This window comes from Hyperoodon ampullatus (genome assembly GCF_949752795.1).
Source record: "Hyperoodon ampullatus genome assembly, chromosome: 10".
Taxonomy (NCBI): domain Eukaryota; kingdom Metazoa; phylum Chordata; class Mammalia; order Artiodactyla; family Ziphiidae; genus Hyperoodon; species Hyperoodon ampullatus.
The window spans coordinates 103,701,204-103,771,485 of NC_136923.1; the positions used below are offsets into that span (position 1 = coordinate 103,701,204).

At 49.9% G+C, this 70,282-nt stretch overlaps 2 protein-coding genes across 6 annotated transcripts; one reads left to right on the forward strand and one right to left on the reverse strand.

The window, feature by feature from the left end:
- Window positions 1–10,050: 10,050 nt before the first annotated feature.
- NQO2 (N-ribosyldihydronicotinamide:quinone dehydrogenase 2) lies at window positions 10,051–26,116 on the reverse strand. Of its 3 annotated transcripts, XM_079713750.1 has the most exons (7): window positions 26,011–26,116; window positions 24,639–24,782; window positions 22,725–22,889; window positions 15,410–15,540; window positions 13,244–13,357; window positions 12,250–12,351; window positions 10,051–10,686 (listed from the first exon to the last, which is right to left on the reverse strand). In XM_079713750.1, the coding sequence occupies exons 2-7, from the start codon at window positions 24,643–24,645 to the stop codon at window positions 10,510–10,512; spliced, it is 696 nt and encodes a 231-aa protein (XP_079569876.1). In that variant the 5' UTR covers window positions 24,646–24,782; window positions 26,011–26,116; the 3' UTR covers window positions 10,051–10,509. The 3 variants fall into 3 exon arrangements, with proteins under 3 accessions (XP_079569876.1, XP_079569875.1, XP_079569877.1); XM_079713749.1 differs by lacking the exons at window positions 24,639–24,782; window positions 26,011–26,116 and having other exon boundaries at window positions 22,725–22,989; XM_079713751.1 differs by lacking the exons at window positions 12,250–12,351; window positions 24,639–24,782; window positions 26,011–26,116 and having other exon boundaries at window positions 22,725–22,989.
- A 13,911-nt stretch (window positions 26,117–40,027) lies between these two features.
- Window positions 40,028–52,080, forward strand: SERPINB6 (serpin family B member 6). Of its 3 annotated transcripts, none has more exons than XM_079712251.1 (7): window positions 40,028–40,033; window positions 45,886–46,060; window positions 48,008–48,157; window positions 48,881–48,998; window positions 49,935–50,077; window positions 51,193–51,348; window positions 51,565–52,080. In XM_079712251.1, exons 2-7 carry the CDS (start codon window positions 45,896–45,898, stop codon window positions 51,967–51,969), a joined length of 1,137 nt encoding a protein of 378 aa, XP_079568377.1. In that variant the 5' UTR covers window positions 40,028–40,033; window positions 45,886–45,895; the 3' UTR covers window positions 51,970–52,080. The 3 variants fall into 3 exon arrangements, with proteins under 3 accessions (XP_079568377.1, XP_079568375.1, XP_079568376.1); XM_079712249.1 differs by lacking the exon at window positions 40,028–40,033 and adding an exon at window positions 40,185–40,311; XM_079712250.1 differs by lacking the exon at window positions 40,028–40,033 and adding an exon at window positions 40,540–40,560.
- The last annotated feature ends 18,202 nt before the right edge of the window (window positions 52,081–70,282 follow it).

The window sequence follows — 70,282 nt, forward strand, 5'->3', positions numbered from 1 at the left end:
CCATGTTTCTTACCTGCCATGTCTTGGAAAGGTGGTTGTTTTCCTCAAGAGGATTTTATTTAGGGCTCCCATCTGGATGTTGCAAAAGGGAGGACCCTCTGTGAGCTCTGGCTTGTGTGCCAGCCCTGACCCCTCCTGAGGGGTTGTGGGCCTGGGAGCGGGGGATCCTGCAAGGAGAGGGGCAGAGGGAAAGGTCCAGGCTGGCAGGGCCCTGTGCCAGCAGGAGCTCAGCACCCGGGTCAGCCAGCCGTCCCCACATGCACCCAGGTCACCTGCTGCATGCACCAGCTTGGGGCGTGAAGGCTTCGTGTTCTTCCAGTTAATCCCATGGGTCCCTAAATGCCCTTATTTGCTGGGCTCCCCACTTCTACCCAAATTGCCTGAAAATCCTGGGGACTTTCTCGGGGTTTTCGCTTATAACCTTCAGGCGGTGAGAGGCTTGGAAAGTCTGATCTGCCCACCAGCACTGGTGCTTCTGACCCTGCCATTTGGGGGTCACTGTCGGGTCCTGCACGGCCTAATGGACTTCTGTCCACTGAGACAGTCACGTCCTAGATGGTTCAGAGCCCGCGGCCCCCAGGGGCCCCCGCAGTGGGCTCCAAAGAAGCAACTCTTTCAGGTCACATTCACGCAGGTTTTAAAACAGTAAGTATCTAGATTTACTTTCTTTCTTCCTTAAACGATTTCACATACATAAAAGTAAATATTATATAATTATTTCTCAAAGGACAGTGAAATGAATACTCAGGTACTCACTCTCTAGTTTAAGAAATAGAGCATTAATAGAACTTTAAAGGAGCTGTGTGCACCCTCCCACCACACTCCTATTATAACTCCACCACTTCAGTATGAACCTCCAGATGCCTTTTTAGTTGGCATGTTTCTATACTTACTCTAAGTGATCTTCTGTGACCTGTGTTTTCTTCCCCGTTCAGCTTTATGATTATGAAACATGTATGCCTGTGGTTAACTTTTTTTAAACTGGGAAGTAAAATGTGTAAATGCTCCATTTTACAGGGTACATTTTCTAAAGCTGTGGCTCTAATAACCCACGAGCAGTGTGTAGGTTTTCCTGTTGGCTTCCATTCTAACACATGCTACAACCCAAACTTTTAGATTTCTGCTAGTCTGCCGGGTGTAAAATGGCACATCACTGTGCACTCCATGCGCATTTCTCCTGAAAAACCGACATCTTCTCTATGTGCGTCGGCCAGGTGTGTACCCTCTTCCATGGAATGCCTTGCACTTGAGCACACGTGTGCGTGTGCAGGTGTGTCCTCTCTCTACCTCTTATAGTCCACATTAAGCTTATTTGAATAAGTTTTTTATTCCATCTTTATTCTTTGCTAATGAGCATTCAGCAATATAGATAACCGTCAAATATTACTTGCACTGCAACCCACAAATCTGATAATATAGTATTTCGATTATTATTCAGTTCTAAATACTTTAAAAATTCTCCATTATAATTTTAACTTTGAGTTATTGAAAAGAGGGTTGTCAAATTTCAAATGATGTATTTCTTAGTTATCTTTATGATTTGATTTAGTTATATTTTGGTCAGAGATGGTCTTCTGAATTTACATATTCTTTGCAATTTGCTGAGATCAGAAGTTTTATGATATTTCCATGAATGTTTCAGAAAAATATGGATCTTCTTACTGCTGGGTGCAGTGATTTTTATGCAAGTATTGTCACTTTTGTTCAAATCTTTATTCTTTTGTGTGTTTGACCTTTCACTTACAAGATGTGTGCTGAAATCTCCCACTCCGATAGATTTGTCGATCTCTTTTTATAACTGTTTGTTTTATATATGGTTTAAAACTGCTTACTAAATGGATATGTTTGGAATTGGTATAACTTCATATTGAATTGGAACTTTTACCATTACACAGAAACCTCCTTTACCCCTAATCATCTGTTTGATATTAAGCTGTTCTGCCTTCTTGGGCTTAGGATCTGTATGGTACATCTTACAGCTTTTTTTTGGGGGGGGTTGTTTTAGGTATATCTCTTGTACACAGGAGATAGCTAAATTTAATTTTTTATCCAGTTTGACTGTGTCGTTTACATTTTTTTGTGATTATATACATATTAGGATTTTTTCACCATAATTTTCTGCCTTTGTCTTTTTTTTTTTTTTTTTTTCCTGCCGTGCCGTTTGGCATGCAAGATCTTAGCTCCCTGACCAGGGATCAAACCCGTGCCCCCTGAAGTTGAAGTGCAGAGTCTTAACCATTGGACCACCAGAGAATTCCCCACTGTCTGCTTTTACTGTTTATTTTTTTCTTCCAGTCTCATTTTGGATGATGGCATTGTCTCACTCCATTCTACTAATTTGATCCTCAATTTCCATTATTTTAATGCTTATCCTAGAAACTTGAATACATATATTTCACTTAAAAAGCTAAAGTTAATTATTAACTATCCTTCTCCTTGAAAAGAACAATTGGCTCTTTTAATTTAGATTATACTATTTTATGTGTTACTTTCATCCGGCATGTCAGTTCTGGTTTTTAACCCTATGAGTCAGACTTCATTGTTAGTGTTTCACACGGTCAATGTTCGTCTGGATTCTCCCATGTCTACCCTGTTCCTTGCTCCCCATGCCCTGCTGCATTTCAGACCTTCCTTCCTTCCTTCTGGCATCACTGCCCTTCTGAAAGAAATACAACTTTTAGAAATTCCTTTAGTAATATCTGTCCACAGCAAACTGTATTTTTTGATTTTATGAAATGCCTTTGTTTTACTCTAATAATTGAAAGAGAGGTCTAAATTTATAGTCATCCTTTTTTGCAACATGTTAATGGTGGTATTCTACTGTTTTCTGTTGTTGCTATTGAGAAATCAGCTGTCAGTTAAACTGTTGTCCCTATAGAGGTGATCTATTCCTCCCACTTCTCTTTCGTGTCAGGCAGTGTCACTATGCTATGTCTGGGTATAGGTTTTCTTTTAATTATCCTGCCTGAGACATGTGGTACTTACTAAATCTGACATTTTTCATAAATTCTGGGAAATTCCCAGCTGTGGTACTTTTTGAAATATGGCACGCCCCCATCTTCTCATTCCAGAAATCCAATTAAAAATGTAATAGGCCTTTTACTCTATTTTCTCTCTTAATCTACCCTTCATCCCTCCCACTTCATCCTTTGGTCTGTCAGTTCACCAGTTCTCTTTTCATCTGTGTGTAACCTAGTGTTTATCCTGTTCACTGAGGTATTTTGCAAACCTGTGTGGTCACTTTTGAATGTCTCTTTCTGTTGCTCAGTGTTTGATTCCATTTTTATTTCCTTAAACATCATTATTTTGTGTTATGTATCTCATAGTGGCAATATTAGAAGCTCAAGAGTGGTAAAATCTACTGCACGGTGTTTGTTTATTCTCAGTCATACTTGGTTTCCTCATGTATTTGGCAATTTGGGAGTTTATACTAGGCTGACTTAACCAGGGAGCATCCTGACAGGCACGAGACAGGCACGAGACAATGTTTTTCTCTAGAGCAAATTTACTTCTTCCTGTACTGAGGATTGTCATCATTTGGGGCCACTTAATTTCTTTAGATTTCCCCTTACTCTGTATGTGGGTAGAATAAGTCCCGTTCCAGGCTCCTGTGATACTGAAGAGATTTTTTTTTCTACCCAGAGCTGAGATGGATGTAGGTTAGCTTTCTGTCTCCCCATAAGGGCAGGTGTAATTTTCTACCCACCTTCTGACAGAGGTGGCCCCCTCTATGCAAGGTCTCAATTGAGCTGCCCACGTTGCACAGACGCAAGGTCTGGTCTCTCGCTTCTCTTTTTTGTTGGAATATTAACATCACAGAGTATTGATAACATAGAGCATTGGTATCAGCATGTGACCCCGAGGCAGCCTAAAGTTCCATGTTTCTATCCATTCTGCCGTCAGTAACTCGTTAAGTTTTTGCTGTTAAGGGGCAAGGCTGGTGGGTAGGGGGTGCGGATAGAGTTGGGGATATGCTTAGACATTTCCCCCAATTTCTTACCACCTCAGCAATGCATTTAAATGTCTGTTTCTTGTGATTTAACTGGCCTCTGGAAGTGCTGCTGCAGGATACCTTTTGAGAAATCTCATCTGCTCATCTGTCAAGAGCAGGAAATCAAAGTCTCAGTAGGGTTTTCCCCCTCAACCAGAAACCATACAAAAGTTGACCCACAAAACTTTAGGCCCTTGCTCAGGAGACTCAGCTCAGATTTCCTCTCTTCCCATGATGAACTCCCCGTGGGGTCTTTGCGGGTCATTTCTCAAAAAGGGCCTCTGTTCAGTGCTGCCTCAACCCTGTGACGGTTCCAGAACCTGAGAGGTTCTGAGCACAAACTCTGGAACAGGTGCTCTGGTGCGAGCCTCAGCTCTGCCACGTGTGGTGGTGGGACCCTGGCCAAGGTACTTCAACTCTGAGTTTACCCATCTGTAAAATGGGGCTAATAATAAGATCATACAGCCTACCAGCTCGTGCCGGGAGAAACTGCACAAAATACCGTCCTTCATCAGGGATTCGAGAGTTCAAGGAACACATGATCTGATTCCTGATAAACTCTGTCCTCAATACATCTGCATAAAACCATGGACTGAATGTATTTACATTTCAACACATCCATCCCGCTTGACAGAAAGAGAGGCAAACAAATCAGACATACCAGGGAATTCCCTGGCGGTCTGGTGGTTAGGACTCCATGCTTTCACTGCTGGGGACCCAGCTTCAATCCCTAGTCAGGGAACTAGGATCCTGCAAGCCCTGAGGTGTAGCAAAAAAAAAAAAAAAAAAAAAAGGAAAGAAATTGGCCCCAGGACTTGGGGACCCCCAGACAGCTCTTCCTGGGGCCTCAGGAAAGGACTACAATGTGCAGGGCTAGGGGCTCCTGGAATCTTACACAACCAGTGGGGAAACTAAGGCCAGCCTCCCTGATTTCACAGATGGGGAAACTGAGGCCCAAGAAGGTTGATCAGCTTGTTCAAGGCCACTCAGTCAGTGCAGAGCTGGGACTGGGCGGGGGTCCCTGAGCCACCCTCAGGTCTCCGCACAGCAGGGTCTCACCCTGTCCTTCTCCTCCTTTGTTCACTAGACATACTTAACCCATTTGGTGAGAAAAATAACTTGATATATTTCTATACAATTTGTTCTAACTTTATACACCTCTGTGTATTTTTATATTATAACCATATTCCAAAATTAATGTTTTCACTGGAGTATTTTCTATTTCCATGTAAACACTAACTATGCCTATGCTTGTTGAATTTAGGATTTCTCTAGTTGCAATTTCTATAAAGCCACTTGAGCAAAAAAGGCAATGTATTGCCTCCCATGACTGGAGAACTGAAGACGGAAATGCCAGCTTCAGGCAGGGGTGGATCCAGGTGTCAAAGGATGTCCTTAGGGAGTCGTCCCTTTCTGTGGCTTGGATGAGCTGTCCTCAGTGTGGCTTCACCTGCAGGACAGCACTCTCTCCTCAAGGCCCCGACCAACCTACAAGGTCACAGCTCCAAGTCCAGAAGCCAGAAAAGTCTCCTCCTTCCCAAGTTTCATCTCATTTTCTGGGGCAGGGATGCTGCTTGGTGAGGGGTGTCAAGTGCCACTCCTGGGTGCTGAGGAGCTGTCCCCCTATGATACCACACAGCTGGTTGACAGGGCATGTTTCCTGAAGGAAAACCCAGTGTGGCCATGAAAAGAAACATGAGCAGACGTGGGACAGGCGAACACGGTCGTTCAGGAAACCTGCCGCCTCAGCCCAGGGGGCGGCCATGCGCTCTGTCACCACCCGATCCCAGGCTCGCCGGTTGCTTCCAGGGAAGAACCAGATGTACTGGGCTCAAATCCCGTACCTGCCCCACTCTAGCTGTGACCTCGGGCAAGTGTCTTAGCCTTATTTTGCCCCCGTTTCCGCATGTGTAACATGGGGACACCACAGTGCTTGCTCATGGGGGCACGGGGAGGGTCAGACAAGCTGGTAACACAAGCACATTCTATCAGCCCCTGGCACGGATTCAGCGCCCAATGTGTGTCGGCTGGTATTATTCATTATTAGAACCAGCATTGCTAAGAAAATAAAGCTTAGTTTAGAAAACTACTTCCACCTTGTCTGGAGCATTTCCCTGGCACACATTCTGCACGTGGAATTGCCAAGGCAGAGGCCGCCTGCGTTCACAGCCCTCGTTACTTGTTGCCAGGCTGCTCTCAACAGCTCTGAGCTGCTTGACAGGGTCGCAGGCGGGCGGCCCTGTGCTCGGGACCCACGTGATCCCCGGCCTCTGGCCCTGTCTAGGATAACCTTCCTTTAAGAGCAAAACAAAACAGGGCTTCCCTGGTGGCGCAGTGGTTGAGTCCGCCTGCCGATGCAGGGGACACGGGTTCGTGCCCCGGTCTGGGAAGATCCCACATGCCGCAGAGCGGCTGGGCCCGTGAGCCATGGCTGCTGAGCCTGCGCGTCCGGAGCCTGTGCTCCGCAACAGGAGAGGCCACAACGGTAAGAGGCCCGCGTACCGCAAAAAGAAAACAAAACAAAAAAGAGCAAAACAAGACAGCCTGAGCACACACCCGGCAGAGGGGGGGCCGCCTGGGGCGCGGGCTGTCCCCCCGTTCCTCCGTCGCCCGCCACCCCCAAGCTGCTGCCGTGCCCTCTTTCCTACACCCCCTTCCCGCTGCCGTTCCCTGGGCCGCGCCCCGCCGGACACCCGTGCCCTTTCCCTCTCCCAGACTCCTGCTGCCTTCCTTACACTGAACAACACAAGTCTCTTCCCTCTTTTCTTTTTTCTTTTTTTAAACCAACCTCCATCCAAACTAGGCTCTGGAGCCTACATCCGCATCACCAAAGAGAACTTCTGGATGTGAAAAGGCCCCGCGGTCCTAAGAAAAACGGAGCCAGGGCTTCAGGACGTTTAGGGAGCACCTGCCGGACAGGCGCTGCTCGGACCCGACTTTCCTGGAGCAAACAGCCTGGTGAGGGAGACACAGGGAACAGCGAGAAGGCCCTCGTTGCTTCCCGTAGGGATAGAAGGCCACAGAGATGTTTTTAAAGCCGTGAGGAAGGCAGGCACAGGACAGGGCGTCCGACCCCATCCAAGGGGTGGTGGAGGCTCCCTTAACCAGGTGCCATGGAAGGTGGGTGCAGAGGGTGATGACAGGTGGGGCACACCTGAGAGGGAGCGGCCTGCACGGAAGCCCTGCAGCAGGACGGGCGTGGGTCCCCGGCCGGCTGCGGAGACACGGGGGCAGGGCCGTGGACCAGCCAAGGATGCTGGCCGTTTCCCAAGGGCACGAGAGACCCGGGAAGAACCAGTAAGCCTGGAGTGGTGAGGGTGTGCGTGCACACGTGGTTAAAGGCTACTCTAAGCGTTTTGTAGAAAATGCTTTGTAATGGGCAGAAGTGCAGGAGGGCAAGTTACTTGGGAGGTTGATGCAATAATCCAGACAAGACTAGGCGGCACCTTGGACCAGCATGGTGGAAGTGGGGATGCAAACAGTGCGCAAGTGCGGCGTACGTGAAGCGTACGCCGTTCAGCAAGGCGTGAAGCTTGGCTGGGTGCGAGTCAAGGTGAGGCCCAGGTTCGGGCCTGAGCATCCGATGACCGTTGCTGCCACTCGCTGAGACGAGGGACAGTGACATAGGCTGGGATGGGGAAGGAGCCCCGCTGACGACAGGCTGGGCAAAGAGACAACACGACACAGATGGCAGACCCTGGACCCCGGTGGTGACCTCCTTGCTTGCCCGGACCCTGCTCCCGGGCCAGGGAGGAAACAAGGGCAGCGAGGACCTGGGCAGAACGGGGAGCGTGATGAGCAGCTGTGAACGGAGGAGCTGTACGGAGACACCGAGGGTGACGGTGACACCGAGGGTGACAACGCCCGGGAGAAGCCCAGCCGAGAAACTAATCTTCTGGGCAGCAGTCGGCTGACGCCCCTGGAAAGAAGGCTGGCTCCCCAGCACCACTGAAGAGTTCACCTCCACACGTCAGGCTAACTGGCTTCTCAGTGATGGCACGTGCGGCCGCCTCTGCAAACATACACAGTGGTGCTCGCAACGCTGAGAAGCCTCTGCAGAGAAATGCCCCGAACCCACTGACCTCAAAAGGAGGGGCAAGAAAGAGAAAGGCTTCAAGGTGAAGAGAGAAATACAAAGGCATGTGTGACTGGTTTCCCTCCGGACACGACAGTGGGGTCATCCACGCACTTTCTATCTAATCTGGCACGACTACCGCGGAGATCTTAACGGAGATGGCTCTGCAGTTATCTGAAGAGGGAATCTGTGGATCCTGCATGAATTCTTTCAGATGAAGATGAAATTAGAAGCTAGAACTTGGATACTTAAGGGGAGGATGAGACTCAGGAGAGGCGCAAGCTCCCCAGGAAGTGGTCTCTCAAGAAAAGCAGCTGGACCGTCCTGGGCAAGCCATGATTCTGAGGATGGTCCACTGGTGCTGAATGGTAAAAGAAAACCTCTGAGGAGTGTGTTCAAAGTGCGGGCCAACTAGGAAGCTCCTTTCCTTGGACAGACACCCAGATGTGACCTGCGTCCTAAGGAACACAGAGGAAGCTGATGGTTAGATTCAAACCCTCGATGAGTGGGAGGTTTGGTGGCTGTCATCTACCTGTCCCAGCAGGGATGGGACAACAGATGACCAGGCTGAGGACACTGCAAGAGAACGGAAGGCTTTCTCCAGTGTCCTGAGGCATTCACTGTTGAATTCCCATCTTTGCTTCAAAGCGCAGGGTCCAGTATGTAAGGGCTTTCCTGAGCATCCCAGCACATATGGGATGAAGAAGGCTCAAGAGGCTGCAACAAACATGGCATTTAAAGGACCTGTACATCGAACACATGTGAAAGAACAGAGGATTTTTTTTTTTTTTTTTTTTTTTTTGCGGTATGTGGGCCTCTCACTGTTGTGGCCTCTCCCGTTGCGGAGCACAGGCTCCGGACGCGCAGGCTCAGCAGCCATGGCTCACGGGCCCAGCCGCTCCGCAGCATGTGGGATCTTCCCGGACCGGGGCACGAACCCGTGTCCCCTGCATCGGCAGGCGGACTCTCAACCACTGCACCACCAGGGAAGCCCAGAGATTTTGAAGAAGATGCTTCTGAAAAAGAACAGGGCCCAAGAGAAAGTCTGAAGAAGGCAGTTCCAAAAGTCTGAAGAGAATGGTCTCGAGGGAACCTAAAAAGAAGAGTCTCAGAAAAGATTATGAAAGAAGTCTGGAGGTGACCCTGAGAAGGAATCTGAGGAGGACGGCCCCAAAAAGGGTCTGAGGAAGATGGAAGAAAGAGAATCTGAGGAGTGTTCTGAAAAAGTTTGAAGAAAATGGCATCAAAAAGGAGTCAGAAAGAAATGACCCTGAAAGATCAGATGCTGATTTGAGGATAACAGCTCTGAGTGAGGGAAGGTTCAGATGAAAGGAAGAAGATGCACATGAAATACTATCTGGTGGCGACTTACCTGGGGGCACAGTGGACACGACTCCGTGCTCCCAAAGCAGGGAGCCCAGGTTCGATCCCTAGTCAGGGAACTAGATCCCACACGCTGCAACTAAGTGTTCGCAGGTCACAACTAAGGAGCCTGCAAGCTGCAACTAAGACCTGGTGCAACCAAAAATAAATAAGTAAATATTAAAAACAAAACAAAACAAAAAGAAATACTATCTGGTGATGCATCAGGTGAAAAAGAGGAGAAAGAAAATGAGGGTGGAAAAGGGTCTGAAGATGCTGGGGGGTGGAGGGGTGGGGGAGGGGGGAGGAAGGTGAAAGGTGTGTGATGAGGGGGATCCAGCGGGAAGCTGGGACAGTCTGATGGCGGCGGGGCTGGGATACTGAGCAGAAGGGCCCTGACCCCAGGCAGCTGCTCTTTCCTGGGCAGTGACGATGACCGTGACGATGGGGGGAGGGGGTGGGGGGAAGGGATCTAATTCCTCAAACCCGCTTTGGGGGAGACACTCCACCTACACATGCCCACACCTTGAGGTTACTGTCAGTCGTGTTCCCCGAGCTCGCAAACACTGACAGGATGCCTTCTCACTACTGCTTGGAAACCTCGTTGTAACGGGCACGCAGGGATTGTAAAAATACGTTAAGTGGCTGCTCAATTAAAACTTCACAGTCATGATGCAAGTAAAAAAAAAAAAAAAAAAAAGACGGAAGAAGTAAGTCCAAACAGAGCATTCAAACACGAGCTGTGAACAGACTTTCCTATGCAAACAGAAATGCAAGGTGAGTTATGGAATACAACAAAACAAAACCTAACAAACCCAGTTCCAAGCCAGGAGAGCTACAGAAAAACACCACTACCCGCGAAGACTGAAGACAGGGAGATGGAAAAATATTAGAAATGAAAAGAAAGCCTGGGAGAATACGGACATCTGTCAGGAGAGAATCCGGGACAACCAGCGGGGGACGGGAGCCGCGAGTCGGCCTACACGACCCTGGAGACACAGTCACATCACCCCACACACCTGCTGCTCTGTCGTGCCGTCGTTTATTACACACACCAGCACCTCCCAGCGTGGCCCCGAGGTCACTGCCCGAAGTACCAGGGGGGCGAGCAGGGGATGGGCTCCTCCTTCCAGATGGTCTTCAGCCTCTGCGCCCAGGAGGCTACCATCTCCCTTCTTTCTTCTTCTGATGCAAATTCAGGAGCAAAACTGATATGAGGGGCAAGGACCTTAAATCCACAGAAGTGCAGCGTGCCGTGCTACAGCCGCAAAGAAAGGAGAGCAATGAGGAGCTGTCCTGCACACGCCATCCGTTCAGTCACCAAAGGGGACAGAAGACCTTTCATGCTACCAGTTAACCGAAAACAACGGAACTGCCCCAGAACCTCAGGACACGGCCGCTACCAGGGAGGTGAAGAGGGCTGGGCAGCGGCCAAGTTCCAAATTCTACTCTGATAACTGACATGAACCTTTAATCTCTGCTGTTGAGTCAGATACTGAAGTTTACGGTTTTGACTGGTTAGGCAAATTATGGCAAGTCATGCGATGGAATATTCTAGAATGAGGTTATTAGAGCTACAATGTGCTACCATGGAAGGTTGTTCAAGATACGCATTAAATGTAAACAGCAAGAAGAAACGTGAAGCGGTGTTTGTGGCACACCGTTTATGTAAAAAGATAAACATGATAAGCCTAATCATTAAAAGTATATATTTAAAAATATATATGGGCTGTAAAGAAATACATCAAATCATTGAAAGTGATTATTTTTAAGGGAGGAATTAAGGGGACTATTTTTATATTTTATAATCTCATTTTTTTCTATGCTATGTACTTCTGCAAACTGAAAAAAAGGTGAAGATTTTTTAAAAGCAAGAATTTAGGCCTGGCTAATGGCACCTAAGAGGCCCCTCGGCCTCTGCAGAGGAAGTTTGGGCTTCTACAGCTGAGCATCACTACATGGAACGACTATCCTGTCTCCTTTCAGAGATCGTTTTTCTAGAAATATCACTGTCCTCCGTCTGCACTCTTTCCCTAAACCCACACCCTGTCCAGGCCTGCCCCAGCAGGTGGGTGGGAGGCCGGGACCCACACCACCGCCTGCATTTTTAAAGCTCACAAACCCTTAACTACGTGATCTCTTCCGAGCTCAACACCCCCGCCTGACAACCGAGATGGGCAGCGTCCATGCAGGTCGCTGGGCCTCCCAGGAGTTCCCTACAGGACCCGGGGGCTGACCCGGGGCCCCCAGTTCCCTTCCTCAGCTCTGCCCCGCACCAGGGCACTTCCGCTGACCGCCGTCCTCGCCAACCCTGGGCCCAGGGCCCAGAGGCAGCTCGGCGTCCACCTGGGAGCGCAGCCCGGAGCTGAGTCCCGGGCTCCTGGAGTGGGGGTGGGGTCTGGGGAGGCGCCCAGTCGCTGGCTCCATGGAAACGTGCCCACTCACAAGGCTGTTGGATGCGGGCCAGGGAGCCCTTTGCCAGGGTTCCAGGCGATGCTGCCTCAGGAAGCAGAGTCAGAGTGTGGATGGCTCTGCCCTCCCGAATCGTGACACACACGGGCCACCGTAGGGCTCCTGTGTACCCCAGAGCACACCAGCCAACTAGGTTTGGCCTGGCCTCTGCCCAAACGATGGCAGAAGCTATCCTGATAACACGTTTTCCTCATTGGCGAGCCTTTCCAGTGCTACCAAGTAAATCATTAAAGAGGGCAGAGGCTGTCACTTCCTCTACCCAGGGAAGTCAGAACGGTCTGGCCTTCAGGCCTATGTCACACCTCATTTGTACCAGGGGAGCTGTGGGTCAGGGAAGGGTGTGGCGTACCTGGAGGGGCCACAGGAAGTATCGGAAGTCTCCGCTGGCTCCAGTTTTCCTGTACATGTCAGCCGTGCCGCCCGTGGTTAAGGACAGGATGGCTAGTTTACCCTGCGGAGGACACAGCACACGTGCTGGTGGGACCCCAGAGGACAGGGTAGGAAAGGCCACTGTGACTCCAGCCCAGAGGTTTATAATGACCGGGAGGGAAAACCCGAGGCCAGCTCCCCCGCACCCTTCCCTGATGGACAGACACACATTCCCATCTCCGTCCAGCCCAGCTGCAGGTGACAGCTACATCGAATGGAGAGAGCAGGGGACGACCAGAGGAATGGACGGGGCGCACACAGAGCTGACAGGCCCCGGTGCTGGTGGAGAGCGGGCTTCAGGGACACAGGGGAGGAGCGGGTGAGGCTGAGGCCAGACTTCGGAGCGGCTGGGAGGGCAAATGGCACCGCCCGCAGTGCCCGGCTCCTGGGGCCACTCAGCAAAGGGTGGCATCTTTTCACGGTCCAAGATGGATCTCATGACTCAGTGTTTTCTTTATATGCACTTATTTTCTGAGGATCTCAGAATTTAAAATGTCATTTGTTTTAGTGGGAAATCCATAGCTACCAGGTCCTGTGCATCTGCCAGGTTCCCCACAACCTCTTCCCTGGGGGCGAGGCATTATCCTGTTTTCAAGGTGGTTACCGTGACGCTCAGAGGTGAACAGGTGCGTGGCCAGTGATGAGCCCGCATCGTGGAGCAGGTGGCCCTCGGCAGCCGTCCCCAGGCCAGCCCAGGCCTCCCTGGCTGAGCACGCAGACAGACGTGGACGCTCTGTGTCCCTTACTCGAAGAAAAGCCCATGACCTTGGGAGCGACGCTTTCTCCCCCATGTAACCACATGGGGCCTTACAAACAGTTGGCGCTCAGTGTTTGGTTAAAAAATGCAAACTAGGAGCGACTTGCTGAGACGCCCCCTCCATCCCCGATGGACGCCGCCCCTCATCTGGCCATACCTTGAGGAGGCCGTCGTCGTAGAATCCCGGGATGTCGAAGGCAAAGCCCTGGCACAGCACCCTGTCCATCCAGCCCTTCAGGACGGCCGGCACGCTGAACCAGTACAGCGGGAACTGCAGGTGGAACAGGCAGGGAGCGCTGGGTCACTTCCGTGTTCCTCTGCCTGGGGGTTTGGGGGCGCCTCCTCCCCGGGCCCGGGCAGGCAGGTGTCACCAACGTGATGGGGAGGCTTCTCCCCGTTCTCTGAGGCACACGGCGTGGCGGTGACGGCCGGAGGGGCGGGCAGAGCCGACCGTCCTGGTCGCTGTCACAGGTGGCTCTGCGTCCCCCGGGATGGTCCCCGACCGCTTGCCCCTGACTGAGTGGGCCGGGAGGTGCTGACCCCCAGCCACGGGGCCAGAGGGAGGGTGTGGGAAAGAGTTTGCCCGTTTCCCCGCCTGGGGGTGAGACACGGCATCTGGGAGTCGGGCTGGGGTAGGTTCTGAGAAGTCTGATCCTCAGAGTCCACACACCAGCAGCACGGTCTCCCTGGAGTCCACTCCGGTCCCCACAGAAGCCCTAACACCACATCCAACAATATCATCAATGAAAAGAGATGAACACATGCAATAACCTGTTACCAAAGCTAGAAGGAAGCCCGTGTTTCACTATAAATCTAACTCAGGACTTGGCACTGAAATCCCAGCTCCACAACCTACTGCTGTGTGACGGTGGCAAGTTACTTAACCTCTCTGGGCCTCCTTAGCCTGATTTGCAAATCACTCACAGCACTGTGGTGAGGGGTCAATGACACATCACGGTGCCCAGAACAGGGTGAATGCTCAGTGAGTGGTGAGCTATGGTCATAGTAGCAGTGGTCACAGTGAATGACATTTGTATTAGTGTTGAACAAAAAAAAAATAAACATACATGCAGAGGCTCTGGGCAGAGTACAGGGAAAAGGGGTGGGGGTGGGGAGAAGACTGATGAGAAGAGGCAGGAATAAAGACAGCCTCTCACAGAAGGAACAGGCCTTGCCTGGTGTTCACCTTCCAGTCACGGGGGAGGAGGGAGCCTCGGGCTCCGTGTGCTCAGCCAGGAGCCCGCAGCGGAGGGGAGACAGAGCTGCGTGGGGTTCTGCTCGGACCAGGGGCCGGACTGCTGGGCATCATCACACGGCTACACGGTCCTGCGTGACTACCAGCGTGCCGGTGGTGAACCGCGGGCACTCAGGTGTGAGGAGGATGGAAGAACGGCCGCACTTGGACCACAGCCGGAGTCAAGGTCGCGGGGCTGCCGCCTCCGCATGCACAGGCGTAGTCTACGGGGCGTTTCTGCGCTGTGTCTGGGAACTGGCTCTGCGCCCACGGCAAGGGTGGTCCTGTTCCCCCGCCCACGCCCCGCCCCTCAGCAGGTTGGAAAACAGAGACGATGTGGACCCAGGAGATCCCTTCCTGGGAGGCTGGATCTAGTGACGCAGGGCAGAGGCCGAGCAGCCAGATCGGAGCGGAGCACCTGCCGTGGGGAACGGAGCAGACACCCCACGCCCCGCGCCACTGCCCTGAAGCCCACCACGGCCTGTCCTCGGGTTCCTGGGACCCAAGCGATCAGGGCCCTTACGATAAATCCCCTTCTCTCCTGGCCTGACTTGGATTTCTATCCACCCAACGACTCCCCAAAAGCACATTTACTCTGCTGCCATCATGCCCGCCTGGCTGGCCGTGGACGTAGCGTTCTGGGCAGCTCTTGTGCAGTGAAGCCTGCCAGGGAGAAAGGTGAGTGAGCACCAGGTGAGGGTAGGGGGGTGAGGCCACCCACAGGGCTTGACGACCAGGATACTTAAGGCAGCAGTTGCATCTGGCCTAAATTGCTCTGATAAACACCCACGTAGACAAATCTGGTTTCCATGCAGCCCCGCACCTCCTGGGCTAGGGATCAGAGAACGCAGGCAGCACCTCCTGCAGGGTCAGCCGTTTCAGGACCACAGGCTAAAGGGAAACCCCTGCTGTTTACTTGGGGGTCAGGATCTGAACGGGGGGTACGGGCTCCCTGGGTCTCTGGACCCAACGAGACCGAAGTTAAGTGCACAGATCGTAGCACCACCGCCCGGAGCGTGAACTCAGTATCGGGAAAGACTGCACACAGGACAAACCAAATCCGTTACCACAATCTGAGGGGAACCGAACCTGAAACATCACTAGGTCGGCCTCCTGGACCTTCTTCTGCTCGGCGATTATGTCGCTGGTCAGAGACCTCTTCTTGCAGGCCTCGTACGCTTCCACACTGTAGCTGAAGGACTCGGGGCGGGAGAGGGCGCCTGGAAGAACAGGACAGGGGTTTTCACCCAGGGGGCAGCCGCGGCCCATCCCGCCAATCCCACCAGCGCCACTGCTGCCTGGACGTCACTCCCCACCCCCGGCAGGTCACTGGGCAGTCACGGAGACCTGAGCACGCGCCAGGCCCTGGGGTCAGACTGTGGACGCAAAGAGAGCAAGCTACGTCCTTACCTTCTCCTAAGGGACTCAAAGTCCAGCAGAAGACATGGAGGAGAAACCACATGGTAACACACAGAACACGACCACTCAGCCTGCTAGATGTAATGTTACGGCAGACGGGCCTCACACCCCACAGAAGCAGCGGGCCTCACTCTGTGCGTGTAACAAGCGCTGCAGCCAGCTCTGCAGGGGCAGGTCAGGAGCGCACCCTGGGGATGAGTCGGTGAACGGGGTTCTGACGACGGAGTAGCAGTTTCGGGCAGCCAGGAGAAGCAGGGGACCTTCTGGGCAGAAGACGCAGACGGGACAACTTGGCCAGCCCAGGAGTGGGCCACCGGGAGCACAGCCGAGAACCTGCGGTGAGAGGCCGGGAGGCCCGCAGGTGACGTGACTGCAGGAATGGACCAGGGCTTGTGAGCCCGGCCGAGGGGCTTAAGCTTCTCCTGCACACAGGGGGCAGCTCCCCATGTATATAGGGAATGCTCCAATTCAGCTCTGGAAAAGCTCACTGTGGCCTCAGCAATTCAGGACAAGGCCTGGTAGGGGAGGGGCTCAGGCAGCAGCAGCGGGGGGAGAGGGGTCGGGCTGGAACCTGCAGCACCTAACCCTAACCCCTAACCCCTGACTCTAAGCCCTAACCCCTGACCCCAACCCCTAACACCTGACCCCGACCCTAACCCCCAACCCTAACCCCTGACCCCGACTGCAACCCCAACCCTAACCCCCAACCCTAACCCCTGACCCTGACCCCAACCCTAACCCCTGATGCTAACCCCTAACCCCTGACCCGGACCCTAACCCCCAACCCTAACCCCTGACCCCGACTGCAACCCTAACCCTAACCCCTGACCCCAACCCTAACCCCCAACCCTAACCCCTAACCCGACTCTAACCCCTAACCCTGACCCCGACCCTAGCCCCCAACCCTAACCCCTGACCTCGACCGCAACCCTAACCCCTAACCCTAACCCCTGACCCTGACCCCAACCCCTAACCCTCTAACCCTAACCCCTGACCCCGACCCCAACCCCTAACCCTCTAACCCTAACCCCTGACCCCGACCCCAACCCCTAACCCCCAACCCTCTAACCCTAACCCTGACCCCTAACCCTCTAACCCTAACCCTAATGCTCTAACCCTAACCCCTAACCCTAACCCCTGACCCTGACCTCAACTCTAACCCTCTAACCCTAGCCCCTAACCCTAACCCCTAACCTTAACCCCTAACCCTGACCCTGACCCTAACCCCTAACCCTAACCCTGACCCTAACCCCCAACCCTAACCCTCTAACCCTAACCCTAACCCTGGACAACTAGGCTGAAAGCCAAGTTAACACTTGATCTAGGCCTTCAGTGGTTCTCCTCAAGCAGCGTGATTCACCCAACCGCGCTGATCAGTGCTAACAACAGTCACCAGTGGTTGAGGATCCCCACGCACCACGCTATGCTCTGCAGCATCACCTTTCTATGTTCGTAACAACCCGACAGGCTGGGTAATTCCCAACCGACCAGAGAGAACATGGAGGCTGAGGGCCGAGCTCAAGGCCACGGGTCCCACATGGCAGCAGAGGGGACGGCGGGAGGCCCAGGTGCGGCCCCTGCAGCACACGGCCTGCAGAGGAGCCCAAGGAGAGGCCAGCCCTTCAGCAGCCACAGCTGAGAACATGCCAGGGCTCTGCTTCCTCCCTCAGCCTCCCCGGGGTTCATTTTCATTCAAAGCACCTGTTGGGACCCTTCTGTGCATGAGGTTCTGTACCGACCAGAGACCCTGAGCAGGAGAGCCTGTGTGTCAGGCAGGCTGCTGCCCACCGGGTGTGGAGCCCACAGAGGACACGGGGTGCTTCTGCTAATGGTAAACGGACACTAAAATGTGCATGGGCCACGAGTATTCTAGATAAATTAAGAAGTAAATATCAAAGCAAAGGTATCCAGATGTCATGGGAAAATGAGAATATTTTTGTAAGTGAGGACATGGAGAGGACTTTCTCAGTAAGACAGGGAGTCCAGAGCCATGGAAACCTACTGACTCACAGCTTGAAACGAAAGCTGGAGACAGAGTAAGCCTAAGTCAACAGGGGAACTCGTAAGTTATAGCAGGTACCATGAAGCGCCATGCACTCATTAAAAAGACTCCCCAAAGCTCTAGTGAATAAAGCAAATCCCCACTTACATCTGTACCTATAGAGTTTCTAAGCTCTACACAGATATGCATTTTGCTGCTATTTGGAGTAAGATCTACAATGACCCACACCACAGAGTTCGGCCTGCTTGTCCCTGGGGGCCATGCAGGACCAGGAGGGCATGTGAAGGAGCTGTGGTCTTCACCCTCTGCCCACCTGTTCACCACATTTAAGATACTTTATACAAAGAGCCTGTGTCACTTGATTCACTGAAAACCAGGGGCTCCTCCACATAATACTCTCTATCTCCCCAGTCCCTGCTTTGCTGTTCGCTCAGTGAAAAGAATTGTTTGGTTTATTAAAAGGAAATAGACAGGGACCTCCCCGGTGGTCCAGTGGGTAAGACTCCATGCTTCCAATGCAGGGGGCCTGGGTTCAATCCCTGATCGGGGAATTAGATCCCACATGCTGCAAGTAGGACCCCGCGCAGCCAAAATAAATAAATAAATAAATATTGTTTTTTTAAAAAAGGGAAGGGCTCCCCTGGTGGCGCAGTGGTTGAGAATCTGCCTGCCAATGCAGGGGACACAGGTTCGAGCCCTGGTCCGGGAAGATCCCAAATGCCACGGAGCAAGTAAGCCCGTGCTCCACAACTACTGATCCTATGCTCTAGAGCCTGCGAGCCACAACTACTGAGCCTGTGCACGGCAACTACAGAAGCCTGCATGCCTAGAGCCCATACTCTGCAACAAGAGAAGCCACCGCAATGAGAAGCCCGCACACCGCAACCAAGAGTAGCCCCTGCTTGCCGCAACTAGAGAAAGCCCGTGCACAGCAACAAAGACCCAACGCAGCCAAAAAAATAAATCAATAAAATTAAAAAAAAAAAGAAGGGAAGACAAGAAAAGACAAGGATGTCAGCTATTACCATCAGCACTAAATACTAAATCTGGGGATCTTGTTAACCCAATTGCAAACAGAAGGAAATCAAAGGTAATTAATTTAAAATTAAAATTCCTGGAAAACCACAGGTGAAATTATCATTATTTGCAGATGACCTGACTGTGTATCAGGAAAGCCCCAGAGAATCAGCTGAAAACTACAAACAGTAAGAAAATTAGTAGCAGCCACATACACGCACACACAGATGAGTCCTCTTCATATAGAGCAGGGGTCCCCAACCCCCTGGCTGCGGACTGGTACCGGTCCTCGGCCTGTTAGTAACTGGGCTGCACAGCAGGAGGTGAGCAGCGGGCAAGGGAGAGAAGCTTCATCTGCGTTTACAGCCGCTCCCCATCGCTCACATCACCGCCTGAACCATCCCTCGCCCCAGTGCATGGAAACACTGTCTTCCACGAGACCCATCCCTGGTGCCATAAAGGCTGGGGACTGCTGACACAGAGGAACAAAACCCAGTTAGTAAGAATTATGTGAGACCTGCAGGAAGAAAACTCGGAAACAGACCTGGAAGGTTGTGAGAGCACATGAGCAAATGAGGAGCCACGCCTGTCACTGGGACAGAAAGAACTTCACGAGGCTGAGTCATCTGTAAACTTAATGGGACCTCAATAAAAAGATCATCTGTTAGTGTCCATCATCAGATGAGTGGATGAAGAAGATGTGGCACATATATACAATGGAATATTACTCAGCCATAAAAAGAAACGAAATTGAGTTATTTGTAGCGAGGTGGATGGACCTACAGTCTGTCATACAGAGTGAAGTAAGTCAGAAAGAGAAAAACAAATACCGTATGCTAACACATATATATGGAATCTAAGAAAAAAAGAAAAAAAAAGGTCATGAAGTACTTAGGGGTAAGACGGGAATAAAGACACAGACCTACCAGAGAATGGACTTGAGGATATGGGGAGGGGGAAGGGTAAGCTGTGACAAAGTGAGAGAGTGGCATGGACATATATACACTACCAAACATAAAATAGATAGCTAGTGGGAAGCAGCTGCATGGCACAGGGAGATCAGCTGGGTGCTTTGTGACCACCTAGAGGGGTGGGATAGGGAGGGTGGAAGGGAGATGAAAGAGGGAAGAGATATGGGAACATATGTATATGTATAACTGATTCCCTTTGTTATAAAGCAGAAACTAATACACCATTGTAAAGCAATTAGACTCCAATAAAGATGTTAAAAAAAAGATCATCTGTTACCTTTTGAATCTTGCCAGCCAAAGGTTGGCACTTGCCATCTGCCTCTACAAGGATTAAGTCACAAACTGCTGTGACCACGAACCTTCAACACGCCCTGAAAGGAGTTCAGGGTGGAGATCAGGAATGAGGCCCTCTGTGCTCCCGGAAAAACTGGCAGAACAGGCCTTCAGAGAGTTAGATCTTTCCAGGAGAAGAGTTTATGAGCCCAATTCTTGCATCTCTTTGTATCTAGAAAAGCACTAGCATCACTAACGGAGACGTGTGCTCCTCGTGACCGCAGCAACCTTCTGCCAAACTGTGTGCTCAGCTGCACGCACCCCCTTCACCAAAATCACACATATCCTGACTTCCCCCCCACCTCTTGGGAGCAGCTCCTCAGAGCTCTCGGAGAGGCTGTGTCCTGGGCTATAGTCCTCATTTTGACCCAAATGAAACTTAACTCCCAGCTCTCACGTTGTGCATTTTTTTTTCAGTGGACAATCTGGAAAGCTAATTCAAAAGATTTTATGGAAAAGTAAAACTAGTCAGAAAAAAAATAGAAAATAAGACAAATGAGGGTGACCTAACTCTATCAGATATTAAATAAATTATTTGCCAAAATAATTAAAGCCATGTGGTACTGAGTCATGGATAGGAAAACAAAAGCAGAATACAAAGTTTAGAAGAGAATAAAACATATGTGGGAATTCAGATCACAATGAAGGTGGCATTTTAAATTGGGGCAAATAGCTGGATCATGTAATAAATGGTGATGAGAGAGCTGGGTAAGTACTTGGAAAAAACGATCCACACCTCACATCATGCACCAAAGTAAATTCTGAATAGAGAACGTACTTAAATTTAAAGAGTGGAACCTGTCAAATACCAGAAGAAACTATAACACCTTTAAAAAATAAGCTTAGCGTTTACATGACACAAAATACACAGGTCAAAAGCCAACTAAGCAAAAGTAAATGAAATTCTGCATGAAAAAAGCCACCATAGTAAAGTCAAAACTAAAAAAAAAAAAGGAATAGGTAAAAATATATTTACAATTCATATACAAAACTGTGTACTCAGGGACCATTTTTCCACCTGTCAGATTGGCAATTACCAAACAATTGGTTAAATGAGGAAATGAGCACTTGCAAACACTGCTGGGGGTAAACTGGTACAGCACCTACAGAAGGCAATTTGATATTATCTACGGAAATTCAAAACGCACATTCCCTCTGACCAGCAACTCCATTCTAGGTACACCTGCACAGATAGGAAAACACGTATGGCCACGACCGTGTGCTGCAGCTCTGTTATCACAGCAAACGTGAGAAACAACCAAAAGTGCCCATTAGTGGCAGCTACTTAAACCATGGCTCCTCCATACAATGGGGGACTTCGCAGCAGAAAAAAAGAAAGCAACATGCAAAACAACATATGTAACATGTTCCCATTTTTTAAAAAGTGGAGGGAAAATGGAGGCTATGCCCTTAATTGCTCTAGGTACATCCAGAGATAGCGCAGACTCACTCCAGAAAGATGCACAGGTAACGGGTGACACTGGTTTCCTTGGGGGCAGAGGAACCGGGTGGCTGGGGATGGGGGAAAGGACTGGCACTGAGACCTTTTTGACTTGAGGACTCTCCATCATGTGCGATGATAAGCTTTGTTTTCAAACTTTTTTTAATTAAAAACATTACAAAGAAGGCAAAATCCCCCAATCTGATTTAAAAATGGGCAGAGGATCTGAACAGACATCTTTCCGAAGAAAACACACAGATGGCCGACAGGCATGTGAAAAGATGCTCGACATCACTAATCATCAGGGATGCAAATCAGAACCACAGTGAGCTATCACTTCACACCGGTCAGAATGGCCATCATCAAAAAGACAAGAGACAAGTGCAGGTCCTCACCGTGGAGAAAAGGGGACCCTCATGCACTGTTGTGGGAATGTAAAGTGCAGCCACTACAGAGGACAGTGTGGAGGTTTCCTCCCCAAAATTAAAAATAGAGTTACTATCCAGCAATCCCACTTCTGGGTATTTACCCAAAGAAAAGGAACACAGTAACTCAAAAAGATATCTGCACCCCTATGTTCACTGAAGCATTATTCACAACAGCCAAGATACGAAAACAACCTAAATGCCCATCAACGGATGAAGAAAAGGTGATATATAAACACAATGGAATATCATTCAGCCACAAAGAAAGAAACCTTGCCATTTTCAGCAACATGGATGGACTTGGAGGGTATCATGCTAAGTGAAATAAGTCAGGCAGAAAAAGACAAATACTGTATGATCTCACTTATATGCGGAATCTTAAAAAACAAAACAAAAAAATAACTGAGCTCGTGAATACAGAAAACAGATTGGTGGCTGCCTGGGGCAGGGGCTGGAGGGTGTGTGTAATACAGGTAAAGAGGGCCGGAAGAGCAAACTTTCAGTTATAAATGACTGAATCACGGGGATGTCATGCACAGCTTGGTGACTACAGGTAGGACTGCCGCACATATGAAAGAGTGGATCTTCAAAGTTCTCATCAAGAGGGGAAAAAAGTGAAACTATGTGTGATGACGAACGCTAACTGGACTTGTCATCATTTTGCAATGTATACCAACATCGCATCCTTATTTTATACACCTGAAATGAATACAACATTATGTCAATTATACCTCAGTAAAAAGACACACACAAGGAAGAAAGTTTAAAAAACCAGAGCATTTATTCCATGACTCACCAGTGATATCTTTCCTTGTGGCCCTCGGCTCAAAGTCCATGGCATAGAGATCAGATACGGTGACGGTGCAGCCCTGCCGGCTCAGTTCAGCCACCGCCACGTCCTTCAAGGACCCGTTGAAAGACCGGGGCTCTTGGTGCGCGTAGACGATGAGCACTTTCTTACCTAAATCCGGACAAGAAACCATTTCTCTTGAAGAATAATTCCTCTTTGTCAAAATTCAACAAGGACTAAGATGACAATGAAACATGTAGGTGCATCACCATGGTTGAAGCTAAGTAAGAAAGACCAATCCTTTTTATGGCTAACAGTTTTAAAACAATGATCATTTAAAAAAAATCTAACTATGTCATAGTTCATCATTACTTGAGTTTACTAACACACAAATATACGACGAGTCAAGTAACAATTCCTCAAGAGTAACACAACTGAGTTCCTTAAAAGCCCAATCTGGGCTTCCCTGGTGGCGCAGTGGTTGAGTCCACCTGCCGATGCAGGGGACACGGGTTCATGCCCCGGTCTGGGAAGATCCCACGTGCCGTGAAGCGGCTGGGCCCGTGAGCCATGGCCGCTGAGCCTGCGCATCCGGAGCCTGTGCTCCACGATGGGAGAGGCCACGGCGGTGAGAGGCCCGCGTACCGTTAAAAAAAAAAAAAAAAAAGCCCCATCTGTCCTGGTTATTATCCTCCATAAGTTTTAGCCGTGTTGCCTAATATTAGGATAAGAAACTACCGTGACTAATCTTTTGTGCTAACCCTTTGTTGGAAGGCATCAGCCACGGACACACAGCTCTGCTTCTTTCCCCTCCATCAAAAATTGACACTTAAGACATCAAAAACCAGATCCCTAGTCCCATGGGAGAGGCAGGGCCTGCGTCAAGTCCTGCTTTTGGGGGCGAGGCTGAGGGCAAGAGGCTCTAAGACGACCAGCGTTACAGGGCCCGGCTGTGTCAATACCAACAGCCTCTGAAGCAGTACTTTCCTCGTTCAGAAGATTATGTGAGGTTAGGTACCGATTTCTTCCAGAAGGCAGCTGTAGGGATTTGTTTAAATCTTCCCTGGGAATGTCTGAGACCAAAATGTTTAAACTCTTGATTTATATTATTCTGTTTAGGCCCTTAAGGAGAAAATATAAACGTCAGTTGGAACCAAACAGCTCTGGGGTATTCAGCTGAGTGTAAAGGTTGAATCCAACAAGTGAAATTAATGATTAACAGTTTTACTTTAACCTCTCAGACTCATTTGTTGTAAGGGAACTCCACTTGGGGGCTTAATAGGAAAAAGGATACACATGAACTGGGGAGAGTGTTGCCTCCCAGGGGATATTTCACAAGGTCTGGAGACGTTTCTGGCTGTCACTTCCAGAGGGAGGCAAGGCTGGCATACAGGAGACAGAGCCCAAGGCTGCTGCTAAACATCCTACAAGTACAGACAGGTCCCACAACACAGGGCTATCTAGCCCCAAAGGTCAGCAGTGCCGAGGCTGACAAACCCTAACGGACGACGCAGTGTGTAAAATAACGTGAACGTTTATGTTCTGAAATGAAAGGATTTTCATCTTTTGTTGAAAAAAAAGATGTCACAGAATGGGATGTGTGTGAGTCATGCTGAATCTTTAACCATCGTAACTCTTGGGGCTCATTCACTCAATATCTATTTATTGAGCACCTACTATGTCCTCTGGGTGGTCATCCCAGAGGATGGAGGCAAAGCAAAGACAGGATAAGCATTAGATTTTGATGGGGCTGAAATGGACAGTAAGAAAACACAAAACGAGAGAATTGCAGATACCAGTGCACATTATAAACAGGTTTTATACACTTCAGTGCTGTCGGGAGTTTTTATAACAAGGTATTCAATTTCTAACTAAAATTTTAATTTAAAGAAGCTTAACTCCCCCATGGCTAATAGTCACCTGCCATATTCTAGGAAGATGGGTATTTTTCTCTCTGGATGCTGCCAAGAGGAGGGTCTGCGGTGAACTCTGGGCACAGAAGGACTGCGTGTGGTGGGCCCTGGGCTCTCAGGCGCAATCACTCTCCTCAGTGACCCCAACAATCTAGAAGAGAAAACAAACACTGAGGGACAGGGGGAGAGTGGTGGGGAGGGTCGAGGTACAGCCACAGACAGGTTCAGGCAGAGGGAAGAGGGAGGGTAAGACAGGCGGTGGGAGTGGCCAGGTGTTCAAGGAAGCCTGCATGATGCACCTGGGGTTAAAACAGAGCCCTGGGTGGTGGGAGATTCGGTCCAAGAGATGGGTGAGTCTGCAGGACAGGGGCAAAGACTTTACCCTGAGCCTAACAGAAAGCCATTGGAGCATGTTATGCAGGAGAGTGATGGGACCTGATCACCTCGGACAGGTCATCAGTGTCACTCCAGACTCGGGGAACACCTCATCCTGAGATCCCGAGGGTCAGGGCCCAAAGACATTTTGGTTTGGTTAAAAACCATTTAATTTTAATGCCTACAGCAGGGCATGCATTCCCCTCTTGCTTTGCTGGGCCCAGTTTACCTATTTACATCACCCGCCAGGCCACTGGAGGCCACTGAATTTCTGACTCCCGCTCTGGTCAATTCTCCTAGTTGTACAGAATAAGAAACTGAGGCCCAAGAAGTCGGCTACTAGCCCAACACTTCCCCCACTGACCTTCCCTACCTGCTGCCCCTGCACAGCTGCGGTACTTCCCCCTTCCTCGGAAATTATACACTTACCAGGTCAACAGGAAAAAAGAGCCATGTGGTTGTTAAACACTATATATCACATCAAATGCGCTGATAATTTGATGTACATTACTTCGTCCTAATCTCCGCGACCGTTCCTCTCTGCCTACACTTGGGTTCTTTCCATCCCCCCTAGAACTACAAATAGCCATACAGGAAGCATACACTGAGTACACGTTTCTCTTCTCGAATTTCTCTGGCTGAGAATCTCAGGGGCTAAAGTTAAAGAAGCTGAGTTCCAGGGCCTGGTACAGACTGGACGGTATGCGGGGCAGAGGCCGAGCCGGAACTCGGAGGCCCGCGGGCCTAGGCCAGGTCACCGCGACGCCCACTCGCTGACCCCGGGCTGCCCGCTTCCCGTCTGCAACTGGGGTCAGCGCTGCCCGAGTCCAGGGCGGAGGGCAGCGGCTGAGGGCAGCGGCTGAGGGCAGCGAAGGGCCTGCTCGCCCTGTGCCCCAACCTCGTACTTGCAGAAGAGGCGCCTCGGGCACGCGGGGAGTGGGAACCCGCAGAAGTCCTCGCCTTGGAAAGGGTCCCCAAGCCCGCCCCCCAGCGGGCGCACTCACCTCAGCCAGCGCGCGAACGCCCAGGACGAGGGCAGGACGCGGGCAGGACGCGGACTTCCTCCGGAAGAACGTCCGACGTCCACGCCACGTTCTGGCCACGCGGGCCACGCACTCGCAGACGTCGGCGGGCGGACGCGCTTTGCGCGGCTGACGCGGGGAGTCCGCCAGCGGGGCCCCGCCCCGAGCGCAGCCCTGGCCACGCCCACCATCGCCCACGAACACCGCCCCGCCTCGTCCTAGACTACGCCCCGCCCCCGAGCGCAGCCCGGCCCCGCTCCCCGCCCCGCCCCGCCCCCAAGCCCGACCAGTCTGGATCTCTCCCCGCACTCGGAGCCCCGCCCCTGCCCTGTCCCCGCCCCCGGGCTCTGCCCAGCGCCAGCCCGGGCCCTCGTGTCCGAGCGGGACCCGGTGGCTCCGCGCGGTGGCGGCTGGAGGGATTGTAGTGCTGGGAAGATGGGGGCGCCCCTGCCGGCGCCTCACGTCTCCTTCACCCCCAGGCGGGTGTCCAGGGTAACGATTGAAGGTCGGGGCATAACACTCAACGTTAAAAAGGATGAACTATCGATGCACCCAGCAGCCTGTGCGAGTCTGCAGAGAATCATGCTGAACGAAAAATGCCAATCCCAAAATGGTCCGTCCTGTATGATTCCATTTATGTAACATTTTTGAGGTGAGAAATTCTAGAAACGGAGAACAGATAAGTGGTTGCCAGGGTTTAGGGGGCGGGTGTGATTATAAGAGGGACCTTGTGGTGATGGGAATGTTTGGTGTGTGACCGCATCCTAGTGGTGACGTTGTACTGTGGTTTGGCCAGATGTTTTTATTGGAGAGGCTGGGTAAAGAGCACATAGGACGAAGGTTCAAGGCCAAGGAGATCCCCTAGAAGGCAGAGAGGCCTGTGGATGTGTGGGCGAGGGGTGCTGGTGAGCCGTTTGGGCTAATTTTCTCCTTTTCCCTTTTCCCAGCACTTGTAACACCTCATTTGGTAGCCCACCTGCCATTGCGACCCATCCAAGGACCCTCCCCAAACGCTCTGCCTTGATTTCCGGTGTCCTGGGATGGCCCTTTAGAGCAGAAGGAAGATTTTCCCCGCTTGTGTAATGTTCCTAATGAAAATAACTGCAGCTGCTGTTTGCACACCAGCGTCAGGGGGTGGTCTGTCTGCAGCTGATGTTTTCCTTGGGTTCAGAAGTGAGGACATGGCCTCGCTGTGACATGCTCTCGTGCCAGCAGGCGACAGGCCACCTTGTCTTGTGAGCCCAGGAGGTCCTGGGGGACGTTTTCATTTTAGAATGACCTTTATCCGAGGGAAAAGTTGTAGAGGCATTTCCGAACGTATTAGAATGTCCTCAAAGATGAAATTTGGTTGTTTTCCCCCCTTTCTTGTGAGACTCACTGAGATGATGTCCTCATATCATCTTTGTGTCACAGAAAGTAAATGAGTGCAACTAAGAAAGGTAGGTGTAGGCGCTCTGAAATAACTGAAGGTAGGCTTCCTTACAAGGAGGGCGAGTGACGCTGTTGTCCCATGGGAGGGGTGTGTTCACGTCTTTTGTGCTTTGAGGACCTATAAGGAAAACAGCCAGACCTCCGGGTGGTGTGGATCCCGTGGGAGGACCCGGTAACTGTGGAGCAGCAGGTGCTGGAACCAGCCAGGGAGCCGTCCAGTCCTTGGTGTGGGAATGAAAGCGCTGAGCTCTAAGAGAGACCAAGATGCGACATCACCTCTGAAAACCAGCAGGTGCAGGGAGCACCTGGGGCCGCGCTTTGGTTCAAGTCCGCCACGCGACAGCACCATCTTGTGGCCGCGAGAGGAATCACAGGTGTGGATGGAGCGTTGCCGGTGGGCCTTCAGGATGGCGGAAGCGCCTGTGATTGATTCAGTAGGAGCCCGTCCGGCAAAGGGAAATAACAGAACTCCCTGCTAATCTGGTATTTACTGCAAACAAATAAGATGGAACCGCATTTGTATCCTGAGTCCAAGGAGAAGGTGGTGCTCTTAAAACGATATAAATAGGTTTAGCATCAGCAATAAGCATCGCCTCTAGGGGCTCCCCTTGCTGTGAAGAAATGCAGGCACAGGCTTAGGCATCCCAGGCAAGGGGGCAGTTAAGCCAGCTGTATACTTCCTCTTCTCCCCAACTCCCCCTGTTTGTGTTTCAGATGAAAGTTAACATCGAGGGCTACCTTAAGACTAATGAAAGTAGCCTGAACTTTCTCCTAGAGAAGTAGTTACTTTTGGTTTTATTTAATGACTTTTCTTTCCCTCTGCTAACAGCATCCCCTTTCTTTTTGGAAACAAACTCTTCCCAATAACATAGTTTTTTTTTTTATTGTAGTAAAATCTGTATAACATAAGATTTGCCATTTCAACTATTTTAAGTACACAATTCCGTGGCATTAATTACATTCACAATATTATGCAACATCACTATTTGTATTTCAAAAAATTCTTCATCACCCCAAACAGAAACGCAGTAATCATTAAGCAGTAACTCCCCCCTCCACCCAGGTCCTGGTAACATATAATCTTCTTTCTGTCTCCATGAATTCGCCTATTCTAGATATTTCATACAAGTGGAATCATACAATAGGTGACCTTTTGTGTCTGGCTTACTTCACTTAGCAAAATGTTTTCAAGGTTCATCCATATTGTAACATGTATCAGAGCTTCATTCCTTTCTATGGCTGAATACAATTCCAGTTTATGAATATACCACATTTTGTTTATCCTTTCATATGTTGATGGACACTTGGGTCATTTGGCTATTGCGAATAATGCTGCAATAAATACTGGTGCACACGTATCTGAGTCCCTTTTAAAAAATCTTTTGGGTGTATACCTAGGAGTGAAATTGCTGGGTCATATGGTAACTGTTTAAGGAACTGCCAAACTGGTTTTCACAGTGGCTCCACCGCTTTACATTCCCACTGATTCCTCCACATTTCTCACCAACATTTGTTATGTTGCTTTTTTGGTTATTATTATAGCGGTCCTAACGTCTGAAGTGGTATCTCATTGTGGTTTTGTTATTCATTTTCCTGATGACTAATGATGTTGAGCATCTTTTCTTGGGCTCATTGGCCATTTGTATACCTTCTTTCGTGAAATGTCTATGCAAGTCCTTTGCCCATTGTTTAATTGGGTCGTTTGTCTGTTTGTTGTTGAATGATAAGAGTTCTTTATACATTCTGGATATTCTGCAATTTAAGTCAATTCTAACACTGTGTACCTGGAGACAGTGTCAGATCCCACAGGTTAAGGGCTCAGTCCCACAAGGCTGCTCCCTGTCCCACAGATGATGGTCACAAGTCCCCAAGTTACCCACAACTTCTGTAGGATTTGGCTACAAATCAGAGGTTCCCACGACCCCCTCCTCAGGTTTGGTTAATTTGTTGGAGCGCCTCAAAGAATTCAGGGAAACACGAACGTTTACCAGTTTATTAAAAGATATGACAAAGGACACAGATGAACAGCCAGATGAAGAGATGCACAGGGTGAGGTCTGGGAGGGTCCTGAGTGCAGGAGCCTCTGTCCCCTTGGAGATGGGGTGCGTCACCCTCCCTGTGTGGCTGTGCTCACCCACCTGGAAGCTCTCTGAACCTCACACTAGTGGGATTTTATGTACGGAGGCTTCCTCACGTGGGCATGATCCATTATTAATTCCATTTTTCAGATCTTCTCCCTTCTCAAGAGAATGCGGGGTGTTGAGGCGGAAGATCCCAAGCTTCTAATCACGGGTAGGTCTTTCCAGTGAGCAGCCCTCAGCCCGGAGCCCACCCAGAGTCACCTCATTAGAACAGAAGACACTCCTATCACCCAAGAAATTACAAGGGCTCCGGAGCCCTGTGCCAGGAGCCAGTGGCAGACTCCAGTACACATTTTTTTCTATTATCTCACAATATCTATCTGGTATCCTGAGGCCAGGGACCGTGTCTCCTACCACGACGTCACCAGACCCTAGTGTAACTCCTGGTCTATAGAGCAGGTGCTCAATAAAAGTTTGTGGAATGAGTGAAACAGTCACAGCACCAGCTAGTGTGTCACGGTTGCCATTTCATGAATGCTGGGTGGTTCGGGTAATAAAGTTATTAAAGGTGATGCGCAAACATCAAGTTCAAACATCAAGTTCATCAAACCGTAGATGTGACCCCAGGACTTGGCTGTGGTGTTGCTCAGACAGCCCACAGGAGGAGAGGGCCCCAGGGTCCTCGTGCAGGTCTCACATCGCCTGGGAGGTGGGATGGCCCTGGGAAGAGAGAGGAAGCATGTGTGCTGGTGGCAGTTGGGGTCGGGGAAGGGAAGGCGGCAGAGTGACAGAGGGGCGGATGATGGAGCCCCTCCCTCGACCCTCGCCCTTCCTCCCTCCTGATGAGGGGCTGAGGTTCTCTACCTCAGGCTGGATGGGAGTCTAGAATATGCTGGAACCACTTGCTTTGTTTAAAAAGAAGGACAGGGCTTCCCTGGTGGCGCAGTGGTTGAGAGTCCGCCTGCCGATGGAGGGGACACGGGTTCGTGCCCCGGTCCGGGAGGATCCCACGTGCCGCTGAGCGGCTGGGCCCGTGAGCCATGGCCGCTGAGCCTGCGCGTCCGGAGCCTGTGCTCCGCAACGGGAGAGGCCACGACAGTGAGAGGCCCGCGTACCAAAAATAAATAAATAAATAGATAGATCGATTAATTAATTAATTAATTTTAAAAAAAGAAGGTCAATGTTCTGACCACCCTCCCCACGCAGGAATAATGAAAATGCATATCTCACGTCCCATTTGGCTTTTGTCCTGTGACAGCTGTAAAACATGAATGAACGGAAACCTGTTAAACAGAGTCTGGAGACCAGGAGGGGGCGCTCTCACCCCTGCACTGACAGCCCAGCTCAACAGAAGACTCCCATTCTTTCCCGCCAGGACTCAGCCAATGAAAGGCTGGGGCTCTGTTTACTAAGCCCGTCCCCTCCTTTTATTGTCCCGCCTATAAAAGTGTCTCCTTCCTCTGCCGCGGGGGCACTTGCACGTGGCTGCCGTGGTTGAGCCCCTGAATTGCAATTCTCTGCTGACGCTGAATAAACTCATCTTTGCTGGAGAATACCTGGCTATCTATTTGCTTCAGGTCAACGTACCCAAGCCTGCATTTTGGAATCAACCCCCCTGCCCTTTGTGGGAAACCCAGTGAGTCTTCAAGGGCATCCCACTCCCCGAGCACTAAGCCTGGCCGAGAAGGCACCCTCCTGGGTCTCCAAGGCCACTGCTCTGTAAAGCAGGTCCCATTCCAGCCCCCGTGCCAGGGGGACAGCAGCTGAGGGGTCTTGGTGCTCCCCAGGCAGCACAGACTGGCTGAAAGTGGCCTCGTGACAGCTGAGCCCTGCTCGCCACAGTTTTTGTTTGCTTGTTTAGTTTGAGCAGCTTCGTCGCCACAAGGCCCCATCAGGACTGCTCTGGTCAAGCCACTAGGTCTGCTAATTTGGCATCTGAGGAGACAGTTCTTGAGTTCCTCATGCAGATTCATCCAGCTCCCTTCAGCAGTGACCTGGGGCCTCAGGGCAAGGCTGCCAGAGTCAGCTGTACCCTCGCATACCCTATCCCAGACAGCAGGTTCTGGTTCATCTCGCTCTGCACTGCATTGTGAAATGGATTGCCCAGGTGATTCCTGACCAGATGAGAAAGTCAGCTTCTCCAGATGAGAAAAAAGAGAGAGAAAAAGTGAGAGAGGGAGGGAGTGAGAGAAACCTCTCTTCAGTTACTTAACTATATCTTAAAAAGTTATGATCAGGAATATTAAAAAAACTCAAGTAACAAGATTCTCTTAATTTAACTCAGATTTTAAGTGACAGTATAATTGCAAAATAATTGAATAAAATAAAATGACTGAAACCCAGATTCTGAAGAACATCTTCCAGGTTTCAGGTCATTCACAGCATAGATGAGCCCCCTCTAAGCCTTAGAGAGCCTCACCTCTGGGCACCTGTCCTTCAGGTGCTGGGTTAACGTGTCAGGCTGGAAAGTGCAAATTTCATCTGAGCCATTAGATGAAAGACCTAAAATAACACAAATACTTATCAAGCTAGAAATAAGCAGCGTTGCTTTGCTTCACTATTGTACTCTTGACAAAACAATCATTTTTCAGTTTAGAGTTTCCTTTAAATCAATTTCCTAAGTTCCTAGTATTTTATGGTTGTTTCTGATTGTCGCTATTCGGAAAGCAAATGACGTGCTCAGCTCTGTTCCGTCCTTAAAACACACACCTTCCTTCCAGCTTACCTGCAGCTCTGGCCAGCATTCTCTCCCTCTCCCAAAGAGCTACCTGCACACCTCTCCGTGCCCAGATCCCACGCACCCTGGTGTTTGTCCCACTGTCCCTGAGGGGACTGCTGACCTACAGCGGGAAGCGGCCTCTTCCCGTCCTCACCCTCTTCTTCCTCCAGGACCAGAGGCTGATGCTACCTACCGGCCCTGCTTCCCACAGTCCAGCTTCTTCCTGTCCTCCCCCTCCGTCTTCCTGGCTGTGGGCCAGTGCAACCCGCGCACGGCTTCCAGCACCTCCATCCCGTGCCCGAGCCTGTTGCTACCCGTCTCCTGGACACCTTCATCTAGCACTTTCCATGCACCATGAGCCCCTTCCGACTCAAACCAATTCCTCATCCGACCCTCCCCTCTCCGCCCCTCGTATTCTCTCCGGTAGTTACATCACCTTATATGCAATTATCCGAGTTAGAATAGTAAAAGGCACCTGGAACTCCACTCTTTCCCGGGCCCCTCCCCGCAGTCCACCTGGTCATCAGATCCTGCGATTTCTGCCCCCTCATCAGCCCCGGCCTCACCAGCGGTACCGCCGGTGGGTTGAGGCCCACCTGCCTGTGCTCTGGTCCCTGAGGGCCACTCCTAACTGGCCCTGCTACGCCTTGCTCTGCGTGCAATCCATCCCAAGGGCAGTGCTAGAGTCAGAAAGGCGAAAAGGGAGGGAGGGAAGGAAACGAATGAGTGAATAAAAGAATGAGTCATGTTACTCCTTCAGTTAGAATCCTACAACGGTTCCTCATTGCTTGACAGATAAGACCCCAGTTCCTCAGGATGGCCTCGGGGCTTTTTCCAGTCCAGCCCAGCCCAGCCCGACCCTTTCAACCCTACTTGGCCTCACCTTGGCCACTCCCCGGCCCACACCCTGTACCCCAACCTGAAAGCACCTCCCGGGAGCCCTTTCACACACTCCCGGGAGTGACCCTGCCTGGTCGGTTCCTCTTCCTCTCTCTACCTGGACAATCACCCCTCCCCCAAGACCCAGCTCCCCTGACACCCCCGTGAATCCGTCCCAAGCCCCACAGCATCATCACTGGCTCCGTCCTTCTGTTCCCGTCGCGCTGTGTGCGTGCCCATCAGAGCCACCGCCCACTACACTGAGACACAATCTCTCTTTCCCACCCATCTGAACAGCAAGAAGGGAAAGGACCGTGCTTTATTCCTCAACTCCATTATGACCTGATACAGTACTCAGGACAATAAATGTCTAACACATGGAGTTTGGGGGTTTCCAGTTCTGCTACCTAGTGGGGCTTCAAGGGTATGAAGGTGCTATGAGTCCAAGCATCTGAATGTGAAAGGTAGTTTCCAGTTTGAAAAAAAAAGGAAGTCACTGGGGACTTCCCTGGTGGTACAGTGGTTAAGAATCCGCCTGCCAATGCAGGGGACACGGGTTCGAGCCCTGGTCCAGGAAGATCCCACATGCTGCGAAGCAACTAAGCCCACATGCCACAACTACTGAGCCCATGTGCCACAACTGCTGAAGCTCACGTGCCTAGAGCTCGCGCTCTGCAACAAGAGAAGCCACTGCAGTGAGAAGCCCGCGCACCTCAACAGAGAGTAGCCCCCGCTTGCTGCAACTAGAGAAAGCCCACGTGCAGCAACGAAGACCCAACGCAGCCAAAAAAAAGAAAGAAAAAAAGGGTATGAAGAGCTCTTAAGTATCGTAGGTTGCTAACAGAACATGCTCCATGTCATTTGGATGACTTCTGTTGTTTGTAGGAAACATGTAGTGTTCACTGTCTCTACGGAAACCGGATAGATGTAGATAGTTGCCTGGAACTTATTTTATGTCCCCGTTTGGAGAGCAGAGGTTCTAGCTAGCCCTGGACCAGTCTCAGAGTTTTGCATTATAGATGTGTGGTAAATATCCATTTAATTAGCTTGGGTTAGTAAGCAATTGACCTAATCATGGATGGTTTAACCCATTAGGGTAAGTTTTTGTTGCTTATCTAAGGCCCCAGTTGACTATTTAGAGACGGCCTTTCTTGGCTCATTCACTGTGGTCTGATTTTTGTCAATCCAAATCCATCCCTACCATGCACATGAAGTAGAAACGCTCTTTACATTTTGCGAGTCAGTCAATCCACGCAATACTGAAGAATGCACATGGAACGCAATCGTGTTAATGACACAAAAGTCACAGTGAGAGGCCCACAGCTAGGAGAGGACCACCCTCTCCTCCTTTTGTGTTGGAGCTGAAATGTCAGCAGGACAAATGCACTGACTCAGGGAGATGTTTACTGGCTGCTCTGTGGTCGGGTCGTGGGTGAGTTGCTGCGTGTGCTCTAATGTCAAAACTGACTTGTGTTAAATGACCTGGATACGGGTCACAACATGCTTTTTGAGTGTTTTGTCCAATAAATTATTTCCAACATTTGAAAGAAGGATTATTTTCAAAAATAAAACACAATGAAAGAAAACACTGACCTGTAACAATCCCAAATTCATAAATAAAATGAGCTGTGTTTAGAAACCATGATCCAGATTTTGTTCATCTCTGTTTCCAAATGACTGACTGTAAATGCAGACTGCTTGATCCACACCTGAAAGCCTCTGTTTACTTTTATCTCACACTGAGTACTGAAGTCCTTTGAAATGGACTTCAAACCAGTTCCCCATCCAGGGACATTTGGGGAAAGAAAATGCCATTTTATTGCTGAGTGAAGGCCAGATGTTCTGTCAGCGTTGGCAGCAGGGACCAATTAGCTGGGATCAGAAAGAAAACGGCATTCTCTGGAGTCATTTTTGTTGACCTCATTGCTATATCTGAAGTGAATTCTGTAAACATCAGACACCAGTGAATCACCAAGTCCTACTGAGCAATAACTGTGTGCGTCCTTCTGCAAACAGGCTGGGGTGCTCAACTGCCGTAATCCCGTAAGCATTTCCAGTGATACCACATCAAGCTGGTGTTTCATGCCTGGTTAGAGAGAATTGAAACCCAGGCCTTTGTCACACACGACCTGTGATCAGAGTAGTTCTTCAATTGTGTACTCATATCATTTATTTTTAAATATCGGATTACTTTTGGGTTTGATTCTGTTTTTCATTAAAATCCTGTTAAGATATTAAGTTATGAAAATGTGATAAATATGCATTCGACAACTTTATGCTAAGAGGAATCTTTCTAGAAGGATACTGAGCCTAGAATTATTAGCCTACATAATTTGGAAACAGTTCTCCAGCCTAATTTGAATCCAGACAGGGTGGTAGAGAATACTGGTCTACAGAACCCCTGCATAGGTCTCCCTGACAAGTAAACCTATTTTTAGAAAAAGCAAATGAGGTTAGGAATGGCTTGTTCTTTTGTGGAGTCATGCTGGCTTCCTGTGCTTATTTTTTTATTTTCTAGGTATTAACATACTAAAATGTAGGTAGGTTAAGTAATTTACTCTATCAGAGGTATTAGCCAATGCAATCAAACAAGAGAAAACAGTCAGAGACATGAAAATTGGAGGAAGAAATACAACTATCTCTATTTGCAGGTGATATAATATAGCTGTAGGACTCAAGGACTCAAAAGAATCAATTAAAAAAAAACTCATCCAAATAGTAAGAAAATTCAGTAAGGCAGCAAGTTATAAAGTTAACACATAAAAACAATGTTCTCCTATTCAAACAGAAGCCAGTTGTAAAACATAATGGAAGAAACATGCTTACTTATAATATCACCAGAAAGATAAAATAACTAAAGACAAAATAACTAGGAATAAACTAAATAATAAATGTGTCAATCTTCTATGAAGAAAACTTCAATAGTCCTGAAAAACAAAAAAAAATATTTGAGCAAATAGAAAGATCCAGCATGTTCTTGGCTATGTAGGGGAGCATCAGAATTTTCCTTCTACCTGTCTAGGTTCTTTGGCTGGTCTAATAGTTGAATTGACATAAGATAGATTAACAGAACAAAGACAAATTTAGTTTCATATATGGGAGTCCCATGAAAATGTAAGACCCAAAGACAATCAGGCAGTTGAAGCTTATATGCCATCCTGAGCTAAGGAAGGGGGTAGGGCGGGGCTTCACGGGGCGGGGCGCGGGGGCATTCACTGGACAGTAAGGAGAGCAGATGTCTGCCCTGCCGTGCAGGTAAGTCTTTCAGGTGAAAAGTTATCTCTGGTCACAGCTCTCTTTCTGGGCTAGGCCCCCTATCTACATTCTTTTAGGCAGTTAAGAGAGAGGTAAAAGTTTTCCTGAGTCTGCTGGGTCTTGGTTGCCTTCTGCTCAAAATAATCCACATGCCAGAGGGGCACATTTTGGGGTGGCATATGCTGCTCCCCTTCAGAGAGGACAACTAAATCAGGAAGCAATGTTAATTCACCACAGGTAAAGTCAATATGATTCTAACAAATATACCAACACTTTTTTTTAGAGTTAGACAAGTTGACTCTCAAGTTCATATGGGGAAATAAAGAAGCAGAGAAAGCCAGGAAAACCCTGAAAGAGAGGAGCGATGAGGAGGACTGCCCCCGCACCAGGTAGTAACTCGTATCATGAAAGCTCTGTAGTTGAAAGAGTGACAGATGTGGCTGGATATAACGTTCAGAACCAGGCATATACAGAAACAGGATATGGGTCCAGAAACGTGCATACAGCTATTTGGTGTGTAATAAAGGTGTCCTGTAAAATCATCAGTGAAAATACAGACTTTGTAACAAATGGAGTTGGAACAACTGAAAGCCATTTGAAAGAGTAAAAATTGGATCTACATTTCCCAAACACCAGGATCAAGTCTAAATGGATCAGCAGTCTAAATGTAAAAAAAAAAAAAAAAACCAGAAAAACAAAAAAAAACACAAACAACAACAAAAAACCATACAAATACTGCAAGAAAACACTGGTGAACTCTATAATCTGGAGAAAGACTTCTAATTATGATGCAAAAATCTATAGGCCATAAAGGAAAAATCATTAAATTTGACTACATAAAAAAGGTATATGCTAAAATCACCAGAAGCAATGTCAGAAGACAGATGAGAAGCTGGGAGAAAATATGTGTGACATATCACAAAGACTAATTATGCTAATATATAAAGAGCACTTAAGAACCAAGAAGAAAAAGACCAAACAATTTTTAAAAATGAACAGAACTCATGGGTCACAGGGTAAAAAATAAATCAGAAAGAGGCAATGGCTTTTAAACATATGAAAAGCATATGATGTTCAACCTCACTCACAATAAGGGAAATGCTAATTAAACTACCTGAGACAATATTTCTCACCTATCAAATTGGTAAAAATCCAAAGATATCCAGGCACCATTGTTAGTCTGTGAAGAAGCAGTAGGATATAGCTGGTGAGAGGAAACAATTCATAACAATTCCAATTTGACAATAACTAATAAAAGTATATCTGTATTTAACTTCTGATCTAGCAATCCCATTTCTAAGAATCTAGGAATCATACAAAACAATATTCACACCAAGTTCTTGCTACTGAACGTGTGGTCTGTGGACCAGCAGCATCAGCTACCAGAGAGTGTGTTAGAAATGCAGCATCTCAGGATCTAGTGAACTGGAAGCTGCATTTTTTAAACATCTTTATTGGGGTATAATTGCTTTACATTGTTGTGTTAGTTGCTGCTGTATAACAAAGTGAATCAGCTATATGTATACATATATTCCCATATCCCCTCCCTCTTGCATCTCCCTCTCACCCTCCCTATCCCACCCCTCTAGGTGGTCACAAAGCTCCGAGCTGATCTCCCTGTGCTATGCGGCTGCTTCCCACTAGCTATCTGTTTTACATTTGGTAGTGTATATATGTCCATACCACTCTCTCACTTCATCCCAGCTTACCCTTCCCCCTCCCCGTGTCCTCAAGTCCATTCTCTATGTCTGTGTCTTTGTTCCTGTCCTGCCCCTAGGTTCTTCAGAACCTTTTTTTTTTTTAGATTCCATATATACGTGTTAGCATACGGTATTTGTTTTTCTCTTTCTGACTTACTTCACTCTGTATGACAGTCTCTTACAACCATTATCTACAAATAACTCAATTTTGTTTCTTTTTATGGCTAATATTCCATTGTATAAATGTGCCACATCTTCTTTATCCATTCATCTGGTGATGGACACTTAGGTTGCTTCCACGTCCTGGCTATTGTAAATAGTGGAAGCTGCATTTTAACAACACCCTCAGACCATTTGCACGTGCATTACAGTTTGAGAAGCCCAGCACTAGGTTTTATATGGCAGCTTTATTTGTAATGACGTAAGACTGGAAACAACCCAAATGGCCATCAGTGGCACACAATGAAATACAGTGCAGCCTTGGAAAAGAATAAGGATGATCTCTATGTGCCAAATTAGAGAGAGCTCCAAAATTTAGTGTTACGTGAAAAAAGCAAGTTGCAGAACTATCGACAGATAACGGATGGACAGATGGAGAGACAGAATGCTACCCTTTTGATAAGGAGTGGAATATATATACATATATATATATTTTTTAACCTGAAGAAACCTTGGAGGCGAGAACCAAACCAAAAGTGATAATCTGAGATCAAAGTATTGCAATTTGGGGCACACAGATTCGGGTAGGAACCCAAACCGAGTCCCACTGGGAGTACTAAAAGGAGTCAGGGGCTTTTAAAGGCACGGAAGGGAGGGTTGCCTTACTAAGAATTTCAGCTGCCGATGGTGGCAGTAGCTAGACTTGGCTGACCCTGACGGATCGCTAAGGCCATCACTAGAGGGAGGGGAAGGTCTTACTGTGACAAGTTGCAGGTTGTTCTTGCAGAGTCCTTGGAGCTTTTGTGGTTCCGCCCAGTTCAAAGGTTTGTCGTTCTACCTGGTGAGGCCGTGCATAAGTCCACCTCCGTGATGGCCTTCCAGCTCCATTTAAAACCCGGTGACATAGTGACTCAATTTTATTTCTCATGTCACAATATATTTATGTTGCTTATCTCTGCAAGAAGATGAACTGGAAGGATAAAGATGAGCTAATAAACTTGGGGTGAAAAGGGCTGGAGAAGATAAGGGTAGAAGCGAGATACCTCTAACCTGCGTCAATGTTTATACTCCAAACATTTAAAAACAGTCACTCTGGGGGAGGGATGGCAGGGTTTGCTGCTGGCATCTAGTGGGTAGAGGGGCCAGGACAGCCCTCCTGCAACAAAGACTTATCCGGCTCAGAGGTAAATATAGTGTCGATGTTGAGAGCCCCTGGCTTAGGCTAAGGGCAGAAGAGGCACTAAACTATCTGAGGTTTACAAAATTGAACTTATCATTTTGAAGACGAGGAGAGCATTTTCCCCACCGCAGTCACCCGAGCCCTTTCCGTTCTCCAAGACTACTCCGAGGTGGCAGACCAGGATTCCATAGCATTTGTGTAATCTGTCGGTTCCCTGGTGTCCGATTCACACGGGTCGGATAACTGGGCCCTCCGCACACCCAGGAGGAGCGCGCTCTGCTCTGCGCTGTGCGACTCAAGCCCACGTGCCGGGGGGGCACTTTTCTGGACTAAGACACAGAGACACCCTGGTCGCCCCACTGAAAGCCTCCGGAGAGCCGGGCCTTCGTTCCATCCACGCCCCAGGCGGCCCCGGGTACGCAATCACCACCCTGGGAGCGGAAAGGACGCGGCGGCGCACCTAGCGCACCTGGCGCCCCACCCGGCCCCGGCCCCGCCCCCGCCCCGCCCCCGCCCCGCCCGCCTCCCGGCCGCGGTATTTGGGGCCCCCGGAGCCGTTGTCCCCTCCGCTGCCGCCCTGCCCGCTCCGGCCGCGCGCTCGGTGAGTGTCCGGGGCCTCGGGCCGTGGCGTTGGGCCTGCGCGCGAAGCGGGGAGGCGGGGAGGCGGGCGGGCGGCCGGGTTGTGACCGCTGAGGACCGGAGGGGTGGGCGGGGTCGCGCGTCCAGCTGGGGTTCCGTTTCGGATCCGGCGGAAGTGACGGCGTGGTGAGTGTGGCGGCCGCCGCGGCCCGGGACGCAGACGACCCTCGGTCTCGCCCACGCTCGCATGGGGGCGGTGTCGAGCCTCCCCAGGGGCCACTCCGGGCCCAGCGCGTACAGGTGACCCCCCGCGGGCGCGCGCCGCAGGGCGCCGGGCGTTGGGAGCCCGAGCGCGGGTGGGGCTGGGGCCCGAGAGAAGCCCGGGTGGGTGCCCAGGCGGCCCCGCTGCCCAGTGGTCTCCCGCCCACAGGGTGGCCGGCGCTCAGGCGCTTTCGGGGGCCTCAGGCCTGCGAAGATAATCGTGAGGACCATTCCAGATCCTGGCACGTCTGTTGTTTGTTAAACTCGCTGCAGGCACAGTGCTACAAGGTTAGGCATCTTCAGGGCTAAGAGGACCGGGGAGAGGTTTTAGTCATACCTGGGGCTGCGCGTGCTGGATGAGGTTGGCTCTTCAGTTGCTTTCTTCCCCTCCCCCCCCATAAAGCTCAGTTTTGAGGGAGAGAGTATGGAAAATTAGTCCTCACATGCCGCCAGGAATACGCGGGTGCTGGGGGAAGCTGGGTCAGTGTTGGCACGGTCCCTCCCGGCCCTGTTGGTGTATCATATGGCCGAGTGGGGAGGGGGAGTGTGAAAAGTAGCTTCTGGACTGAGGTCCTGTGGCGGCGTTGCCGCGGCTCAGAGATGTGCCCCGGGATTAGCAGGAAGGGCTGTGGTCCTCAGGGTTCTGGGTGTGTCCCGCTCTTCCCCACCGCTCGTGAGTGCCTGCATCCCCGGCTTTAGGCCACCCCAGAGAAGGGTCACAGTTTTAGTCATACTTGGTCATGTAAGCTGAGTATTTAAAAACAATATATGAGGCCAGTTCCAATCCACGGCATTTTGTTACAGTTCAGCTTCTTGTGGGGTAACTCCAACCAGCAACCATAGAGTGAAATTAGAGTGAATGGAATCACCATTCTTTTCTGCTTACACAAAGAGTGGCCTACATCACACCAAGTGTTTGTCGTTAGACCCCAGGGAAGGCCACACACCTTACACTGCCAAGCTTGCTGGACCTGAGATCAGGCCTGGACATCAGCAGAAAGAAAATAACGTGTAGTTCTACCCACCATTTATTGAATACCCGCTGTGTGCCAGGCATTAGTTTATCTAATCCTCACAGTAAACTTATAAAGTAGAAGGAATCATCCCGTTTACGTATTAGACAACACATACACACACATTGCCCCAGAGACCAGGTGGGGACAAAGCAGGAGCTCAGGTCTCCATTAAACCAATCTTTAATAGTAAATCCTCTAGGAAATTAAGGCATCCTAATCCAAGAAGACAAGAAGCACAATTAAATAGTGACACCTTAAAAAATTATTAAGACTTGATCAGTTGAATTAAACCAATTATGCACATTAACAGCCGAAGGTTACTGATGGTGCCACAGGGAAAAAATGGTGCCAAAGGTAGATTTGTTAGACTTGTTTTATACACACACACACACACACACACACACACACACATATGACACTGTTCATTAATGAAACCTTAATTCTGGTTTTTATGTTCATGATTAAATATATTTTAAAAGGCATATTGTTACTGAAGCTGTAAATAATTTTGAAATATATGATGAATTTAGCAAGTGTGTGTGTGCATGTGTGTATATGAAGGACACTTCTGGCTCTCTTATCTACAGAAGCTAAAAAAGTAGGGGCTTGGAAAGCTGTTGATAGGTGTTGTGTTTGCTGTGTGATCCTGTGACATGTGTATCGTTACTGGTATGTGCGTTGAATGGAGAAGAGCTGTCCCTCAATACAAAAACCCCACTAGATTGGCTATAATTTCCTTTGATACCTGGAATGTCTTCATGGTAAACCGTTTGAATTTGGTCTTATTTTTCTTTCTTTTTTAGGATTAAGACCTCTTTAACCTTTTTATGATTAATTATTAAGGATTTATATATTATTGCAAAGTGATCATAAAAATCCATTTATGATTATGTGGCAGGTTATTATCAAATTCACATTTCAGGACAGACAAGAGGGATCTTAATAAATGGGACTTGGAGTTTGGACATTTATTTCACAATTAGCAGAGGAACCAGGTAATGGGCGAAGAGATGGCTTTTAATGTTTTTCTCTGCTCACAAAAATAGTTTGTAGATTTGTGACCATGTGTTTAGCACCTTCCTTTCATAAAACCCTGCTAAAATGACAATGAAGGAGCCTTGTGAAGCGTCAAAAACACAAGGACAGAGAAGGGAGAGAGGAGACAAAGAGTGGACAAGAGAGGTCAGAGGTCTTGGAGGAGGGAAGTGACCAGGGGAGGGGCTGAGTGCCGAGGAGGGGAAACAGACCAGACGGAGCGGACAGGCTCAACGTTGGGGCCCAAGCGCCAGCAAAGGCAGGGGTGAAGTGCAGGGCTGCAAACGGGGCCTGGGTAGGAAGCGTGTCCACAGACTGAGGTGACCCCCACAGGCCACCTACTCTGCAGCGGACAGCCACCCTCCCTGCCTTACCCAGAACCCAGTAGGAGATCAGGTCTCACCCCTGCAGGATCTGATGTGCAATCTCAGGGACCCCCAGGCATTGGTCTGAGAGGAGGGGATTACGGATCCCGTAGAAACCCCCCGGCCCCTACCCCACCTGCAGCCAGACCAGGGGGCTCCTCCATTTGCTGGTTGCTCAGTGAAAAAAAAGCTACTGACCCCTTGATCGCACACATCCTGCCATGTGAGCAGTTTCCAACCTCGTTTTGTGTTTCCCTCTTAAATATAACTGACATCCCAGGATCGTCAAGCATTTGTGGAAAGCCTGTGTATGAAAGAGACCCAAATAATATAAACACCAGCACAATAGCAGAAGACCCCAGGAGAAGAGAGACGATACAGGCAGCAGAAGACAACACCACAGACTGTGATGGATGTTCTCCAGGGAACTGGGTGGGGGGCGGGGAGGCAGTAAAGAAGGAACAGCAGAGAACAAGGAGTCTTTAGGAATTAAAGGTATAATGGCTGAGACTGGAAAAAATCAGTAGAAAGATTGCAAGAGAAAGTCATGAGTATCTTCCAGAAAATGGAACAAAACGTCATTGTGATGGAAAATGCAAGAGAGGGGCAGATCCACCGCACGCAGCGAGCAGCCGTGCAGTCCCACGTGCCCACAGATACCAGCGTCTGTGCCTGCCACTCGTGCAGGTAGGAGGCCCAGAAAAAGAGAACAGTCAGTCTGCAGGGAACTGACAAGTGCCTTAAAAGTTCCCAGAGAGGGACTTCCCTGGCGGTCCAGTGGTTAAGACTCCGTGCTTCCAATGCAGGAGGCCCGGGTTCGATCCCTGGTTGGGGAGCTAAGATCCCACGTGCCTCACGGTGTGGCCAAAAAATGGGGGAAAAAAAAAGTTCAGTTCCCAGAGAGGAAGGGAAATTTTCTTGATTTGCTAGATTGAAAGGGCCCACCAAGCGCACGGCAAAATGAGTAAACGGGGCCCATCGATGGAGGCTGCCAAACCGTCAATCATAGGGGATGGTAGAATAAAGACATCTTCAGACATGCAAGAAGTCAAAATGTGTGTATTCTGTCTTAGAAAGCTATTGGACGATTCGCTTCATCAAAGAAGGGAGTAAACCATGAAGCAGGAAGACATTGGGCCCAAAGGAGTGTCTGGGGGGGTCAGCAGTGCTCAAGCTGAAGAGCAGTGAGTCCAGAGTGGAACCACGGGGATGGCGTGGCCGGCAGACAGTGGGGTCCACGCATCAGTACAACCGACGAGGAGGCTGGCACCACTGCAGCCCGGACGGGCGTCTCTGAGTTCAGCTGTGTTTGAGGAAGGTCGGGGGTGGGGTGGTGGATGAAAAGTTGACGTGGTGTCTCCCCTTCACAGCGTGGTGTGTGAAGGGCTTGGAAGGAAACATCTGTCCAGCTTCGCCGCAGCAGCACCAAGACTCACGCGCTCCTTGAGGAGTCAAGGGTTCGGTTTTGTGCTTTACAGCTTTTCCATGAAGCCAAGAGAGGGGCTGAAACTTGGTATCTTTGGACTGGGAAAAAAATTCAAAATGGATGTAAGACCTGTAAAGGGAGGGTGTTGGAGATCAACATCTCAAAGTAAAGTAGATTAAAGAGAAGCCCACCAGCCCCCACTTTGTGACAATTTGAGCACCAAGAAGAAAACAGACATCCACTAATTGAAATACCTTGTTTGTAAAAAATCGTGAGTCTGTTAATAAGCTCAGATGAGGCAAACAAGATGAGCTTTAAAAAGGCACAAGAGTTTCAGTCCTGTTTCCGCATTTTGGGGTGGCCTGCCCCGAACCCCATCAGCACGCAGATTATCTGGTGTATCCCCTTCCTCATGCAGGGAGCAGAAATCAAGTAACTGACGCAGGGTGCCAGAGCTGGGACTGTGAACCTGGTCTCCGTGCCTTTTCCTCTGAGTCTCCTGCTTTGTTTTTCCCAGTTTAGTATTTAAGACCAAAGCTGCTTTCTGTTGAAGAACTATTGATCTTTCACCTCTAATTCCCTTCACACAATACACAGAAGTACAGATTTCTCCACGGCCCCAGTAGATACCGTGGGCTGGCCAGGCCACTGCTTTCCTGGGTGGGGGGCGATGAGGGTAGGTGTGCTTTTCGAGATCAGTGACAGAAAGGTCAGAGCCTGAAACAAATTTGCTGGACATTACCAGAGACAGGGTGCTTTATTAATGGTGTCTCTTAGGTTGGCATTTCCATTGGAATCAACACTCCTTCAACATCTGAGGGAGAAATGCATGCAGATGGCAAAATAGAGTCTTGGATGGGTGGGGAGGGGGCTCGTGGGACATCTCCTTGGCCAGGTGACCTTGCAGCAGACCTAACACACACAGGGCCCTACACCCCGTCCTTACTCAGTTCATGGAGGGCCATGGGGCTGCAGCGTCTCCTGGTGGACTGGCCGTCTTGGTGGCCCTGTCCCCAGGCCAGAGGATGACCTGTGCGGTGTGTGGGGGGGGTCTGAGTCGTGACGTCTGACTGCATCAGGGATGCTAGAGGCTGTGCTTCTTGCGTGAGTCCCCAAGTGCCCTCGTCCAGAACCGGGCAAGGAGGGCCTGGGCCTGGGGGGCAGCAGGGGCCTGGGGGGCAGCAGGGGCCTGGGGACGGGGCCTTTGATTTGGGCTTTGGCACAAGCTGAGGTCTCATAGAAGGAGAACTGGACGTCAGAGGTGTTTGTTTTTAAGGCTTTCGTGCCTCTTTGTACGTGATTTGATTTGTCTTTTACCTTAAGGCTTCAGGTTATCCTAAAGGGGGGGCCTTGCTCCCGCATTACAAAAAACATTCAACCATCTTTTCTTGTGTAACTGTGTGGTTGGATTTATCATTTTGAATGATTTTTAAATTATAAAATAATACATATAGGCCCTTAAACACACCAAACAATACAGAAATGAAAGCAAAAGCGAACAGCTGCTTCCCCGATTCCACCCCCAGCAAGTACCCTGGATGGGGGTCCTCCCACTCTCTTTCTGTGTTATCACATCACTGTTCAACTGTGTTCACTAAATGTTAGAAAAAACCCACAAAGTAATTCTGAGGACCCCGCAAAAGAAATCGAGTTTTGTGCCTGTACCTATTGCTGAACCAAAGTGTCAGTGGTAACTTTTAACAACAGAGTGAGACACGGCCGACGTGTAGCCTAAATTTACGCGACACTGATTTTAAATCCATCGTTTCAGACTCGCCACCATGGATGCTCTGTCGGAAGCAAACGGCACCTTTGCCTTGACCCTTTTGAAACATCTGGGTGAAGACAACTCGAAAAATGTGTTTATCTCACCCATAAGCATCTCCTCTTCCCTGGCCATGGTCTTCATGGGGGCAAAGGGAAACACCGCGGCCCAGATGTCCCAGGTATGTGCCTGAAACCAGTTCTGGGCGATGGTAAATGCTGTTACTTTCTCAGTTGAGTTGGTCCTCCATGTTTCAAATCCCAAAGGCCTTGCTCTTGACACATAACTCCCTCTGTGCTGCCCTGTCCTCTGGGCCTCCCACACCATGTCTCTTTGGCAGGTGGCCGGGCCTTCCTGACAGCTCAGTACCTGGCTTCCAGGAGGACACACTTGAATGAGCAAGTGCTCATCCAACCTCTGCTCTGATGTGCTGGCCAAGGCCCGGCTGGCGAGGCCAGCCCTGCAGTGAAGCCCAGACCGGCCCGAGGCGGGCTGCGCAGGGCATGAAGGTCCAGCTCCTGGGGCCACCGACGGCCGCCGTAGTCTGTCCTCTGGCCCCGCCAAGCATTCACAGCTTCCCGAGGCCCAGGGTCTCATCCCTTCTCGGGGCCGGGCTCGGGCTGCCAAGTCCAGGAGGAACGGGGCTGTTGAGGCTCCTGGGTGCAGACCTCCGTGAACTAAAGGGACCGATCATCCGCCGCCCCACTCCTGGCCCACCCTGGAGAGACAGGGAGGGCTCACCCTGTGCCGTGGGGAGGTGTCCGTGTGCTCAGGCTGACAAGTCCCAGGTTGAGTGGCCTAAGCAGCAGCAGTTTCCTTCCTCGCAGCTCTGGAGGCTGGGTGTCTGGGATCGAGGCTGCTTCTGAACTGTGTGGGTCTCTAATAGCAGCTTAAATTCTGCTTCCCTGAGCAGGGACACGGGCACAAGCTCATGAGGCAGGGCTCCGTTGGGCTGGGGGACAATGTCCCAAAGCCCTTTGTCTGGCTGAGAGGGTCTCGGGGCCCTGCCTCAATCTCCAAGGTTTAATAAAGTGTCCTGATCCTGCCCTTGAGGCCTGTGCTTTGAGTTTGACCTTTGCCCTGAGGCCGTCACCTACTTTCAGAATCATTTGCCAGCTGGAGAGGCTGGGAGTGAGAAACATTTTCACTTTCCACCCAGCAAGTCCTGGGTTGCAAATATTTCCTTTAAATTCTGCTTGACAATGAAATAGCTCCCTCTTCAGCTATCTTTCTCTTCCCTCGCGCTTTCCCAGGCGGCTACCGATGCCGCATTCTTCCCGGGCATCTCCTTTGCCAGATACACGATTCCCCGGGGAGAGGGCCAGCCTTCCCACCGCTGCAGGTGGCAGTGGTTTCCGCACTGTCCTTCCAGCCTCAGCCAGCTGCTGGGTCCAAAGCCAGCACCCACGTTCTAGCTTCGTGTTACAGCAGAACCATGCCTGGACGGCTGCCTGGACCTTCTATGGCTGCAAAAGAAACAGCCCCGCAGCTGAGTGGCTGGGAATGACGATGCTAGCTTCTCAGACTCTGGCCTGGCCCCGTGGTGCCCGCTGGGCTCACTCGTGATCTAGGAAGGGCCTTGGTGCTGGCTGTTGGCTGGGGCCTCCGTCCTCCCACAAGGAGCTCTCCCCGGGCAGTGTTGGCTCCCCAGGGCTGCCCACGAGGCCCCCAACGGGATAGCGGGGACTTTCTTAGGCCATGAGGGCTGGGGGACGAGACGGCGAATGTGGAGCTGCCGGGCCGTTTTCGGCCCAGGCCTGGAACAGTCACCTCTCCTGTGTTCTGCTGGTCAGAGCACGTCCCAGGGCCAGCCCAGACCCAAGGACGCGGCGTGTGTGTGCAGAGACGGGAGGCCTGGCGGGCAGCCTTGTCTGCAGACAGACCACAGGAGTGGGCGCACGGAACTGGGCTTGCAAAGGGGCATTTCTGCTCCTGCCGTCACTTCTCGGACTCCCTGCAGGAGGGAGGCTGGGTGGCTTCCAGGAAGCATTGTGTCTTTAACTGGGTGAATCTCGTTTTAAGCTGCAGTGAGGATCAGTGTGGTCCTTAGGCTGACTTCAGTGTCGTATCCATTTCCTGCATTCAGGGCACACTGAAGTTGTACGTTTTTATCTGTTTTTGATTTCAGGCACTTTCTCTAAGCAGAAGCAGCGGCGGAGGTGGAGACGTCCACCAGGATTTCCAGAACCTTCTCACCGAAGTTAACAGGACCGGCACACAGTACTTGCTCAGAACCGCCAACAGGCTCTTTGGAGAGAAGACTTATGATTTCGTCCCAGTAAGTCATACTCGCTGCTTTTACTAAGAAGGTAGAGACCAAGGCGGCAGGGAGGTGGCAGGGGGGACCTTGTGGTGCAGCAGAGGGCCTGTGGGCTGAGACGCACACAGGTGGGGTGATGCAGGACCCCACGCACTGCCGTCCGCGATGGCAGCCACTGGACACGCAGCTACTTATGTCCCAGTGTCGTTAATTCAACGCAGATGAAGTGAAGTATTCACTCCCCCAGTGGCACCAGCTGCAGTTCAAGTGCCCGTAGCCGCAGGTGGAACCCTTCTGAACGGTGTGGATTTAGCACCTCACCGCGAGTGCTGAGGAAGTGGTGGCGTGGGGTTTCCCATGTTAACGTGGGACAATGGGCCCTGGTTCACGGCTAGCGGTTCTGAAACACCGAGGGAGCAGTGGCCTCACCGTGGTAGGGGCCCACTGGGCACGGCCGTGGCTCTGCAGCTGCTGCATCTCAGTGCCAGCATCCTGACCTCGCTGGTGCGGCGTCCATGGCATTTATTTGACATCCAGACCATTATTTTTCTTAGTTTGTGTTTATTATTAAATGTAGCTGAAGACTGAGAAAGGATTTAAGGTGAATTCCTCGCATTCATTTGTACACTACACATGTAAACCATAAAATTATCAACGTTCTGATTTGCTGTGGTGAGGAAGTAAGCTCTTGGCGTTGATTGTTTTTGCAGCCATGCGATTATGTTGCTCTGTGTCTCCTAGTCTTTCAAAGATTCCTGCCGCAAATTCTACCAAGCAGAGATGGAAGAGCTCGACTTTATCAGCGCTGCGGAGGAATCCAGGAAGCACATAAACACCTGGGTAGCCCAAAGGACAGAAGGTGAAGATATGTTGTTATTTCTGCTTTCGTGGTATTTTCTAATTAATTTTATTGGAGTATAGTTGATTTACAGTGTGGTGGTAGTTTCAGGTGTACAGCAAAGCAAATCAGTTATACCTATACATAGATCCGCTCTTTTTTTAGATTCTTTTCCCATATAGGTCATTACAGAGTATTCAGTCGAGTTCCCTGTGCTGTACAGGAGGTGTTTTCATCGTATGTTAATTAATCTTATTGTCAGTTCCTTCACAAGACCATCAAATGTAAACAGGAATGATTTTTTCTCTCTGAGTAACTGTAAACTTTAAAAATCTACTTTTGAAATACAGTCAGTGTATAATTATTCTCTCTAGCCTTTTCCCTCTCCTCATCAATGTTTGGTGCACCTCTTCCAGAACAATCTTCACTTTAATTTTTTTCTTGTTGTTGTTAATGTTAATATAATCTTTCTTTTCACAAAGACTGTAAAGAAACATTTGGTTACAGGTCTCAAGCTGCCTGCCTGTCCAGCACTGCTTGAGCTCTGCGGGTTACTGAGCATCATTGCAGGACACCTGGTTAAGTCCTCATCTACCTGCGGCTCTTAATTTAAATGTTCTCCACACAAGCTACAGCCTCTCACCTTCAGGACAATCCCCTGAATCAGAGACATCCAACGTTCCTTTCTCTCTCACTGTGAATTATCCTGCACATAACATACTACTTTGTTCATTTTTATGTTTTGTTCAACCGATGGTGTTTTCCTGACCAGAGCTTTAAAAGTTTTTGTCGCTGCCTTTGTTTTAGGGGCCAGTCTCCCTGTACATGGTTGTTGGGGGAAGGCGAGCACCTTCATCTGTGCACTTGACCCCTCAAGAAGACGGCCCAGTGAATGTCGTCCCGATGCCTCTGTCAGGAAGCCCTTTAGCTAACTGGTTCTTTAATTCTTCTTTTCAGGAAAAATTATAGACCTGCTGTCTCCAGATTCAGTGGACTCCATGACTTCTCTGGTTCTCGTGAACGCCATCTACTTCAAAGGAAACTGGGAGAATCAGTTTAACAAACAGCACACCAAGGAAAGGCCGTTCAGAGTCAGCAAGGTGAATATGGGTATTTCGCAGTAACAGAGGAGGTTCTTGGAAACAGTCCCTGTGTTCACATTGATTTATAGAACGTGCGAGAAGGCTGACCTCAAGTAGCTGGTGCTTCGTGTGGCCTTAGGCAGCCCAGCACCCGGTCTCCCGGCAAACCTGGGCCTTCTCCTCGCCCTGCCCTCCTCTACTGTGTCATCAACCGTGGTCCATGCTGCCGCTGGGCATTCTGTGTGTATCGCACGTCCACGGTATAGCTGTCAGGCTTAGGGTCCTTCCTGGCTTCCCAGAACTGTTGAGATCAAGTTCAAACTCCAGACTGTGGCACATGAAGCTCTCTGTGGCCCCGGATCCTACCCATGTCTCTGTCTCCACTCTGTCAGTACCTGTATATCCCCCTTTCCTCTCCCGCGGCGTCTGGAAGCCTCCCTGGCAGTGCCCCCAGCCCGGTTTGTGTACCCCTCCTCTGAGCTCTCACAGAGAGCTGTGGCACCGACCTCCCGGGACCCCTCTAGCCCCTGTGCAAATGCAGGACCAGGGAGGTCACTTGGGAGTTGTCACGATGACCGGGGCTGGGCTGGCAGCAGTGGGGGTGGGAAGCACAAGCTTTGTGTCTTAAAAGTGGAGCCAGCGTGGTTTGTAATGAGTCAGATGTGGGGTGTGAAGGACAGGGGTCAAGGACACTCCAGGGACACTCCTGGGGTGAATGGTGGTGCCGTCAACCGAGATGGGGAAAATTATAGATGGAGCAGCCGTGGAGGGGACACGAGGAGCCAGCGTGAGAGGTGACACTGGAGGTTTCTGTTACGTCCAAATGCACGTGTTGAGTAGGCAGTAAAGTAGATGCATCTGGAGTATGGGAGGGAGGTCCCAGCCAGGAGTATAAATGTGGGAATTCTATTTAAAGTCACGGGGCTGAGGTCACCGGCAGAAAAGCAGCATGAGGCCTGAGCCCTGGGTGCCCCAGGGTGTGGAGGCGGAAGCAGTGAAGGTGAGCTGGCAAAAGAGAGGGGACTGGTGTGGTGTCTGGAAGCCAACAAAGTGTTTCTGGGGCCCAGAGTGGCCGGCTCTGCTGACTCGTCCAGTGTCTTGTTTCAACTTCCTGTTTATCCATTCCTTTACAGAATGTGGAGAAGCCTGTGCAAATGATGTTTATGAAATCCACCTTTAAAATGACCTACATCCCAGAGATACTCACGAAGATTCTGGTGCTTCCCTACGTCGGCAGCGAGCTCAATATGATCATCATGCTTCCCGATGAAAACACCGATTTGAAAACGGTAACTAAGCAGTAATCGCACCGTGGGGGGAAGGGGGTCACGTCTGAATCCCCGCCCGGCAGGCTCCCCACCTCCCAGTGGGAACCCCTTCTGAAGCCGGCACGACTCCCCCGGCCGCCCCCTCGAACCCACGGCGCGGTGCGTGCGGGCCACAGCAGACGGTCCCGCTGGGCAGCGTTGCTCTGGACCCGAAGCCCTTCTACTCACCTCTTCTAGGTGGAAAAGGAACTCACTTATGAGAAATTCGTCGAGTGGACGAGTCCGGACCTGATGGGCGAGGAGGAGGTGGAGGTGTCCCTGCCCAAGTTTAAGCTGCAGGAGAACTACGACATGGAGGGCGTGCTCCGCGCCCTGGGCGTGACCGACGCCTTCGAGAGCGCCAGGGCCGACTTCTCCGCGATGTCGTCCCGGAGCAACCTGTGCCTGTCCCGGGTCGTGCACAAGGCTTTTGTGGAGGTCGACGAGGCGGGCACAGAGGCGGCCGCCGCCACCGCCGCGGTCCTGATGCTGCGCTGCGCCAGGATCACCCCCAGGTTCTGTGCCGACCACCCTTTCCTCTTCTTTATCCAGCACAGCAAGACTCGCGCACTTCTGTTCTGTGGCCGGCTCAGCTGCCCGTGAGGAGGCGGCCCCGCTGGGTCCTGCTGGCCCGCTTTCCCTGGTACTCCGTGATGTGCCTGCGACCCGAAGTGGCCTTGGCGACAGTCCAGAAATAAAGGGGCTGATCGAGAATGCCTGTGTCTGTGTGTTCGCATGCCCCGTGCCCACTAGGACCTGCATTGCCAGTCGGGGGAGGGTGGTCACGCTTGGCGAGTGCCCCTGCTCTGAGGGGCGCCCCTCCGCCCTCAGCGTCCAGGCCTCAGGGAGAGCAGGTGCTTCCTCTCTCCTCTGCTCAGTGGCCCCTGTTCGTGAGAGAACAGAGAGAAGCAGAGGCTACGGCAGCCACGGGGAGCAGGCCGCAGAGACCCTCAGCGGGAGTTCTGTTCCAAAACGTGTTGTGAGCCCTCCAGAAACCAGCACAGAGGTGGGGAGAGCCAGTGACCCAGACCCATGAGAAGTCAGTCCCATTTCCCGCTGTGTCTGCACTTCGAGGGGTCCGCGGTCACAGACCTCTTCAGATGCACAACCACCCACTTTCCCTGAAAATGCTTAATTGCCACCAGGGACCAGAGACGAGCAGACAGGTCCTGTTCACAGTAACAGAAGAGTTTAAGACCACTTTATGGATATACGCCAGGTGACTTTCTATCCGGTTGCAAGTACTAGAGATAAAGAGGGGGCTAAGGTTTCTGCGGCCACTTGTGTTACCTGCTGAAGACGTGATCCCGGTTCTCAGCTGATGCTGTGGTTCAAGTGGAGAGCTGCGCCGTGTTCCAGGCCAGCCACCAGGCCTCCTCCGCTGCCCTAATTGCCGTCATTAGGAGCTGGGCTCCTGCTAACATAATGATGCGATGCATATTTTCATTCTGCCTCCGGTCTGCTTTCCCTGTTGAGCCCAAGCCAGCGACTTAGCTGTGGGGAGAGACAGACTGAGGAGATGTTGCCATTACGAGTGGGGTGGGTGAGAAGGGGAAGGGCCGTGTCGTCAGCGCCATCTCCTTGCCCCGCACAGCTCTGTTTGCACCTGCGGCGTGTAGCGCAGTGGTCTGACCATCCAGGTTTCGAGGCATCTGTCCTTCCTTTCCCTGGATGAGAACCCTCTGGCCCATCAGCAGGAAGTTGTGAAAACGAACGCAGTGGTCCCGTCTGTCGCAGACCTATAATACAGGTAGACCTCTGCCAGGTGAAGTCCTAACACACGTGGAATAAACCATGGGATGCTGCTCGAAGGGGCTCTTGGGTCCCACTGAGTTGTTCCACTTTGTCTGTCGGTCAAATGGCCTTTGAAAAGTTATCCCCCAACATATGATTTTAGTAAAAGGCACAGCCACCTGAATAATGCTCCCACATCTTTTATGAAATTCCACCAGAAGACAGTTCCATTACGTTGTGCAATGTTTCTTGTAAGGACCTACAAAATAAAATCCTCCCGGGATTTAAGTCTGGGAAAGAGTTGGTCTCACCCCTTTACAAATGTTTACTGAGCACCTGCTTTGCATTGATGATTTTACTTAATCCTCAGCAAGGAGTAAGCTCAGGGGGATCTGAGGTCCAGGGGGGTTCAAGAAACTTGAACAAATTCTTGCAGCTGGCAAAGAGGTAGAACCAAGGTCTCAGGCCAGTACTGACAACTCCAAATCTCGCCTTCTTTCACAGGGGCTGCAGGACCACGGTCACAGAGGGGTCCAGGCAGGGGATTTGTGGAGGCCTAGGGCCTGTAGGCAGTGGCTGGACGCCAGAGCCTGGGTGGACGGGGATGGAGGAGAGGAGCTTGTGCACGAGATGACCCGAATCTCACACTGACTAGTGGGCAGCATGGGGCCGGGGCCCCAGGACTTGCCTAGGGCATCCCTGCCAGGTGGGGGTGGGGAACAGAGAGGGGATGGGGAGTCCCGGGAAGGGCGGGCACAGGAGCTGGGGTTTGGGTGCACCTGCAGAGGGCTCTGGGGTCTGTGCCCAGCTGGACTCCCTTCCTCACTGGGGTTTCTAAAGGCCTGTCCACAGTGACAGGACTGAGGATCTGGCTGTTGGGACCATCGTGAGCAGTGATCCAAAATCCTCTTGGGTCCTGGGTGAGTAGAAAAGCTGCAAAAAAATCGAAACAACTTTTTGAGGCAACTTCACACTGTTCTCCATAGTGGCTGTATCAATTTACATTCCCACCAACAGGGCAGGAGGGTTCCCTTTTCTCCACACCCTCTCCAGCATTTATTCTTTATAGACTTTTTGATGGTGGCCATTGAGAGATGTACTTTTCAACCCCATTCACCCACTTTGCTGCACTCCTTCCCCACTTCCAGTAACCACCAATCTGTCTGTGTATCCAGGAGCTTGGTGTTCTTTCTTTGTTTTTGTTATTTTAGATTCCACACGTAAGTGAGATCATACAGTATTTGTCTTTCTCTGTCTCATTTACTTCACTTAGCATAATGCTCTCAAAGTCTGTCTTGTCACAGATAGCAGGATTTCCTTCTTTTTATGTCTAAGTAATATTCTATTGTATATATATATATACCACATTTTCTTTATCCATTCATCCATCTTGTTTCCATGTCTTGGCTGTTATAAAAAATGCTGCAGTGGGGCCTCCCTGGTGGCGCAGTGGTTGAGAGTCCGCCTGCCGATGCAGGGGATACGGGTTCGTGCCCCGGTCTGGGAGGATCCCATATGCCGCGGAGCGGCTGGGCCCGTGGGCCATGGCTGCTGAGCCTGCGCGTCCGGAGCCTGTGCTCCGCAACGGGAGAGGCCGCAACAGTGAGAGGCCCGCGTACCACAAAAAAAAAAAAAAAATGCTGCAGTGAAGATAGGGGTGCAGATATCTTTTTGAGTCAGTAATTTCCTTTCCTTCAGATAAATGCCCAGAAGTGGAATTGCTGGGTCATATGGTAGTTCTGTTTTTAGGTTTTTTGAGGACCCTCCATACTGTTTTCTGTAGTGGCTGCACCAACGTACACTCCCACCAACAGTGCACACGGGTTCCCCTTACCCTATATCGTTGCTAATACTTATTATTTCTTGTCTTTTTGATAATAGCCATTCTAAAGGTGTGCGGTGCTATCTCACTGTGGTTTTGTTGCATTCCCTGATGATCCGTGATGCTGAGCAACTTTGCATGTACCTATTGACCATCTGTATGTCTTCTTTGGAAAAATGTCTATTGAGATCCTCTGCCCATTTCTTAATCAGACTGTTTGTATTTTTTTTTTTTTTTTGCAGTTGAGTTGTGTAAGTTCTTCATACATTTTGAATATTAACCTCTTATGAAATATATGATTTTCAAATATTTTTTTCCATTCCATAGGTTGTCTTTTCATTTTGCTTGTGGTTTCTTTTGCTGTATGGAAACTTTTTAGTTTGATGTAGTCCCACTTGTTTATTTTTGGCTTTTGTTGCCTTTGCTTTTGGTGTCAGTTCCAAAAAATCATTGCCAAGACCAATGTCAAGGAGCTTACCACCTATGTTTTCTTCTAGGAGTTTTATAATTTCAGGTCTTAGGTTCAAGCCTTTAATCCATTTTAAGTTAATTTCTGGGTATGGTGTAATGTAGTGGTCCAATTTCCCCAACACGATTTATTAAAGAGACTATCCTTTCCCTATTGTATATTCTTGGCTCCTTTGTTGTAAGGGAACCATATATCTGTGGGTTTATTCCTGGGCTCTCTATTCTGTCCATTGATCTATGTGTCTGCTTTTATGCCAGTGTTATACAGTTTTGATTACCACAGCTTTGTAATATAGCTTGAAATCAGAAAGTGTGATGACTCCGGCTCTGTTCTTTCTCAGGATTTGTTTGGCTATTCAGTGTCTTTTGTGGTTCCATACAAATTTAGGATTGTTTGTTCTTTTTCTGGGAAAAAGTGCCATTGGGATTTTGATAGGGATTGCATTGAATCTCTAGATTGCTGTGGGTAGTGTGGACATTTTAACCATATTAATTCTTCCAGTCCATGAGCGTGGAATGTGTTTTCATTTATGTGTCTTCTTCAGTTTCTTTTTTTCTTTCTTTTTTTTTTTTTTGCAGTACGCGGGCCTCTCACTGCCATGGCCTCTCCCACTGCGGAGCACAGGCTCCGGACGCGCAGGCCCAGCGGCCATGGCTCACGGGCCCAGCCGCTCCGTGGCACATGGGATCCTCCTGGACCAGGGCACAAATCTGTGTCCCCTGCATCGGCAGGTGGACCCCCAACCACTGCGCCACCAGGGAAGCCCTTCAGTTTCTTTAATCAGTTATAGTTTTCAGTGGACAGGTCTTTCACCTCTTTGGTGACATTTATTCCTAGGTATTTTATTCTTTTTGATGCAATTGTAAATGGAACTGTTTTCTTACTTTCTCTTTCTGATAATCTGTTATTAGTGTTTAGTTCCATTCAGGGACCTTGCTGAGGACTGTAGCTTGGGAGACGGCTTCTCAGAAGCTTCGAGGGAATTTTTCTGAAGAGGGAGGGGAGGGGATGCTTTCTAAACAATTTTTGGCTACAGGGAATGCATGCAGCAAGCACACATCTTGGTGAAAGATGAGCAAGTCACAAAGACCAGATATCTCGAGCTAGTGATTTTAGTGCTGTTCTCTGTGTGGGAAGATGCAGGAATCTGGGGTCATTGCAATTCTTCCTGAGGTATGTGTCTATCTAGGGGGCCAGTTTTCCAAAGCACAGAGTGCCCACCCCGTTTTCCTCCTGAGCCCCTCTCAGGGTGCACGGTGGTGGGTCGGCCAGGGGTGCAGCGTCTGACGATTTTACCCTTGTAGACTCGGTGGTGAGCAAGCTCTCTGTTCTTTGTTTGCACCCTTCTCCCTGCAGCCCGCGGTCCCTAGGCCCCAGCACTGGTCTGCAGACAGGCTCCCAGCTGCTCTTCCTAAAACTCCAAAGTGCTCACCTCCAACTTGGTTTAAACTCTGCCTGGCCTTCCAGGTGGCCGATCAAGGGGCCGCGTTGGTGTCAGCACCTCTCTTGCAGGAAACCATGCAGACTCCCTTCGGGCCACGCCAGGCCAGAGGACGCAGAGTCCTGGCTCCCTGGCAGCTTGTACTCACCCACCCGGCCTCACCTGGGGTCTGGACTCCAGGTCAGGACCTATGGCATCTCGTTTTCATTTTCTTCCCCTTAAACATATAAGGAGAGTTCTACATGTGCTCTTTATTCAAACTTCCCCATAAGTTTGTATTCTATGTCTGTGAGTCTGTTTCTCTTTTGTAACTAAGTTTGTGTCCTTTTTTAGATTCCACATGTAAGTGTGTCAACTGAAAAAATACACACAACCTAAAAGTTGAGAGTTATGTTTTATTGGGCGGAAATGTTTAGGACCTAAGCCCGGGAGGCAGCATCTCAAGTAACCCTGGGAGAACTGCTCCGAGGAGGCAGTGGCGGGGTCACAGGTTGTACAGAAGTTTTGCAGCGAAGGGCAGGTACTCTGAACGTCAGAATATTATTGCGAATGAAAGGAAACCAGCTCCTCCCAAGGTAAGGAACGTAGCGCTTTTCCACGTATGGGAGGATGCAAGCGTCTGGGCTCGCTGAAATCATTCCTTTGATCTGCACCTCAGCTGTCTGGGGCCAGGATCCTGTGTTTTCACATCCGGAGTTTCCTCAGGGCTCACCAGCTCACCGCCTGGGGTGGCTGCATTTGCTGATGACTGTGACATTCCTTGTTTGGAATGATATGGCAGGAAATATTCCATTCCTCAAGTGATAGCATACAATATTCGTTTTTCTCTGTCAGACTTACGTCACTTAGTGTGATCATCTCTGCGTCCATCTGTGTTGCTGCAAATGATGCCAGTTCTCTTTAGTGGCACAGCGTGTTTATGACGTGGCAGCGCCGTGGCCTGCCACCCATGGGTCCTGTTTTCTGCTCTATTGAAATGAATGCCTTTTCAGATTTCTTGGGGTGGCTCGTGTTGTTTACACTTCCAACCCTCTCGAAAGCTTGACTTTACACATGGGAAGGGGGGAAAGAGAGTCATTCTGTCACCTCCTCCAGCCCTGCTGACATTCGTGTGACCTGGACGCACCCCAGAGGCACACGTGTTTGTGTGTGTGTGTGTGTGTGTGTGCACACCTGTGTGTCATCCCCGCTACTGACCAGCACCCGGATGCTGGAGAGGATGGAGGCGAGGACGTGAGATGAAGGAAGAGAAAGGCAAGGAGAGACCAGACGTGGACAACCGCGAGGGACCGACAGCAGTTAAAATGTGAAGCTGAGATGGACGGGATCCTGCAGCTCAGCCCTTTACCTGTCGGACAGGACGATCTCACATGTACGCGCACATATGCACACACACGGGCACACGCACGCCCACACCGGCCCAGATCTGCGCCTGCCTCATCCAGGTGGCAAAGCGTTCACGCTCAGGTAGGTCCGTGCACGTTCTGTGTGTGTCTCTGTCATCTCTGTTTTGCCGACTCCTCTCCCTCTCTGGGTCTCTTTCGTTGCTGTCACACAGCTGGTGGCCCCAGTGCTTCCAATGTGACCCTGCCTCTCTGGCCCCAGCCCTTTATTTCCTGAAGTGTCTTCCAGTGTAAAGTGGGGTGGGAGTTCCCAGGGCCCTCAGGCCAGCCGTCCAGGTGCTACAGCACCCTCTCCCCAACCCTGTACGGGCCTCGCTCACCCTGAGCAGCCAGGGGCTCCAGAGAGGCTTACTGACCCGAGGGCACCGAGGAACTGACCGATTACTGGCGGGCACAGCCGTGCAAACAGTGCTGCCATTGTGCTCTCTTGGTTGACATTTACACACACTTTTGTAAAACTTAAAACAATTTGCACTGGTTTCGGCTGCTGTTATATATTTAGAGAGTGGCCTTTACACTTTATTTTTCTAATGTGAGACACTCCCTCTCAAACTATTTTAGGAGGAAGCTTAAAATAAAACATTGAACAGCGGAGATGCTCTGGTTTAAACAGTTGTGCCCCAGTCCCCGGTCGTACCCGCCCAGCTCTGCTTTCCTCCCATGCTGCCCCCAGAGATGCAGAAGGCCCTCCCCAGGCTTAAAGGAGCAGTTCCAAAACTGCAGTGCCAAGTGCCTTGCTGTCCACTGGGAAACTAGAAGAAAGATCAGATGATGATCCATCCACTTATGAAAATGAATCTATAACAGTATGGCAGTTCCTCAAAAAATTAAACACAAAAGTACCATGTGGGTCACAGTTCCGCTTCTGGGTATGTTCCCAGAAGAATTAAAAGCAGGGTCTTAAAGAGATATCTGTGCACCCGTGTTCATAGCAGCATTAGTCACAACAGCCAAGAGGTGGAAGCAACCCATGTGTCCTTCAAACGATGAATGGGTAAACAAAATGTATTCTACACATACAATGGAAACTCATTCAGCCTTAAGAAAAGGATGGTAAATCTGACACTGGCTGTAATATGCATGAACCTTGAAGACATGATGCCCAGTGAAATAAGCCGGTCACAAAAGGACAAATACTGTGTGATTCCACTTATGTTAGTATGTAGAGTAGTCAAATCCAGAGACAGAAAGTCAAGGCTGGTTTCCAGGGGCTGGGGAAAGGGAAATGGGGAGTATTTTTTTTTATTTAATAAATTTATTTATTTATTTTTGGCTGCATTGGGTCTTTGTTGTTGCGCGCGGGCTTTCTCTAGTTGCGGCGAGTGGGGGCTACTCTTCGTTGTGGTGCATGGGCTTCTCATTGCGGTGGCTTCTCGTTGCAGAGCATGGGCTCTAGGCGCATGGACTTCAGTAGTTGTGGCACGTGGGCTCAGTAGTTGTGGCATGTGGACTCTAGAGCACAGGCTCAGTAGTTGTGGCGCACAGGCTCTAAGGCACAGGCTCAGTAGCTGAGGAGCACGGGCTTCGTTGCTCCGCGGCATGTGGGATCTTCCCGGACCGGGGCACGAACCCGTGTCCCCTGCATTGGCAGGCGGACTCTCAACCACTGCGCCACCAGGGAAGTCCCGGGAGTTAGTTTTTTTTTTATTATTATTTTTTTTTTTTTTGCGGTACGCGGGCCTCTCACTGTTGTGGCCTCTCCCGCTGCGGAGCACAGGCTCCGGACGCGCAGGCTCAGCGGCCATGGCTCACGGGCCCAGCCGCTCCGCGGCATGCGGGATCTTCCCGGACCGGGGCACGAACCCGCGTCCCCTGCATCGGCAGGCGGACTCTCAACCACTGCGCCACCAGGGAAGCCCGGGAGTTAGTTTTTAATGGGGACAGATTTTAAGTTTTGCAGGATGGAAAGAGTCCTGGAGAGGTTGGAGGTGATGGTTGCACAACAGCATGAATGTTCTTAATGCTACAGTGTCTCAAACTGTATACTTAAAATGGTTAAGATGATAAATTTTGTTACGTGTATTTTATCACAATCTAAAAAAATAAAAAATAAATGAACCTGTTATGATGATCCTTATCTCTGGCTGGAGTTTCCAGTAACTTTGTTTTGCTTACCTTCTAAGTTCCCAAACTGGAACATATATTTCTTACCTGGCTTTAAAACTATGAGCTAAAGGGCTTCCCTGGTGGCGCAGTGGTTGAGAGTCTGCCTGCCGATGCAGGGGACATGGGTTCGTGCTCAGGTCTGGGAAGATCCCACATGCCGCGGAGCGGCTGGGCCCGTGAGCCATGGCCGCTGAGCCTGCGCGTCCGGAGTCTGTGCTCCACAACGGGAGAGGCCACAACAGTGAGAGGCCCGCGTACCGCAAAAAAACAAAAAACAAACAAAAAAACAACACTATGAGCTAAAAATATGTATCTGCATATAAAAAAGGATAAAATAATAGAGAACAATAGCTTGTAGGTTTATGGGATTATGGATGATTTGTTTTTTCATTTCCCAAAATGTCCTCAGAAGCGAGGTGACTCACGGAAACAGGAGGGCATTGATGAAATTCAATATTTCATCGAGTTGTAGCCCAGTCAGAAAAGCACCTACTCTTATTAAGTAAGGTTAATGGAAATAAACATTAGTGCTGGACTTACAGTGATTTGCTAAGCTTATAATAACCAAGAGTAAACTGTAATAACTTTTGAGTTAGTAACAGAGCTTCTTTCGGGGCACCTTCTCTCCTTTTCCTATTCTTCAGGGTACATACGGATGGGTCCTGCTGCTTCTTACCTGGGCACATGCATCAGAGCTGCCAGGAGAGTGCTGGTGGCTGGACCCCAATCAGCACCTCTAGAGGAAGCGCCCTCCCCAGGGTTGCAGATTGGAGCTTGGCTTTTGTCATCCCTGCCAGGCGCCCCCGGTGGCCACCCAGCCCAGTTTCAGCCACTCGAGTAAAAAACGTATGTCTCTTTGGGGTCCCCCAGATTCAAAGTAAAGTTTGTCTTTTCCTTGTAGCCCCATTTCAGGTTGGACTGGCTCAAACCTACCCTCCAGGTTTGGTGAAATCTGCCCAGCTGATGGCATGGGGATGGAAATGTAGTTTTTATTTGCAGAGAGCTACTATATTTGTTATTTGTACAACACTGTTGATGATGATAATCCAGACACCAAAGTGAAGGTGAGCCAGCCGCTCGTGGGTTTTACGTCATGGTTTGGGCTTTGGACTCACCCGGCAGGTTCATTAGTGACATCTCCCCGCAGCTAAAGCAGGGTCACCCCTGCACCGCCCCCAGTGTGTGCTTATAGGGGTCCAGGAGATGAGCACGTACGGCGCCGGCACAGAGGAGTGCTCTAAGGGGAAGGGGGTCTCCAGTCACGGGTGTCCTGTTGCCCAGGGCCACCAGTCATGAGCCCAGGCAGCTAGGATTGGCTGCTTGTGAATGAACAGGTATATTAGTTTCCTGTAACAAATTACTGCAAACTTCCTGGCTGAAAACCACCAAAGTGTATTATCTTACAATCCTGGAGCTCAAACATTCAGAACAGCCTCCTTCTGGAGGCTCCAGGGGAGGAGAACCCATTTCCTTTTGCCTTTTCTGGCTTTTAGAGGCTGCTTGATTTACTCACGTCACTCTGACCTTTCCTTTTGTCCTCACGTCTCCTTCTCTACCTCTGACCCTCCTGCTTCTCTCTCATAAGGACTCCGTGACTATATCAAGCCCCCCAGACAATGCAGGACCGTCTCCCCCTCTCCAGATCCTTGACTTGACCACATCCGCAAAGACCCTCTTGCCACGTAAGGTGACCCAGTCACAGGTTTGGGGGATCAGGACGTGGACATCTTTGAGGGGCTCTTATTCTGCTAACCACACCCAGTGTCCACTGGCAGGGGTGCTGATGGCCAGGTGACCACAGCAAGACATGGCTCCAGACCTTCCTTGATGGTTCTCGGGATCACTGACTTGCCTGTGTGGCAGGCGAGTGGCGCTTTTGCCATCAGTTTCTGAAGAATGCTGGGTAGAGAGGACAACTCAGGAAACTTGTTTTCCCTGCCCCTGAGTCTCTCCTCTGCCCTGGCCGTGGTCTTCCTGGGAACAAAAGAAGACAAGGCTGCCCAGATGGCCCAGAGGTGTGTGCCTGTCACATAGGAAGAGCCAGGTACATTTTTTCCTGTGATTCCACAGGGCTGATCTTTTCACACCTTCACACCAGCTCATGAGAGCCAGTGGGGCCTGCAGGTGGCAGGAGAGCCACCGTGGTGATGAAGAAAGGGCAGTCTTGGGTGGAAAACCGAGCTGTGGAGGACAGGGCATTTCCCAGTGTCACGGGAGAAATCAAGTCGCAAGTTACTTTCTCTGGACCAGAACCTCAATGTATTATATAGCAAAATTGCATCTCTGATAAGGAAGGTAAGAGTACAATTCTGTTTCACAAAAAGGCCAAGGATTTCAACCTTGTTTTATTTTAAACTTTGGCTAAAAGTGTACTTAAAACTGAAATGCAGCTGTCTAAGTGAACTTTTTGAAAAATGGGTCATTTTTTGTGTGTGATTATGCATAGTGAAAGAAGAACACAACACAAATGCGACCTTACATCTTCTGGAATTATTTAGGGGGAATATATTTCATTGCTCTGAAAGGTTATGTGACCTTATGTACAAAGGAAGTAGTGGATCATACTTTAGGGAAGTGGTCCTTAGCGTCTTTCTGTTTCAGGTTTCTTTGATGATCTGGTGAAAGTGTCCTGGAATATTGCCATCTGTACAACGTTAATATAATTAATATATGATCAATATGATATATATAATTAATATGTAATATAATTAATAATAACAATAATATCAGGGGTGTGTGCAGTCTCCCCTGAAGTACATCCATGGATCCCAATTGGGGTTCCTTGTGGCTCGCTGGAGGACTTAGTCTCTGGGCTGGTGTGGGATCAGGGAGTGTGGGATACAGGAACAACCTAAATTCTCATTCTAACTTGACACGTAATCACAGTCGGGTGTGGAGAACTTCTGTAAAATTGCTGGTGAAACATTTTCATTTTTATTCATGCTCTTTCCTGTACTCCCCGGGCCATGGTAGATTCAATCCCAAAGACTTATTTTTTTTCTCTCTCTCTGTCTCCTGCCATCAAGCTTTCCTGGCCTGAATAAGTCTGCTACACTGGGTCTCAGCTGGAGGCCACTGTCCCCCCCCTTGAAGGCAAGTGGCAATCTCTGGAGTCATTTTTGGTTGTCATAATTCAGGGAAGTGCAACTGGCATCTAGTGGCCTGATCTCTCAGAGGCAGCAGTGAGTGGTGGCGTGAAGCAAGATCTTGATTCCCTGCCCAGGAATTGAACCTGGGGAGCCTGGATGAAAACCAAGAATCCTAGCCACCAGATCCCCTGGCTCTTGCCCCCAGTGAAAAAGGCATTTCTCACGGAGGCAAAAACTGCAAAAACAGGTACAGAGTTTATTATTAGAGACATAGCACAACAGGTGGGAGAGCTCACAGAAACAGTTTGTTTAGTTAAGACAGAAGCAGGACAGAGACGCACACCCGGAGAGGAAGGGTGTGGGCGTCCCCCCCAGTGAGGAGGACCCCAGTAAAGAGGCAGCGAAGTTATTCACATAGGGCAGTTCTTCCGGGTCTCTGTTCACCTCTGGCCAATTACCTGGTTTCTTTTTCCACACCTGCCCGGCCCTAGGACCCTCCCCAGCATGCGTGCCCAACTTTTTTCCAAGATGGGATTTCAGCCCAGAGGCCTGTGGGACGGCCTTAGCATCACCTATTCTGGGGTGATGCCCCCTCCTTTTTGACCCCCAAGGAGCCTTTCTGTGCATGTGCAGTGTCTCCCTTGCCCCAAGGATAGGAATTATGTGACCTGTTGATCTATTACTCAAACAAGGGTTAGCCCCTCTCTGCTCCTGCCACGACTGTTATCTTAAGGCGTCCACAGGAGACAAAGCCTGGCTGTTTACCCTGTTTCTGTTGTTACTTCCATTTTGGAGAGCAAACAGGAGGCTGATTGTAAACGTCTAAGCTGGAGCCCATCTATCTCCTGTCTCAGGAAATGCAAACAGATGGCTAGTTGTAAGTGTCTGGCCTGAAGCCCACTTTTTCTTGCCCCATGAAATGTAAATGGGAGGCCAGTGGTAAATGCCTAGCTTGGGCCCATCTATCTCCCGCCTCTGTCCTACGGTGCACAGGGCGGCCCCTTCAAGGAAGGGTCATCTGGCCCCAAATGTCAATAGTGCTGCTGTTGAGAAACGCTGAGCTGGACAATTAAATCAACCCCCTTTTCACGTAGGAATCCACCAAATCTTCAGTATGGAGATCTGTTTGGAGGTTGCTCTTTGGGGGATTGGTGGGCGATGCTCAAAGCCGGTGGTGGTATTTTCTGTTAACAAAGGTGGAGACGGTCACCAAGGTCCCCATCATTTGTCAATGAAGTTAACAAACGCAACACGCAGTGTTTTCTTAGAACTGCTGACTGGCTCTGTGAAGCAACTACATGGAGTTGCTGTCAGGAAGTAGTGTTCACACATTCCCGAAAAGGAAAACAAAAGAAGAGAAGAGAATGGAGTAATACTCTACTGCCTTAGTCATGTACTTAGAGATACACATCTGCAACTACAATTTTGAATTTTAATATTGTTTCTGAACTATGTCTTCTCTTTTTTTTTAATTGTTTCTGTCTCCCTGGTGTCAATCCCAATATGTCCATCCTCCTGCACCTAAACCTGCATCTCCCCCTTGACTCCCTGACACCCCCCATGCTGTAGAAGGACCACCCTGGATGCCCCCCAATCTTACCTCAGTTGTTGGGCAGGTTCCCTGCCCAGATGTCTTAAATGTGCCCCCTTCTGAGCTGCACTGCTACTGCCTGGATTCAGAGTCTCACTGTATCTTCTCCACTATCATTTTAACTGCTTCCTAACTGGTCTCTCCAAGTCCAGCCTGGTCCTCTCCTGTGTCTCATAAATCCACACTCTGACAGAATAGTCTTTCTAAATAAAAATCTCTTCATGAAATTGAAGTTTTAAATCTGCATAGCTTCTGTGAAATTCCTTAGTCCAGAGAAACCCCTCCATAAGGCAATACTTGAAGTCACAACATTTTGGCCGTGGAATACATGGGGTGGAGCTGTTGTGAGATTAGCGAGCCGACGGAGGGCTCCCGGCCCTCTGACTGGTCAGCACTGCCAAGCATTCTTCTGCAGGGCTCAGATACATCCTTCATCACGGCTCTTGGTGCCATCCCGTGGAGGTCACCTGCTCTGGGCTTGATCTCACTGGGGATGACACTGGGTCCTCTGGTTGGCTGGGTCTTCCTGGACAAGCACTGGTGATTCCAGGAATCTCCTGGTTAATTGATGTTCATTTTTGAACATCAGCCTGACCTTTCTTTCAATGTTGGGGAATATTGGGACGCGGGGAGCCTCCCGTCACCTTCTTGGTCACATGGCTCCTCCTTCCCTCCACCTCCTCTATCTTCTACGGAAGCTAAACTATTTGAAAGCAGGAGATGCGCAGAGGACGGGAGCCGACCGCCACGCACTTTACGTTGGAAACCGAGGAATCGCGGGGCGCTCATCTCTCGGTTTCAGTGTGTTGGGTTCCCTTCCTGATTTGGCCCAACTTACATGTCAAGGCTCCTTCCCTGCCACTGTTCTCTCCCCAAGCCCCTCCCTGAGAGGCACTCCCCATAACCTCCAGGCCGTTCGCAGAGGATCTTCCTTCCTCCCTGTTCTCTTAAGTTACCGGGAGGCGCTTTCTTTCCGACTGAAGAGCTACAGCGTTTTTTTGATAATCACATCCCCCCTGAGTCCTCTCAGTCATTTAACAAATACATTTCAGACACTGTGGTTGATGCTATGGACACAAAAACGAGTCAAGGAGAGTTAGGCTGTCCTCAGGTTGGTCATCTAGTGCGGAAGACAGAAAATTCTCCAGAAAGTCCCTCTGGAGTTAAGTGTCTGACGGGGATTTTCTTGGGGTATTTGGGTGTGGCTGCCACCATCTGTTTTCTCGTAACATCTAGAAAGTACCTCTGAGCATGTCTCTCATCAGACTGTGAGCCACCTCAGGTCACAGGTCATGTCCTCAGCTGGGTGCCCAGCACCCAGCCAGGGGCCGGGCCCATGGGAGGGGCCGAGACTCCTCCGCTAATTGAGTTAACGAGTCTTCATTATGACACAACACAGCCCGACTTGGGGAAGCACTCATGGAAGAAACGTGTTAAGAGGGGAAAAAAGGTCTTCAACGTTATGGAAACCTTTGCAGAACAGGGCCAAACTCAGTGTGTGTGCTTCGTAGGCTGCTGAGAAATCCTGTCTGAGGGCCCGCAGAGCTGTGATTTGCTAAGAGTACCTCTAAATGACACAGGAAAGGCTGCCAGTGTGACATGTCAGCCTCACTGGACATTACAAAGGAAAGAGGGACTGACCTTGGCTGTGGTCTCCCGGGGGCTGGTGCTGTGACCCAGTTACCGAGGTCTGTTTGTGTACGCTTGCCAGATTTTCAGGCCAGCAACACAATTCTGTTATTCCTCTTGGGCCTGTCAGATCATGAAACAGGTACTTTGAAAAACACTTAAACCCCCTCCTTTCTGTACAGTGCTGGAAAATTCTCGAAAAATGCTTCCTTTGGGGGGCCTTGTTTTTCCCTTATCTGGCAGGATCCTTAACATTCAACCGGACAGGGAAATACTTTTCAGATACAATCGTACTTTCTTAAGATAATGAGATGGGGAGGATTTTGACGGGAAAAATAAATAGCATTTCAAAATCTCTCTACTGTTAATCTATCGCTGAAAGGACTTCACATCCCCTATGTATCTTTTATTGGGAGGAGTGGGAGAAAAAATGAAAAGCGTTTTCATATTGAGAGCTCTGTTTTTTTGTCCTTGGTTAAATCCATCTTCTATCCCTGGGGATAGTATCTGGATGGGAGGGAAGGTTCCTCGGGTCTTGGCGCACAGAGGCTGCCCGCAACTGTGTTAGAGGAGAGAAAAAGGCAGAGAGCTGAGAAGGAGAGAGGAAGCTTGCAGGAGGGGCTGCAGGCTCCAGGGCAAACTGGCTCAACAAAACCGGAGCAGGTGGGAGTGTGGGCCGGGGAGGATGCCCGACCCGTGTTTGCTGGTTCCGGGTGTAAGTGAGCTCACCGCGGCTGACTTGAGGTTACCACATGTTTAACGGCTGGCTTGCAGGAGCCAGGTCCAGCTCATCACTGCACAGGATGCTGCAGCGGGCCTGCCGATTTCCCTGCCTCTCCTCCTGGGATCAGAGGCACTTCCCTTATGCGAGCACGGATGAGATCTGCCAAGGCTGTTTAGGAGAGGCTGGGACTAGAGCTAGTGTCCAAGCAGTTGTCACTGGGAGAAGTGCTCACCTGGACTCCAGCTGGCAGGAGAGGCCCAGAAGGAAGGTCCTCTGGGAATGGCCTGGGAGGTCTGGGGGGCAGGGGCGAGGGTGTCTCAAGGAGGGAACTGGGAGAGCAGAGTGGCAGGGAAGGAGCCTCGAAATACAAGTAGAAGCCCCCTCTCTCCTTTCTTCCTTCCTCGTGGACGCGTAGAACAAGGCAGGGCTCCCAGACTGCTGGACGCTAACTCGCGGGCAGGCGGTTAGTTGGTGTGTGTGGGCAAACAGGGATGCCAGGAGCTGCACCCCGTCCTTCCTGTTCCGGGGATCCCCGATGCCCTTCTCTTCCTCAGTCAGAGTCCTGAGCTGTGACCTTCGTCTGTCCTCTGTCAGACCATCCTCTGACTCACCGTAATGTGTATGACACGAATATAAATACAGCAATTGGCTATGAGAACTCTTGAAATTAAAAAGCATTTTAAATGGGTTTAGGGCAAATCGTTCTTTTTAAAATCTTTTAAAAATCTTTTACTCTTGTGTCCATAGGTCAGGGAAACCCCCAGAATTTGGGAAGAGTCTTGGTGTATTTATACAAAGAAAAAGAAGTTTGTGGATTGTCTTGAACCAGAACTCAGTGCCTAAGCGCTCTGGGGCATGGGGGTGAGGAGTGGGGTGAGGGTAATAGGTGTGTGTGTAGGCTTACCTAACGTTCGAGTTTTCCTTCCCAGATTAAAGCTGGAGGAGAGTTATGCCTTGGTCTTTTCTCTGCAGTTCAAGAATGAGTGGTGTGTTTGAGAAGGCCAAGGCCGACTTTCCTGGAATGTTCACTACGAAGCATCACCCAAGGTTGCACAGAGCGCTCAGCACCGGTGCTCAGCTTCCCTCTCTCCATCAGGCGCCGCAAAACCAGCAGCGTTTCGTTCTGCGGCAGGTTCTCTTCTCCGGAAAGAGGTACACTTGCTATCCACACACCTTCCCCTCTGCCGACCTTGCCTTAATTGAAATCAGTGATCCAGTGAGTGCAGCGATTGCAATGGCAAAAAAAGTGTGTGCTCAGTGGTTTTTGAATGTTTGGGCTGAGCAGCCCACAGCCGCAGCCGCTGGGAGCAGCCGAGGTGTCAGAGGTGTGACGGGAGAGGCTGAAAAGGTTGTGTTTGTCTTGCAGCATTTGGGGCACCCCTGAGTGGTCCTGCCCTCCCCACATACCCCGGGACGGCTCCCCTCCCAGGCTGTGCCCGCCGTTTTGTGGGCGTCCTTGGGGAGCCTCGGTGGTCCATAGGAGCTTATTACAAATGCAGAGTCTGGGCCTCACCCTCAACCTAATACACTTTGATGAGATGCCAAGTGAATCACACGCACATCAAAGTCTGGGAAGTGCTGTCATGAAGGAAGAAGCATTGTCTTCCCCTTGGCTGAAGGCCTGGGCCTCTCTGGGCGTCAGCTGCTTGTAAAGACTGTTTCCCCTGCCCCTCGTGTTGAGGCCTGCTTCAGACTGTCCTTGGAATTTGTGAAATATCCGCACCTATACTTTATGGGCTGTTCCTCCAATTTGTGAAGTGTCGTCAGTAGGGAACAGCTATGGCTTCACATTGTCTGAAAGGCAGTGGCTGCCTTCACAGTGCTGGGGGGACAGGTCCCCCACTGGGAGGCACGGGAGGGGGGCTGGGCTGGAACCGGCCCCTGCTTTAGCAGGATGATGGGGAAGAGTGGATAAGTAATGCGGTTTAATTTCCCTTCATAATCTGACATTTCTCCCCAGTTCCTTCCCTGTGCTGCTCACCAGCCCCCCAAAACACACACACTCCCAGCAGTTCTGATTTGCCCCGTCTTCTTCATGGCTCAGCTTCTCGTTTCTGTAGAGACCTGGAGCCAAGTAAGGAAGCAGAGGGTGAGCTGCTTAATCTTATTTACATGTGATGTATTTGTTGTCTTTCATGTCCTGTAGGACTTTTAAAATATATATATATATATATATATAACACTTTATGCCACTTTTAAATGAACCATTGAGAATTCATGTCATGCTGGGTCCTGTAATCACAGGTTTTCTAGCTCAACTTTTTGTCCAAGACCTATGGAGAAAGGGAAAGATGGGAACTAGAACCATGTGATTAGAATATAAGCCATGATTTTAAAGCATTGTTAATGTGTGATAACTGACATACATTCAAAACACTGAAACCTTGAAGTTTGTAACCCCTTCATATTCTGGAATGATGCTGGAATCAGAAGACAGGAGTGATATCTAAAAGGATAATATGCAAAGCGATATTTTAGCCTTGTGCATGATTTTATGTTTTCAATGTACTACGTTGGAATGATGCTGGAATCAGGAGAAGACAGGAGTGATACCTAAAAGGATAATATGCAAAGTGATATTTTAGACTTGTGCATGATTTTATGTTTTCAATGTACTACATACGTATAGAACTGTTCAAGTTGTTATTTCCAATATTTATATTAGAAAAATTATATAGACACTTTATAATTTTAACCAGCTTTTAAAATAACACTTGTACTTACTGTATTGTAATAAATTTCACTTTTAACATAAAAAAAGAAAGAAAGATATCATCCTGTCAACATGCTTCCGGTGGCTGGGGCCTCTGGCCACCGGCCTGGGGTGAAGCTGACAGAGGAGGGTTGGGAGGAGTGTGGGCCCTGATGACCCTGAACCACTGAGACCCGCTGGAAGCCTGCCGGAGGC

Coding starts and splice junctions, on each gene's coding strand:
- SERPINB6 (XM_079712249.1), top strand. CDS start 40,259: ATGGGGGCGGTGTCGAGCCTCCCCAGGGGCCACTCCGGGCCCAGCGCG. Junction 48,158..48,880: donor AGACTTATGATTTCGTCCCA/GTAAGTCATACT, acceptor TGTGTCTCCTAG/TCTTTCAAAGATTCCTGCCG. Junction 48,999..49,934: donor GGTAGCCCAAAGGACAGAAG/GTGAAGATATGT, acceptor TCTTCTTTTCAG/GAAAAATTATAGACCTGCTG.
- NQO2 (XM_079713749.1), bottom strand. CDS start 22,911: ATGGTTTCTTGTCCGGATTTAGGTAAGAAAGTGCTCATCGTCTACGCG. Junction 12,352..13,243: donor ACGACGACGGCCTCCTCAAG/GTATGGCCAGAT, acceptor TGTCCTCCGCAG/GGTAAACTAGCCATCCTGTC. Junction 10,687..12,249: donor ACTTCCTGTGGCCCCTCCAG/GTACGCCACACC, acceptor TTGCGGCTGTAG/CACGGCACGCTGCACTTCTG.